At 37.0% G+C, this 56760-nt stretch overlaps 2 protein-coding genes and 2 pseudogenes across 2 annotated transcripts; 3 read left to right on the top strand and 1 right to left on the bottom strand.

Annotated features, from left to right (window-relative positions):
- The first annotated feature begins 19715 nt into the window (after positions 1-19715).
- LOC100157727 (putative olfactory receptor 2B3) lies at positions 19716-20720 on the top strand. Its single transcript, XM_084970480.1, has one exon. The coding sequence runs from the start codon at positions 19716-19718 to the stop codon at positions 20718-20720; it is 1005 nt and encodes a 334-aa protein (XP_084826606.1).
- Positions 20721-30314: 9594 nt separating this feature from the next.
- Positions 30315-31274, top strand: LOC110258622 (olfactory receptor 2B11-like; annotated as a pseudogene).
- An 11249-nt stretch (positions 31275-42523) lies between these two features.
- LOC146401366 (olfactory receptor 2J3-like) lies at positions 42524-43454 on the bottom strand (annotated as a pseudogene).
- Positions 43455-46969: 3515 nt separating this feature from the next.
- Positions 46970-56207, top strand: LOC146401365 (olfactory receptor 10C1-like). The gene is made up of 3 exons (XM_084970478.1): positions 46970-47126; positions 55247-55685; positions 55922-56207. Exons 1-3 carry the CDS (start codon positions 46970-46972, stop codon positions 56205-56207), a joined length of 882 nt encoding a protein of 293 aa, XP_084826604.1.
- Positions 56208-56760: the final 553 nt, after the last annotated feature.

Here is a 56760-nt window from a genome sequence, read left to right as displayed (position 1 = left end):
ATATATTTAACAGAAGTTATGCTGTATATTTTTCACCACTTTAAATAATCTCAGAATGATAAAGTGAACTAGAGAAAATCAAACGCTTGGAAATAGTGTTGAAAACATTTTAAATCATATAAAAATGATATATTGTGTCAAATGGACCACTCAAACCAAGATTCTAAGAAAAATATTAACATGACCTGGTATTTACAATCTATTCTATAGTGATAGAGGTGGATTCCTAATCTCAGTCTAATGCAGTTTCAGTAACATAATGATATCACAGTTATTTACCTAAGGTTTTGCAACAGTCTATTTTTTTTGCTTTTATGCAGCTTGCTGGTAGATATTTCCTGAATATTCTGGTTCTACAGTTTTCTATCCATCTACCCTACTCTTACCTACCTGTCATGAATCACATTTAACTTTATCACACACAATAAGTAGATTTATTTGAAGTTCTCTCAATCAGTAGTTCTCATGCTTACATGATATTAATCTGCAAGAACTTGCAAGCACAAATATTTTGAAGGGAATCAAGATGCACAAGGTCTCTCATGCCTCATATTTTTATTTTACTTACAATATGTATTTTACTATATGTATTTTTCTTTACAATATGTATTTTAGAAAATCCATATATACTCTGAGTCTCTATTCTCTTTTTTGTGCCATTGTCACTTTATTTTCTGTAAACTTTGGCAAATTAGAGTAAAAATATAGCACTCTGATTATGAATCTGAAGTTCGATATACAGGAAAAGAAACAAGTGGATGTTTTAAAAAAATATCTGAGTCTTGTAGATTTTCCCATCTCCAAAATCAGGTTGCCTCCTATTCCATCCTGTGACTTTCATCCAGTTACAGTAACTTCTGGTTTATATTCTTTGTATAAAGCTAGATTGTTGCACATTTCTTGGTTTCTCTTTTTTTTAATATGGCTTGTTTTTAATATGGCTTGTATGTACATATCTTCCTGTATTTGTATGCATATACTTGTATCTCAATGCCTCTATCGTGTCTCTCTAAGCTCCCTTGTAATTACAAATCAGTGGAAGACATAAATCCCTTGCCTTGTCCTGGATCAAATATTCTCAAAAGATTCTTGGATAGGAGGAGAGAGTCTTAGTTTAGCTGATATTCACAATGCAAAATACTGCAAGAATTCTCTCCACCTCTACTTCTATTGAGATTTTCTCACAAACATCATTTTTCTTTGTGCTTTCCTTTTAGCTCACCTCCTCACTTCTCAGAATAGTATCTAGAGGAGTTTTTGTGGAATGTCAGTGCAGCCCAATTCTTGTAGTTGAAAATGTGGAATACAGTATTTACATCTCACCTCCTAAAGTAAATGCCTCTGGTGCCACCTCTGACTTCAGCAGAGCTTCAGTGGATAGTTCTGTGTGAATTCGGATTCATATCACACACTCTGATAGTGACCTAGTTCAAGCATGCTGTATTTGTTTTCATTGTTTGCCCAAGGCCCTGTCTGACACTGTGGGAGCCCACTTGGCCCAAAGACAAGTGCCGCCTCCAAATGCAAGACGTTTAATGACCCTAGGGGAAATATTCAAACAAGGGAGAATAGTAGCAAGTGGGTAAGTATTCCAGCAACCCTTCCTTCATGTGAAAAAATCATATGCTTTCCAGCAGGTCCCAGGAGAACTGAGCTTCCACTACACACAACCTGAATAATACACCCTTACATTGTCTTTATCTTAACCATCTCACTTTCCTGTCCCTCACACATTATTCCTGAAATCACTTCCCGATAGTTGTTGGAACCTAATTTCTATTCTCAAACTCTGTTTTCTAGAGGACCTGAATAGAAGTGATCTGGAAGCAGCATTTGGATGCGCTCTTTAAAAAAGTACTCATAAAATGAATAAGTCACCAGTCAGACGGCAATAAGCCCTCTGTTGAAAGGGGTAAACAGAATAGTGGTAACTCAACATGCTTTAACATCACTTGTTACTAAGCCTCACCTGTTGTGGCTTCGGATACGGTACAGGTAAAAGGAGAAGCACTGGGGTATATGGTACATCCAGCCCCTGAAAATTATAAGAGTAATGATACTCAGATTATTGTCAACTTTGCTGACTTTATTGACTGTCTTGGAAGCCAAGAAGAAAAAGAATAGTCTACTCCAATCAGTCAGTCAATTTTCAACTTATATCCATAGTCTCAAACTGCTCATTAAAACATAAGATTTCTGAACCCCATACATGGAGTTTATGATTTCCTAGGTCTGGGGTAAGGATCCAAATTGGAATTTCCAATAAATAAGGTCCTAGATAATGATGATGATTATGATGATGATGACGGTGATGCAGGTCCAGGGAACATATTTTGAGAACCAATAACTACTGAATGCTATAACAGCAAGATAACTCCCATAGAACATATAAAGAGATTCTCATATCTTGCATAGGGAAGAGTGTTGAAAATCAGACCTAAGTCTTAATTATAAGGGTCACAGCGCTACAAAGAGACAAAAATACAAAGCCTCAACAAACCTTTTATACTAAAGCCAAGACCCTGATAGGGAAGGAGTCAGACATTGAAACCTGGGATGGTGGAATTTGTATAGCTACACTTCAAACATGAACTTTCAAATTTCTCTGAACCTCTAAAATTGACATAAGCAATCTCCTCTGTCTTGCTAGGGGAGAGAAATCTCTACTTGCCAGAGATATTAGAAACATGTTCCTTGCAAGATGATACAGACCTTCTTACACTCTCTCACTGTCATTACTCAACAGCTCCAGAGCAAGAAGTGAGAAGCTGATATAAGAGAAAATAGGTTATTCTAAAACAGGTAGGACCTGGCTAACATATACTATAAGTAACCTCTCTTGGGGAGAAACAGAATATAAAGCTGGATATGGAAACATTTATAGACACCGGAAAATTTCCCGATACTTAGGAATTCAACTTTTCAAATGGATGCTGGATTCAGAATAAAAATCTTTATAAATAAAACAAATAAATCTAACCAATAGAAACTAAAAGAAAATAGCTTTACAAGACAGATTTATATGCAGGGTGAATGTGATGGATTTGATGCAGTTGCCTTAGGAGAATATTAAAGTGCAGTGAGGATCAGAGTTAGAGATGTGAGAATAGATTTATAATGTACCAACAGAGAATCCATCAACTAACCACACTTCCTGTGATGTTCCAGAGGACACACTCTATTAAGGGAGTAGGGACTATACTAATAAAGGGCAAACTATCTTTGAGAAGCTTAATGTCCTCTACAGACCAGGGTTAACAATATAAGATGCTTTCAGGGAAGTGAGATCCCCACACTGAATATGAATGATAAAATTCCAGATGAGCAGAGGCCAAATGGCAGCTCTTTACCAGACCCATGTAAATATAATTAACATAATGGACAGCAGGGCTGGGTCAGCAGCATGAGCGCCTTAATCCACAAATACCTTATGGTAATGGCTAATAAATTTTAATTTTCCTAGAGGTGAGACATATGTAGAGACAATCACAAAGTTGGTGGAGTAGATTGGTCAGAAAAAAATTGCAAGTTGGAGAAATGGAAATGGAAGCTGCAACTAAAAACAATGATTCTTTGCTCAGTTCCCGTATCTAAGGCTGTTCTCAGATCTATTTCCTATCAGTTAAAGAGAAGGGTAAATCCCTGAAGAAATAACTTTGGAATGCAACTCCAAGAATATACAATAAATATTCTGCTTAGTATTTCCCCAAAGGGATCTGTGACCATTGACCTTATTAATTGTACAAAGGGGAAATACAAACATTAAGACCAAAATTGTGAGGGCCATTCAATACGGAGTCTTAGTTGACATATACCAGGCAGGGCACACAAGATGTTACCATGACCCCAGTTAGAGTGGGGGCTTAGAAAGGATATGTCCAATTTACAGTTAGTCTGGTGGATTCGTGAATGTAACCTATGATATTTCTCAGGTCCCTAGATACATAATGGGATAGATACACCTAAGCAGCTGGAAGAACTTCTTCATGGATGCCCTGTTGGAGAAAAAGCCAAGGGAAATTCCATAAAACTGCCCTTCATCAGACAAGATTAGAAGCAACACTGCATCCTGGTGAAAGTACATAGATTTGTTCAGACTTTGAAACATAAAGGATGAAGAATAAAGAGATAATGGCTTTCATCTATTAAAACCAGAGGTACTAAAGTAGATTAAAATGCATTACCTTAAACCTAACAAATAACTGCCCCATTTTTCAGTGATGTATCAGTTGTAGAATCTTAACCATAAAAGAGTAATACAGGCCCTGGCATGGTTGACCTATTAAATGCATCATTTCAATCCCCATCACTACAGAGAATCAAAAGCCATTTACATTTATGAAAGAAGGACAACAGGACATATTCACTGTCTCTTCTTGGAGCTATGTTAACTCTCTTTTTTCCCAGAGTCTGCAAGAATCTTGACTCTCCTGATATTTAAAAGATCATAATTATTCTCTTATATTGATGACAGCATCCTAATTAAATCTAAAGAGCAAGAAGCTGCAAGTCTGAATATTTCTCACGTGCATGTCAGAGTGTGGGATATAAACCTTACAAAGATTTAGGGCCCTCCGCATTAAGTTTTATAAGCCAAATAATCTTAAGGGTGCTGGTACACTCTCTGTAATATTAAGAAAGTGAATTGCACTTTTGCCACTTAGAAAAAAGAGGCACAACATTTGATGGAACCCAATGAGTTTGGAGAAAATATATGCCACACTTGGGTATTCTGCTATGAATTATTTGTTAGATGACTAAGAAGGCTATCAGCTTTATATAGGGTCTCTGACATCCAAAAGAAGAGTGATATGATGACTTTCAGAGTTCTGAATCAGGGATATGCCTTGTGAAAGAGAAAATTATGTGTACTCAAAAGGCAGCTATTCTGATGCAGTAGAGATATTAAGTGATTATGCAACTAGGACTTCTTATCATGAGCTGGATATTGCCAGATTCACCAGCTCATAAGGTCAGATTCATGAAGTAAAAATCCACCATATAATTGGAAACTAAACATTTGGAATCTGATCATAGCATGTCCTGAGGACCAAACTATGTGGACTAGTGTCTCAATTATCACCTACCTCTGTTACATCAGTGCAGCATTCTCCAATAACACTTATGTCTTCGTGAAGGTTTTCAAATGACCAGATGCTGGGGGAAGAAAAACTTCAGGATTCTAACATATAGTCAGCTTTATATGTTGTTGTGAGCTGTAAGTGAACAGATTCTAAAATAGAGCCTAATTTAGGAGTCACCCCAAAGGGCAATAGTGAGAGGAAATTCTCTCAGGGGACAGATCTATGTACACTTGGTTTTCAACTTTGTACAGAAGAAGAAATGGACATACACAGGCTTTTGGACAGGGATAAAGGGCTTGTATATTCATCAGAGGCCTAGAAAAGGCAAGATTAGAAATTTAAGACAAGAAGATCAGGTGGAAATGCATGTGAATGGTCTACAGGAGTGGAAACAAAGTGTGAGGACTTTTTTGTTGCATATCAATGCCCACCAGAGAGCATCACCATGGAAGAGGCATTCGCTGAACATTATTTTATTTTATTTTAGTTTTTATGTTGAAGTATAATTGACCTAAAATATTATATCGGTTTTAGGTACACAACATCAAGATTCATTATCTGTATACATTGTGCAATGACTAGCACAATAATTCTGGTTACCCTCTGTCACCACAAAAAGGTGATACAATATACAATATTATTAACTGCAATTCCCATGCTATACATTACATATTCATGATTTATTTATTTAAAAACCGGAAGTCTGTACCTCTTCTTCCCCTTCACCTGTTTCACCTATTCCCTGATCCTCCTTCCCCCTGCAACCACAACCTCTTTTCTGTATCTATGAGTCTAGTTTTGTTTCATTTTGTTAGTTTTGTTTTTTGGATTCCACATATAAGTGAAATCATATTTATTTGTCTTTCTCTGTTCAGCTTATTACTCTTAGCATAATACCCTCAATGTCCATCCATGTTGTCACAAATAGAAAGATTTCATTCTTTTTTTTATGTCTCAGTAGTATTCCAGTGTGTGTGTGTGTGTGTGTGTGTGTAGACAAAGCAGAAATAGACCCACAGATAAAACTAGTGGATACTAAAAGGGGGAGGGGGAGGAGCAATTTAGGGGTGTGATTTTAAAAGCCACAAACTAATATGTATAAAATAAAGAAGCAACAAGGATATATTATATAGCATAGGGAATTATAGTCATTATCTTGTAATTTTTAATGGAATATAATCTGTAATAATAATGAATCACTATGATGTATACCTGAAACTAATATAATATTATAAATCAACCATAGTCCAATAAAAATACAAATATTTAATAGGAAAATGGTTGGTAAAGTACGTAAATATATATAAATTATTAATTTATAAAAGTGCTATACAACACAAAGGGCATGTGTTAAGAAAATGTAATGATTTAGAAAATGATTAGATTCTACATATATGATTTTACAATTTATAAAAATGCATTATACAAAAGAAAAGCAAGAAAAAATAAATCCATTAAAATACTAGCAAAAGATTTTCTTAGAGATTATACCTATGCTGATGCTCAATTCAACTTCAATTTTCTTTATTTTACCAAATCTTAGGTGAGCACATATATTTTGTTATAAATTCCACAAAGCAACTTATTTTAAAAAACCTTCTTGTTCCAATTCCATATCATTTCAACTACAGTTGACCCTTGAACAACACAAGGATTAGGAGTGATGATCCTTTTTTTTTGATTCAGTCAGAAATTCATGACTTTTGACTCCTCCCAAACTTTGCTACAACTACCTTTGACTGGAAGCCTTATTAATAATATAAACAGATTATTAACAAATGTTATATGTAATATATAATGCGTTCTTATACTAAAGGAAGATAGTGAAAAGAAAATGTTATTAAGAAAATCATAAGGACGAGAAAATACATTTACATTTATTGTACTATACTATATTTATGGATACCATAAGTTTACATCCTCTGTTTACAAGATTAAACCTGTCTGTCAGTATCTACATTAATATTGTCTTATAGGATAAAAAAAAAATAGTGTAGACGCTATGTGTATTACCAGAAATCAAAAGTTAAAAAGACAATGTGAAAAAGAAATTTGTATTTATTTAAAGGTATAATGACTCGTGCATTTTTAACAAAAAAGGAGCTAGATGACTGATTTATGTTAGTCTAGTGTAAATGATACAATTGCTTCACAGTAGCCTAAACTGAAAAGTGAATCACCATAAAATGTTTATGAAGTATTACAGTCATATTCATAATACAGTATTAGTAATGCCGTTACATTTTTAAAAAACACTTTCTTGTAATGATAGGCTAAAACACACTTGTGAAAGAGAAAGAGACATACTTTAAAGGTAATTTAATTCTTTGAAAGCAAAGTTATAAATAGTAAGAAAATGAATATATTATTAATTTTATATAAATGTCACTTGTCTTATGCCTACATGAGGATAGGGTATCTTCTTCAACACAAGTCTAGCATATGATGCTCTACATATATATTTTGTGTCTTTATTTTTAAAAATCTGCATATTAGTGGGCCTCCCAGTTCAAACCCATTTTTTTGGTTTTTTTTTTGGATTTTTTTTGTTTTTTTTTTTTTGTTTTTTTGTACAGCAAGGGGGTCAGGTTATCCTTACATGTATACATTACAATCACATTTTTCCCCCACCCTTTCTTCTGTTGCAACATGAGTATCTAGACAAAGTTCTCAATGCTATTCAGCAGGATCTCCTTGTAAATCTATTCTAAGTTGTGTCTGATAAGCCCAAGCTCTCGATCCCTCCCACTCCCTCCCCCTCCCATCAGGCAGCCACAAGTCTCTTCTCCAAGTCCATGATTTTCTTTTCTGAGGAGATGTTCATTTGTGCTGGATGTTAGATTCCAGTTATAAGTGATATCATATGGTATTTGTCTTTGTCTTTCTGGCTCATTTCACTCAGAATGAGATTCTCTAGTTCCATCCATGTTGCTGCAAATGGCATGATGTCATCCTTTTTTATGGCTGAGTAGTATTCCATTGTGTATATATACCACCTCTTCCGAATCCAATCATCTGTCGATGGACATTTGGGTTGTTTCCATGTCCTGGCTATTGTGAATAGTGCTACGATGAACATGCGGGTGCACATGTCTCTTTTAAGTAGAGTTTTATCCGGATAGATGCCCAAGAGTGGGATTGCAGGGTCATATGGAAGTTCTATGTATAGATTTCTAAGGTATCTCCAAACTGTTCTCCATAGTGGCTGTACCAGTTTACATACCCACCAACAGTGCAGGAGGGTTCCCTTTTCTCCACAGCCCCTCCAGCACTTGTTATTTGTGGATTTATTAATGATGGCCATTCTGACTGGTGTGAGGTGATATCTCATGGTAGTTTTGATTTGCATTTCTCTTATAATCAGCAATGTTGAGCATTTTTCATGTGTTTGCTGGCCATCTGTATATCTTCTTTGGAGAAATGTCTATTCAGGTCTTCTGCCCATTTTTCCATTGATTGATTGCCTTTTTTGCTGTTGAGTTGTATAAGTTGTTTATATATTCTAGAGATTAAGCCCTTGTCAGTTGCATCATTTGAAAATGTTTTCTCCCATTCTATAAGTTGTCTTTTTGTTTTTTTTGGGGTTTCCTTTGCTGTGCAAAAGCTTGTCATTTTGATGAGGTCCCATGGGTTTATTTTTGCTCTAGTTTCTATTGCTTTGGGAGACTGACCTGAGAAAATATTCATGATGTTGATGTCAGAGAGTGTTTTGCCTATGTTTTCTTCTAGGAGTTTGATAGTGTCCTGTCGTATATTTAAGTCTTTCAGCCATTTGGAGTTTATTTTTGTGCATGGTGTGAGGGTGTGTTCTAGTTTCATTGCTTTGCATGCAGCTGTCCAGGTTTCCCAGCAATGCTTGCTGAATAGACTTTCCTTTTCCCATTTGATGTTCTTGCCTCCCTTGTCAAAGATTAATTGACCATAGGTGTCAGGGTTTATTTCCGGATTCTCTATTCTGTTCCATTGGTCAGTCTGTCTGTTTTGATACCAGTACCACACTGTTTTGATGATTGTGGCTTTGTAATATTTCTTGAAGTCTGGGAGAGTTCTGCCTCCTGCTTGGTTTTTGTTTCTCAGGATTGCTTTGGCGATTCTGGGTCTTTTGTGGTTCCATATAAATGTTTGGATTGTTTGTTCTAGTTCTGTGAAAAATGTCGTGGGTTATTTGATAGGGATTGCATTGAATCTGTAGATTGCTTTGGGTAGTATGGCCATTTTTACAATATTGATTTTCCCAATCCAGGAACATGGAGTATCTTTCCATTTCTTTACATCTTCTTTGATTTCTTTGATTAAAGTTTTATAGTTCTCGGCATATAGGTCCTTTACCTCTTTGGTCAGGAGTATTCCGAGGTATTTGATTTTGTGAGGTACAATTTTAAAAGGTATCGTATTTTTGTGTTCCTTTTCTAATGTTTCATTGCTGGTATACAGAAATGCAACTGACTTCTGAATGTTAATCTTATATCCTGCCACTTTGCTGAATTTATTAATCAGTTCAAGGAGTTTTGGGGTTGAGTCCTTAGGGTTTTCTAGGTATAGTATCATGTCATCTGCATACAGTGACAGTTTTATCTCTTCTCTTCCTATATGGATGCCTTTTATTTCTTTTGTTTGTCTAATTGCTGTGGCTAGGACTTCCAAAACTATGTTGAAGAGCAGTGGTGAGAGTGGGCATCCCTGTCTTGTTCCAGATTTGAGTGAGAAGGCTTTCAGTTTTTCCCAATTGAGTATTATATTTGCTGTGGGTTTATCATAAATGGCTTTGATTATATTCAGGAATGTTCCCTCTATACCCACTTTGGCGAGGGTCTTGATCATGAATGGATGTTGGACTTTGTCAAAGGCTTTTTCTGCGTCTATTGAGATGATCATATGATTTTTGACTTTTTTTTTGTTAATGTGGTGTATGATGTTGATTGATTTGAGTATGTTGAACCATCCTTGTGAACCTGGGATGAACCCAACCTGGTCATGGTGTATAATTTTTTGGTATGTTGTTGGATTCGGTTGGCTAAGATTTTGTTGAGAATTTTTGCATCTATATTCATCAATGATATTGGGCGATAGTTTTCTTTTTTGGTGGTATCTCTGTCTGGTTTTGGAATGAGGGTGATGGTGGCCTCATAGAATGTCTTTGGGAGTATTCCTTCTTCTTCAACCTTTTGAAAGAGTTTAAGGAGGATGGGCACCAATTCCTCTTTATATGTTTGATAGAATTCACCTGTGAAGCCATCTGGTCCTGGACTTTTATTTGTAGGGAGTGATTTTATGACCTCTTCAATTTCATTTCTAGTGATTGGTCTGTTCAGTTGGTCTGTTTCTGCTTGATTCAGTTTTGGCAGGCTGTAAGATTCTAGAAAATTGTCCATTTCTTCCAGATTGTCAAACTTGTTGCCATATAGTTGTTCATAGTATTCTCTTATGGTTTTTTGCATTTCTGCTGTATCCGTTGTGATTTCTCCTTTTTCATTTATAATTTTGGTGATTTGGGTTCTTTCTCTCCTCTTTTTAGTGAGTCTGGCCAGGGGTTTGTCAATTTTGTTCACCTTTTCAAAGAACCAGCTCTTGGTTTTATTAATTTTCTCTATTGTTTTTTGAGTCTCTATTTTATTGATTTCTTCTTTGATCTTTATAATGTCCTTCCTTCTGCTGACTTTAGGACTTTTTTGTTCTTCTTTTTCTAATTCACTTAGGTGGAGGGTTAAGTTGTCAATTTGGGATCTTTCTTCTTTTTTGAGAAAGGCCTGGATTGCTATAAATTTCCCTCTGAGCACTGCTTTCGCAGCATCCCATAGATTTTGAGAGGTTGTGTCTTCATTATCATTTGTTTCAAGGTAGTTTTTAATTTCCTTCTTGATTTCCTCATTGACCCATTGGTTTTTTAGTAGCATGTTGTTGAGTCTCCATGGAGTAGGTTTTTTCTCTTTCCTTTTCCCATGGTTGATTCTAATTTCATGGCATTGTGGTCAGAGAAGACACTTGAGATAATTTCTATGCTCCTAAATTTATTGAGATTTGCTTTGTGTCCCAATATGTGGTTGATTCTTGAGAATGTTCCATGAGCATTTGAGAAGAATGTGTATTCTGCTTTTTTTGGATGTAGTGTCCTGAAGATATCAATTAAGTCTAACTTTTCTATTGTTTCCTTTAGGATCTCTGTTGCTTTATTGGTTTTCTGTCTAGAGGATCTGTCCATTGATGTGAGGGGGGTATTTAGGTCTCCTACTATGATTTTATTCTCATCAATATCTCCCTTTATGTCTGTTAATATTTGTTGTATGTATCTGGGTGCTCCTGTATTTGGGGCATATATGTTGACAATAGTAACATCCTCTCCTTGGATGGATCCCTTAATCATTAAGTAGTGTCCTTCTTTGTCTTTCTTTATGCCTTTTGTTTTAAAGTCTATTTTGTCTGATATGAGCGTTGCAACTCCTGCTTTTCTGTCATGTCTATTGGCGTGAAATATTTTTCCCTACCCTTTCACTTTCCATCTATATGTATCTTTTGTCCTAAGGTGAGTTTCTTGTAGGCAGCATATTGAAGATTTTTGCCTTTTTATCCACTCAGCCACTCTGTGTCTTTTGATTGGGGCATTCAGTCCATTGACATTTAAGGTGATAATTGATAGATGATTATTTATTGCCATTTGATCCTCGTGTTCCAGTTGATTCTATGCTTCTCCATTCTTCCCTTCTTTATCTTTTTTTTTTTTGTTGTTGGATGGTCTTCTGTTATTATCTGCTTGAGTGTATTTTTTTTTTCATTTTTTGCAAATGCAATATTTGGTTTTGGCTTGTGGTTGCCCTGTTTTTTAAGTATGCTAACCCCTTCCCATAATTGTGTGTTTTAGCCTGATGGTCCTGTAAGTTCAAACACTTCATTACTATATTAAAATTAAGAAGAGAAACATACAAACAAACAAAAAGGGTTATTTACTTCCTAACATCCCTTGCCCACATGTTATGGTTTTGATGACTCTTTTTTATTTTTTTCCTTTTTAATTTTATTTTGTTTGAAGCATGTTCATGATTAAATCTGTATGCTGGCTTATTTGAGTGACTACTATCTGATTGCAGTTTCCTCAGTCCTAGTTCTTCCTCTTCTTCCTTTTTTTTTCTTTTCTTTTTTCTTCCCTTTCCTTCCTTTCTTTTTGGTTTAGAGAAGCCCTTTCAATATTTCCTTTAACCTGGGTTTTGTGTTGCTGTATTCTTTAAGTTTTTGTTTGTTGGGAAAAATTTTATTTCCCCTTCTATTTTAAATGATATTCTTGCTGGATAAAGTATTCTAGGTTGCATATTTTTTCCTTTGAGCACTTCAAATATCTCTTGTCATTCCCTCCTGGCCTGTAGTGTTTCTGTAGAGAAATCAGCTGATATTCTTATGGGGGTTCCCTTGTAGGTAACATTCTGTTTTTCTCTTGCTGCCTTTAGGATCCTCTCTTTATCACTAACTTTTGCCATTTTTATTATGATGTGTCTTGGTGTGGGTCTGTTTGGGTTCAGTTTGTTTGGGGCCCTCTGTGCTTCATGTATCTTGAACCCAGTATCCTTTAGATTTGAGAAGTTTCCAGAGATAATTTCTTCAAATATATTTTCCATCCCCTTATCTTTTTCTACTCCTTCTGGAATTCCTATTATGCGTAGATTGGCCCGCTTTATATTATCCCATAGGTCTCTTATATTGCTTTCCAGTTTTTTGATTCGGTTTTCTGTCTGTTGACCGGATTGAGTGATTTCCATTATTCTATCTTCCATATCACTGATTCGTTCTTCTGCATTATTCATTCTGGTTTTTACTGCCCTTAGTTCACTTTGCATCTCTGCAAATGAATGTTCTAGTTTTTCTTGGCTCCTCCTTATATTTTCTAGTTCCTTTCTGAGGGTGTATCTGCATTACTGTTCATATCTTCTCTTAATTCCTTCAGTATTTTCACTATCTCTCTTTTGAACTCCAGGTCTGTCTGACTGCAGAGATCTGTTTCATTGTTGACTGTTTTAGGTGAGTTCTCCGGTTGGTTTGACTGGGGGTGGTTTCTCAGCTTCTTCATCTTGCTTGTTGTTTTCTTTCTCCTGAGGGAGTTGTACTCTCCGTTATTGGGCAGTGTTTGCCTTGTCACTGCCGTGGAATATTGCCTGAGGGCTGGTGTTGTTGGTCAATCTTTTTTGAGGCAGTGTGGCTTTTCTGGAGTGTTGATGGGGCTAACAGTGTTTCTTTGAAGCAAAGGAGGACTTCCTGAGGGCAGACAGGACTGGGAGGTCCACCCCACGATGGTAGCAGATTTCACTTAGTCATGCAGAGCTTGCTCTGGTGTTTTTAGGCTGTGGGGTTCTTGCAGGGGGTTGGCGGTGTTGGGCAGCTACTTTTTAGGGGTGCATCACCCCCTGGGGGCTGGAGCAGCTATCTGGGGCAATGAGAACCTGAGAGGCTCTTCCCTAGGGCAGCCCAACTCAGAAGGACAGCCTGAGAATGTAGGCGGATCTTTTCACAGTCTGGCCGAGCTTGTTGCAGCTTTTCTGGGCTGCAGGGGCTCTTCCAGGGGGCTGGTGGTGCTGAGCAGTTATTTCACGGGAGTGGGGCACCCCCTGGGGGCTTGGGCGGGTAGCAGGGCCGTTGGAGACCCAAGAGGCTCCTCCCCAGGGCAGCCCAACTCAGAAAAACCATCTGAGATCTTTTCCTAACTCAGCCAGGCTTGTTGCAGCTTTTCTGGGCTGCAGGGGGTCCTGCCTGGAGCTGGCAGTCCTATGCAGCTGGTCCACTAGAGCATCCCCTGGGGGCTTGGGCGGGTAGCAGGGCCGTTGGAAACCTAAGAGGCTCCTCCCCGGGCAACCTGACTCAGAAAAACCGTTCGAGAATTAGGCCAATCTATTCACAGCCTGGCTAAGCTTGTTCTAGCTTTTCTGGGCTGCAGGCCTTTTCTCGGGGGCTGGTGGTGTTTGGTGCTGCTCTGCGGAAGTACTGTAGCCCCTCCAAAGGGCAAGCAGGCCTGTGCAGGGACAGCCTCTGCATTGGTAGGCTTCCGGCAATTGTTGAGGCCAGCCCTCCTGGATGGCAGGCAGCCCCAGGTCCGTGAGAGCATAGGGCGTGGCGGGGGTGGGGGGAGGGGATGCACTGGGAAGCACAGCTTTCAGCTAGCTAGCGGGCCTGTAAGCTTGCTGTGGCATGGGGGGTATTCTATGGGGACCCACCCCTTTTTCTCTCCCCTCCCCAGCACGGGCGCAGACCAGGCTCTTCTCCCAGGTTCCCTCTGATGCGGCTTTCCACTTCCCTGCCCCTAGAGTATTGCTCCCTTTCTCTGCAACAGCTTTGTTTTCTAGTCTCCCAGGCAGTCTCTGCCCCGTCAAATGGTTTCTAGACCTCCCAAGCAGTTTCTGCTCCGCCCCGCCTCCCCCAGCCCATTCTCAAGGACTAATCTCTGGAGCCAAGGTCTCAGTGCCCAGCCCCTACCCAGGCGTCCCCCGTCCCTTTCCCGGGGACTAACCTCTGGAGCCGAGGATTAGGTGCCCAGCCCCCACTCAGGCGTCTCAATTTTTGGTGACTGTGCCTGTAGTTCAGATGGTCCGTTCGGTTCTTGATCGGCTTTTCCGTACTCCAACTTACTGCTACACTCTTCTCTGCATCTGGAGATTCCTCCGGTTTGTTTGATCTTTCCCCCATGTAGGTGACTTTCCAGGGTGCAGGATCCCTTTCTCCTCCGCAGTTCCCTTTCGGGAGCGCCCGTCCCGCTCGGATTCACCCTCTCTCACTCTACTCTTTTCTCCCGTTCTGCCCAGTAATGTCACGAACTTCTTGCCGTTATTGGAGTTTAGGTTTGCCAGCGATTGGTTGCTGTTCTGTGCGAGTCATTTATTCTGTAGATGTGCTTTTTTTGTTGTGTTTGTGGGAGAGGGCGAGCGTGTCCCCCTACTCCTCCATCATCTTGTCCTCTCTCACAAACCCATTTTGTTCAAGAGTCAACTGTAGTTCTGTCCCAATGAATTCATGCTAATCTTAAAACTCAATATGCTAATTTATATGCTGTGATTTTGTATGATATATTTTGTTGTGAGCCACACAGGAAGTCCTTTGTATGGTCTGTTTTTAACCTGCAGATCTCTAGCAGATTTAAAGACATTCATCACAAAAATCAATGAACAACATAAATGCTACTTTCAATATACTATGTCTGTGGACTCTGTATTTGACCCTGAGACCATTTCAAAGAATGAGGTCTATAAGTTCATTTAAACCTTTACTCTCCTTTAAACAATTCTAAACTTATTTTTTATGGTTTATGTTTATTACTAATATTTTCAATCTAGTTTTAAAAATTTGTGAACCGTCTGTGTGCCAGAATTATGCTACCAGTAGAGTTGGGAATAGAGTTCACATATTTCCTCTCTGGACACAATGACCAATTAAACTTGAGGGACTCTCACATCTCTAGGGCTAGAAGAGCACACAGAATTGTATGAAGAGTAAGCCCTTTATTTAAAGGTACAACCCTCTCTCCATGACTCAGTGTTGCTGATATCTATAAAAGCAGCTTCTCATTGTATTAGACCTGGTGAGAAGAGCCAGTGTCAATCAAAAATACCTGGGTAACCAAAGATAATCTCTATAATACAATTTTACCTCTCCATATGGACTTTTTCTCGTATTTTAATTGAGTCCAGGTTATATGCTAATTTCATTTTCAATCTGTTGGCAAAATGTAGCTGAATAAGAATTTCACAAGGGTTGAAAGCTCAAAAAGTCATTGCATTTTTCCTCCTGTCTTTGGACCAAACTTTCTTCAAAACAAGGCACAGAGAATTGTACAGACATCTCTTTGACACTAGGAAAAAAAGTGAGTACAACATTAAATAACCAAGAGTTCAATTTATTTCCTGGGAATCTTGAAATAAATGCCAAATGTTTTCAGTGATTCCAAAAATTCTTGTTCCCATTTCACTCTTTTGGATGAACATTTGCTCATTATGCCACCTTACATTAAAAGAGTCTGTGGAATTTTGTGAGCAAAAATATAATTGGGGTATTTAGAGATTCTTTTAATTAATAGAGGGTATATAAGTAGGAAAAGAGTTATGATGACAGTGAAATGAAATGTCTTTTTCAAAGAGTAAGTTCACGTTTCTGATAATGTAAAAGAGGAATTGGTGGATGAGCTGATGCCAGTGCCATACAAAATGTAGAAAAGAGTAGAAGATGTGAAAAGAATAGTAGGAAAAGAAGAGCTGCTTAGCAGAGTGTTCTTATCTCTCATGCCCTTGAAGCAACTCGATATGTAGTATTAAACATTGACTTGACCACTGTTTACTGTAAAGCTATGTTCTCAGTATTATGCTAGAAACAAGGAAAAAATGACATGATATTTAATCATTTCATACTATAGTGTTATAAAATTACAATAATAAGCTTTGGTACCACCAATAGGAACTTGGTAGTCTGTTTTTGTCATATACATGGTAAGCAGAGATAATGATACATTATTACTATTAATAATTACTGCTAGTGATTAATATTATAGATGCTATTAGTGATATATAGCTCACATTCATTAAATTCTTACTATGTTTCTAGCACTGTCCTATGTTTGAATGGGTATACATTAGAACTATACAGAAATTTACAGAACATTGTAAATCAATTATAATAAAATAAAAAACACACTCATTAATAATATGGAATTTTTGAATTTTGAACATAAAGATGTTTACCAACTTGCGCAGGATCACACAGTTCAGATATAAAATGCTGGGATATTCTAGCTACAGAGGCAGGATTTTGAAGTGCTAACTTATAAAGATGATTTTTTTTAACATTACCTAATGAATAGACAATGTAGTATTTCCTTTGTTTTGTTTTTTAATTTATTTTATTACATTTTAATTAAAGTGCAGTTGATTTACAATGTTGTGCCAATTTCTTCTGCACAGCAATGTGACCCTGTATATATATACACATTCCCTTTCTTATATTATCTTCCATCATGGTCTATCCTCAGAGATTGGATATAGTTTCCTCTGCTGTATAGTAGGACCTCACTGCTTATCTCCTCTAAATGTAATAGTTTGCATCTACTAATCCCAAACTCCCAGGCCATTCCACTCCCTTCCCCGTTCATGTCTCTTGGCAACCACAAGTCTGTTCTCTATGTCTGTGAGTCTGTTTCTATTTTGTAGATAGGTTTATTCGAAGCACATGTTAATTTAGATTTTACAGCTTTCCTATTACTGGAACAAATTTTAAAAATTTTTTATTATAGTTTATTTAAATTGTTCTGTCAATTTCTGCTGTACAGCAAAGTGACCCAGTTATACGTGTATATACATTCTTTTTCTCACATTATCCTCCATTATGTTCCATCACAAGTGATTGACTATAGTTCCCTGTGCTATACAGCAGGATTTCATTGCTTATTCTCTCCAAATGCTTGTGTTTCTTTTATGATGAGAAAGTTTCATGTTTTTTCTATTTTCACCTTTGCTTCATATTCTTTTCCTTCCTCAATCTGCTTATTTACATCCATCGCTCTCTTTTTATTGGATTTTTGGTATTTTCTCATAATTATAAATAGTAATTATTTATATTTTAATATGTTAAATAGTTTTGCCATAAACACTGCATTTTTCATCTTACAAGTGTCCTTTATAAATGTACATAAACTTTATTCATGTAAAAATTTTTAATTTTTTTGTCTTTTTTTTTTTTTCTCAGGGCTGCACCAATGGTGTATGGAAGTTCCCAGGCTAGGGGTTGAATCAGAGCTGCAGCTGCAGGCCTACACCACAGCCATGGCAATGCAGAATCCAAGCCACATCTGCAATCCACAGCTCATGGCAACACCAGAGCCTTAACCCACTGAGCAAGGCCAGGGATCGAACCTGCATCCTCATGGATACTAGTCTGATTCGTTTCCACTAAGTCATGGCAGGAACTCCCAAAATTTTAAATCTATATTAACACATAGATAAGTCAAAGCTTATGTCCTTTTCCATTTTTCAATTGAAAGTGTATTTTTGGTAATAACCAAGTAATAATGTATATCTCTAGCTAAAAAGCCAAAAATGAAGCTACATATAATAGAAAGAGCTACAAATCTTAGAACCATCTCTATTCATTCTCATGTAGACACCCCATGGTAAAATTATAGTTCAAATAACAATGTTACTCCACTTTGTTATATGTCAATCCTTCTTACTTCATCTTCTTTCTTAAATCAATCTAGCAACACTCTATTTTTATGCTTATAAATTCAAATGGGGTAAGTATAATCAATGACCTTGCATTTAAACATGCAAAGTACACTGAAAAGTACAAAGTACTTTTCTTCAAAGTACACTGAAGAAATTTAGGTGCCCTTGGGCCATATACCTAAATAACTGATAACTTCCACTGACTGAAGAAAATCAATTTTATTTGATTTTTGGTTCTTGTTTTCCCTGATAACCACTGTTGTGCCCTCTTCTTGCGCTGTCTGGATATTTAGGTGGAATTGAGGATTTATATTACAAAGGAATAGCCTTTAAATCCTGGCTTTGAGTCTTGGCCTCAAGATTACTGAATATGCAAATTATTCTCATTGAGTCACAGTAGCCATAAAATGTAGATAATATCTATTTATCAGGGTTTTGGTGAGAATTAGAATTATTTCAGACACTGAGCAGTGTCTGTCACGTGTTAGCAAGCAACAATTAGATTAGTAGTTTTACAATTTTCAACAAGGTCTTTGGAGATGCAGAGAAATGTCCACCTGTGATCATCACTATAAACTACAAATAAAACCACATGGTATGTGGTTACTACAATGAATAATAAAGCATGTAGTACTCATGATAGCTCTTTTTGGGAATGGATGTTCACACATGTTATTTCTTTTTTTCTTTTCAGAGCCACACCTGCAGTACATAGAAGTTTCCAGGCTAGGGGTTGAATCGGAGCTGTAGCTGCCAGCCAAAACCACAGCCACAGCAACGTGGGTGTGAGCTGTGTCTGCAACCTACATCACAGCTCACAGCAACAACGGATCCTTAACCCATTGAGCAAGGTCAAGGATAGAACGCACATCCTCATGGGCCCCAGTCAGGTTCATAACCTACTGAGACACAACAGGAATTCCCGACACAGGAGGAAGAGACAACTCAAGATATCTTAAGAACATACTACTAAAACAAGCAGAATTTCCTTAGATCAACTTCAGATTTAGACGATATCCTTATAAAATCGATATTACTCAACATTTCTAGCTTGAATTAAAGTTTACTGGGTTAAAAGCAGTATTTATTATCAAATGATTATTAAGGTAAGTTAAAAGGTAAGAAAAGGGAGAAAGAGGAATTGAAATGTATTGAGAACTTATAAATGTCCATTTTTATGCATGTAAGTTTATATTTTTGGCATTTAAATGTAATGATTTACTGCATAAAGTCAAACCTAACTACTGCAAACAGAAGACCTACTTTCTAACGATGGGGTAATTATACTGTATTTCACAAGATCTATTTACCGACTATAAATTATATTTGCATTGCATCATTCATTATAATTGTTCTAAATCCAGTCCAGTTACAATAAGAGTATTCGATAATTTCTGACTGACAATTTTCCCGTTTTATGCTTTCAGGAATGAAAAGTTAGTGAGTCATCATGAATCGGGCAAATGAGAGCTCCTCAAAAGAATTTATACTACTTGGCTTCTCAGACAAGCCCTGGCTACAAACGCCCCTTTTGGTGCTCCTATTAGCATCATACGCAACCACCATCTTTGGCAATGTGTCCATCATGATGGTGTGCATTCTGGATCCCAAGCTTCACACTCCCATGTATTTCTTTTTCACAAACCTCTCCATATTAGATCTCTGTTACACCACGAGCACCGTCCCTCATATGTTGAAAAACATTTGTCAGAACAAAAAGACCATCAGTTATGGTGGCTGTGTGGCCCAGCTCATCATCTTCCTGGCTCTGGGTGCTACGGAGTGTCTCCTCCTGGCTGTTACGTCCTTTGACAGATATGTGGCCATTTGCAGACCCCTCCGCTACGTAGTCATCATGAACCCCTGGTTCTGCCTCAAGATGACAGCCTTCTCCTGGCTCACTGGCTTCAGCAACTCAGTGTTGCAGTCCTCCTTGACCCTTAACATGCCTCGCTGTGGTCATCAGGAAGTGGACCACTTTTTCTGTGAGGTTCCTGCCCTTCTCAAGTTGTCATGTGCTGACACAAAGCCTATTGTCTCCGAGCTCTTTTTCTTCAGTGTGTTAATTCTGCTAATTCCAGTGACATTGATCCTCATCTCCTATGGCTTCATAGCTCAAGCAGTATTGAGAATCAGGTCAGCCGAAGGACGGCGAAAAGCTTTTGGAACGTGTGGGTCTCACATGGTTGTGGTCTCTCTCTTTTTTGGAACAGGCATTTACATGTACCTACAACCACCTTCGTCCACTTCTAAGGACTGGGGAAAGATGGTTTCCCTTTTCTATGGGATATTCACACCCATGTTGAACCCTCTCATCTATAGCCTTAGAAATAAAGATATGAAAGAGGCCTTCAAGAGGCTGGAATTATTAACATTTTCTATAAGAAATGTGTTCCACTGTGACAACAATCTTCTGAGTATGTCCTTATCCTTGAAAATGATAATAGTGTTTTAATTGATTTTTCATTTTTTCAGGCTCTTATGATTGTATTGAATTCAGCCAAAACTTATAAAACTTGCTTCAGGAAGCAATGCTGAAGACATCTTTTCTTTTGCTAAAAAAAATTTATTATGATTTATTTACAGTGTTCTGTTAATTTCTGTTGTACACCAAAGTGACCCAGTAATACATATGTATACACTCTTTTTCTCACATTATCCTCCACCATATTCCTTTACAGGTGATTAGATATATAGTTCCCTGTGCTATACAGCAGGATCTCATTGCCTGTCCACTCCAAATGCAAGAGTTTTCATCTACTAACCCCAAATTCTCGGTCCATCCCACTCCCTCCCTCCCCCCAGCAAACACGAGTCTGTCCTACATGCCCATGATCTTTTCTGTTTTGTAGATGGATCACTTGTGCCATATTTTAGACTCCACATACACGTGATATGGTGTCTGTCTTTCTCTTTCTGACTTACTTCACTTAGTATGAGAGTGTCTAGTTCCATCCATGTTGCTGTAAATGGCATTATTTGGTCCTTTTATGGTTGAGTAATATTCCATTGTTTATATGTACCACATCTTCCTAATCCATTCATCCATTTAGGTTGTTTCCATGTCTTGACTATTGTGAATAGTGCTGTGATGAATATATGGGTGCATGTATGTTTTCCAATGAAATTTTTGTCTGGATACATGCCCAATACACAGAAATAGATTGCATTTCTATATACTAACAATGAAAGATCAGAAAGAGAAATTAGGGGAACAATCCCATTTACCATTGCACCAAAAAGAATAAAATACCTAGAAATAAGCCTTCCTAAAGAGACAAAAGACCCTTACTCTGAAAACTATAAGACACTGATGAAAGAAATCAAAGAAGACACAAATTGGTGGAAAAATATACCAGGCTCTTAGATCGGAAGACTCAATGTAGTCAAAGTGACAATACTGTCTGAGGCAATCTACAGATTCAAGGCAATCCCTATCATATTACCAATGACATTCTTTAGAACAGAACATTCTAAAATTTGTATGGAAAGATATCTTTTCTAAGTTAAAAGCTCCTTTGCTTTCCAGAAGTTTCCTCCATGTACTTTGTTCCTTTGTTCCTTGGTAAAATTTCTTCCTATCAATGTCAGACTGTCCAAGACACTTAGATGGTTTACCTTCCCACTTATGTACTATTTGTTGGAGAACCATTTTGTCTACCACCTTAGTTAGGAATTTCCCCATCTTTATGATTAAATGACCAGCGATCCCAAGCCAAAATTTTCCCATAATCACCCCAGTCCTCAGTCACTTTACATCCTCCCATCCCTTTATAATTCCATCATATACACCTTCCAGAACAGTTTCAAGTATGCAGTTTATGTCAAATCTATCTGGCTTTAAACTAGCTAAGTGTGTGTATCTCATACTAGAAATTTAAAATATCAATTGAGTTTTATTTCCAACTCTGTTTTCAATTCATCCCATCATTCTCCATGGATAGCATTTTCCCCTTTTCTTTCATTTTCCAATATTTATTTGTCCCAAATCCTTATTTGTTCCACGTTCTGCACCAACCAAACACATGTGATAGCCCATAAATGATGATGTTTTTTATAGAAATGTTCACTGGAATACTTTTTTCTAATATTTAACTGAATAAATTCATTCTTCTTTGGGGTAACCTCTAAATAAATATTTATTGATATTTTTAACACTAGATAGTACTAGACCAGAGGGAAAATAATCGCAGTTATTATACTGAAAAAAAAAATTTTTGTCCTTTTAGGGTCATACCCATGACATATGGAGGTTCCCAGGTTTGGGGTCATATCGGCCTATATCAGAGCTCCAGCAATACCAGCTCTGAGCCACTTCTGCAACCTACACCACAGCTCACTCAACACTCAATCCTTAACCCACCGAGCAAGGCTAAGGATTGAACCCAAGTCCTCATGGATATCAGTCAGGTTTGTTAACCACTGAGCCATGACAAGAACTCCTGAAAAAAATATTCTAATTCCCGGAGGAAATGACCCTTAAATTCAGACATTTAAATGATTAGTTGCAGTTAGTAATATAAGGACATAGATGGGACAACATTTTAGGCAACAGAGAAAGGGTTACAAAGCATTTTATAAATTACAAGTAATTTAAAATGGTTAAGAAAGAGAGTACAAGACACATATAAAAAGAGCCTGGAGATGATAACTGAAAAGTCTAGACTTTATCCACTAATGAAAGCAGAAATGTTAGAGTACAGAAAGTACCAGCACCAGTATAAAGTAACTAAAAACCTAAGTGCAGAATACAGCTCTTATATAATAATCATGTGTTTACTAAATGAGACATGTAATAAGCAGTAAGAGATTCAAGACACAAAAAACAAATGAATATCAATTATATCTCTAGTGTAAGTGCCTTTTTTAAATTTCCAAAGCTGTTTCTACCATTGCCATCTCTTTTTGAATATGATAGACATTTCAAACTCAACACCATCAAAAGCTAAACACCTGCTCACCCTTCACCACAAAGCTCTTTTCACTATTTTAACAAATGGATTCACCTTCTGTCTACATTTGCAAATCAGAAACCCTGAACCATATCTTATGCCATTCACTCCTTAGTTTTTTAAATCAAAACCATTTCCAAAACATATCAATCATTCCTCTTTTGTACCTCCCATCTCTCCATTCCTTTCTATCTTCACATTTCTGGTACCATCACGTTTTACCCATAAGCTTACCAAATTATTAACCTACCTATCATTATGCACTCCTGCCAACTCTTTGAAATACACTTTTTAAAAATATAGCCAGTGATCATTTCACTGCAAATACAATCATCCCATTCTCTTCACCTGTACTGAGATTATCAGTGGCATTCTATTGTTCACTAGTTAAAAACAAATACTCACTTACTAGCAATACAGCTCTCTTCTTTTTTTCTGGCCACATCCATGGCATGTGGAAGTTCTGGGGCCAGGGATGAAACCTATCCCACAGCAGCAACCCAAGCTGCTGCACTGAAAACGCTGGATCCTAAACCTGCTGTGCCACAAAGGAACTCCCACAGCTTGCTCGTCGCTCTCTCTGTCTTTTGCACTTACCACATTTCCTTAAAGCATAGAACCTTTGCACATACTGATCCTTCTACCTGGAATACTCTTCCCATCCATATTTACCTAATTACTAATGGCTCAGGCCTCATTAGAAAAAATTTTTGTGGTCTCTCTCTGATTCAGTGAAATACCCACAAATTTACTTGTTCATTATGTACCTCTCATTTGTGGCACTTCTACTTTTAAGTGATCATTTGATAAGTGCCTTTACCTCCTACTAGACTGTAAATTCATCAAAAAGTCTACAAACAGTAAGTGCTGGAGAGGGTATGGAGAAAAAGGAACCCTAGGACACTGTTGGTGGGAGTGTAAATTGGTGCAACCACTGTGGAAAACGGTATGGAGAGTCCTCAGAAAACTAAAACTAGAACTACCATTTGATCCAGCAATCCCACTCCTGGCCATCTATCCAGAGAAAACCACAATTCGCAAAGACACATGTACTCCGATGTTCACTGAAGCACTATTTTCAATAGCCAAGACATGGAAACAACCTAAATGTCCATCGACAGAGGAGTGGATCCAGAAGATGTGGTACATATACACAATGGAGTATTACTCAGCCATTCAAAGGAACGAAATACCGGCATTTGTAGCAACATGGATGGACCTAGAAATTATCATGCTAAGTGAAGTCAGCCATACAATGAGACACCAACATCAAATGCTTTCACTGACATGTGGAATCTGAAGAAAGGACAGACTGAACTTCTTTGCAGAACAGATGCTGACTCACAGACATTGAAAAACTTATGGTCTCCGGAGGAGACAGTTTGGGGGATGGGGGGATGTGCTTGGGCTGCGGGGTGGACATCCTGTGAAATTGGATTGTTATGATCATTATACAACTACAGATGTGATAAGTTCATTTGAGTAATTAAAAAAAGTAAAAAAAAAAAAAGAGCATGGAACAAAGTTTGGTTTTTCTCACCAAAACATTCACAGCACTTAGTTTTGGAGGCAGAAAATTAAAACATCAATTGTCAAAACTATGGATAATTTTAGCTAATATGCAAATTTTCATTTATTCTGTTAAAAGAATTTTCAGAGATGTGAAACTCTCTAGGGCTAGCAATGGTGGTCATATGAAATTCCATGGTGGGATATATACTTAAATTCTCAAAAGCTAAGGAAATTGTATTTCCCTGTAAAAATGAAAATCTAGTCATTGTCACATATAGTTATTAATAATCCTTTCTCTTTTAAAAGTTACATAAACACATTATTTATGTAATTATAAAGATAAGACATATAATAATATGAGACATATTTATGTAAGATAATAATATGAGACTTATATTTTAGAAAAAGCAAACAGTTTTATGGAAAAGAGTTCATCCTTAAATTTACTATATTTAAAGTTTACCACTGTTGGCATATTAGTTTATTCATCTTTTCTGTCAATGGAGGGTTATAATTTCTTTTTTATGTGCATTATATCTTGATAACGTACCTAGATTCTTTTTTATTTAAGGTTCTTTAAATTCTATAGTGCTTTACAATTTTCAAAAGTTTCACACACATGATTTCATAAAATCCCATAATAACCCATTTTTCCCCTACCCATATATTGCTCTCTCCTCCTTTGCTCTCCTCACTGGGAACTACTCATTTGTTCTCTACATCTGTGAGTCTGCTTCTTTTTTGTTATAGTCACAATTTGTTGTATTTTTTAGGTTCCACATGTAAGTGATATCACACAGTGTTTGTCTTTTTCTCTATGACTTACTTCCTTTAGTATAATGCCCTCCAAGTCCATCCATGTTGATGAAAATGGCTAAATTTCATTCTTTTCTGAATAGCATTCTATTGCACATATACATCACATCTTCTTTATCCATCCATCTACTGATGGGCACTTAGGTTGCTTAAATACCTTGGCAATTATAAATAATGCTGCTATGACTATTGTGTGCATATATCTTTTCAAATTAGTAGTTTTGGTTTTTTGATTATTTTTTTTTCAGATACATACCCAAGAGTGGAATTGCTAGGTCATATGATAGTTTTATTTTTAGTTTTTTTGAGAAATCTCCATATTACTTTTCACAGTGGCTGCAGCAATTTATATTCCCACCAATAGTAAATAAGGGTTCCCTTTTCTCCACATTCTTGCCAACATTTTATACCTGAATTCTTTAAAACACAGATTAAATAGCTGTCTTCAAGTGGAAACAAAATAGTGAGATTCTAAAAATTCATGCACTTGATGGATCAGAAAAGAAGAAAAAAATTCTTAGTTCCAGATAGTAATATATAAAATTGAAGACATTGTTTGAGAAAGAGAGGTGAATTAAAATGTAATATCTAGTGATTAGAATTTTTATTTAAGAACATTAAAAATGTACCTGCTATTGAACTTTGAGTGGATTAAAATACCTCCTAATATATGCTTTTACTTGGATAAATAGTTAAAGGAAAAAAGAATAAGGGAAAAGTGAAAAGAGAATAAGCCTATTTCACCAAAGGATTATAGTTCCAAGAAATCTACATATAGAAACATAAAGAGAGTCGTGTCTTTACAAATACTGTGGATGTGGCCACTGGAACTCAAAGCAGACTTAGATCAAATAGATTAGATGCTAAGTTTTAGAGAAAGTTATACTACCAAATAAAGATGACTCTTAAGCCTTGAGATTTAAAATAACCCTTGGACACCAATCTTCGTTAAGTAGGAAGGAAGTTGAAAAAGCAAACATATTCATTATTGCTCTTTTCAGATATAGACATTGAGGTTAACAGACCTACAAAAAAATAAAAACCAATAGTATGAAGAATAACTGGTATAAGGTAGCTGGGGACCTACTTCAACGAGTAGACCATGGGAATATTTCACAGCTCAGAGTTGGAACTCTTCACAACTGCTCATGGTTTTCAGAATTTCTGGATAACTTTGTCTTCTATGTATCTCTAAAGTTTTCTCTTTCCCAATGGGGGTTCTTTATTGGCCATCTTCTTCCAGTTCTACTGATTGAATTTTGGGGCATGTGGAGGACAGATAACTTGTCTATTTAATTCACAGGTTTATTAGCCAAGCAGAGACCCTGAACTTTGAACTGCGTCTTATTAATGGATGAAAAATGTGTATATGTCTCTTCTCAGAAGGAGACAGATGTATTTTCTGTGGAGGAAGAATAAATGAAATATTTTGTGACTAAAAGGCAGACAGTGGTAATCTTGAAGGCTGACCACAGATATTTGGTTTCTCATACCTTCTAGGAATAGGGTAGGATTAAATTTTCCCTCCTGTTGAACTAAGTCACGGTCTGTGACCAGCTTTGTTAATCAGTGTGAGTTAAAGTCACAGCCTTCAAGACTAGGATAGGGAACAGTTTCACATAATTTCATAGAGACAGAGAGAGTTAAACAAAATGAGAAGGCAGAAGAATATGTTTTAAATGAAAGAATGAGAAACAATCCCTGAAAAACTCCAATGAAACAGGGGTAAATAATTTACCAGATAAAAAGTTCAAGGCAATAGTAATAAAAATGTTAACTAAGCTAGGTAGGGGGTACAATATAAGAACACAGACTTTCACCAAAGAACTAGAAAATATAATAAAGAAATAGTCCGAGCTGAAGAATGCAGTAACTGAAATGAAGAATTCAGTTCACTAGGGGGAATTAACAACAGATTAAATGATACAGAAGAATATATAAGCAATCCAAAAAATAGAATAATAGAAATCAGCCAATCAGACATCAAAAACATTTTTTGTTGTTGTTGTTTTAAATAAGAATGGTTTAAGAGAATTCTGGGACAATGTCAAGCACACTACCATTCGCGATACAGGAATCCCAGAAAAAGAAGAGATAGAGAAAGGTGTCAAATGTATTTGATGAAATTAGGGGTGAAACCTCCCTGAACCTGAAGAAAGAAACAGATATTCAGGTACTGGAAGCACAGGGGTTTCCAAATACTGTAAGATATCACTCATATGTGGAATCTAAAAAACAAACAAAAAACAAAACAGAAATAAACTCACAGGTACAAACAAATTAGGGTTACCAGAGGGGAAGGGTTTGGGGGCATGGGTGAAACAGCTAAAAGGGGTCGTGATGGCAACTAGACTTGTGATGGTGATCACTTCCTAGTGTATACAGATGATGAATTACAATGTTGTACACCTGAAAGTTACGTAATTTTTTAAAAATAATAAATGAAAATCTGTTTTGCCACATATCATATTGCCCATTGTGCATTATTTCGCTAACATTTCAATCATTCTGTAGCCAAGTTTACTGAGACACTGAGAATAAGCACCAATCTCTTATTTCTCTATTACAAATAAATGTCATTACAGCAAATTTTTGTAATTTTTCAATGTTAATATTTGAAGCAATGGAGAAAGTTACGTGTAGTGGGCATTTGAAAATATTTATTGATTGAATAAATTAATGAAACTCTGTAAACTGATTTCTTCTTGATACAATTTTTTATTATTTAAATCATTTGTGCGGAGTTCCCGTCATGGCGCAGTGGTTACGAATCAGACTAGGAACCATGAGGTTGCAGATTCGATTCCTGCCCTTGTTCAGTGGGTTAAGGATCCAGCGTTGCTCTGAGCTGTGGTGTAGGTCGCAGACGCGACTCGAATCCCGCGTTGCTGTGGCTCTGGCGTAGGCCAGTGGCTACAGCTCCAATTAGACCCCTAGCCTGGGAACCTCCCATATGCCTTGGGAGCAGCCCAAGAAATGGCAAAAAGAGAAAAAAAAAAATCATTTGTGGAACTTTAACATAGTCAGTGTTAGGTCAATCTATACTATGCTAGGCTATTGGAGGAAAAATATTTGAAAACAAGAAACTTTTAGTTCCTTAAAAGTCATATTGGAAGGTGACTGCTCCTTCTTTCTCTATGTAAAATTAAAATTACTCAACATGTATTATATCAGGAAATAATATCCCAAGAAAAAGTATAAATAAAAGAAAATTGTATCTTGACACCAAAAATAATTGTCTCGAATTTTCCCTGAAATCCAAGTAAATAGTCTATGAAATTATTGAAGTAGGTTAGCTTTTCTGGGATTCTTTTAGTCCTGAGCTAATTTTCCACAACAGGAAAAATGCCAAAATTTATCATTTCATTGTACTGGGCAAGAAGGAACTTAGCAGTATTATACCCTCTAGGGAATGTCTAGTGTTTCTTGACAAGAATTTCCACTGAGGTTTATCATCTCAATGGAAAAAATGTCCCACAGCTCTATAAAGAGTAAGAACACTTCCTTAACAATTATTTTAGAATAAAATAGGTTTCCACATCTGAACATATTTAGGATCCTTCAAATCAAATGAATAATATTAAGGACTTATGATAAGAAGACACTGAACACAGAGAGAATATTCAATATTTACCTCCAACTAACATTTCATTCTGATGGAAAAAAAAAGATCAGTGTCAATTTTTGCAAGAAAGGGAAATACTACCATGGAATATCAACACTGATTTAAAGAAGGTATTGTATGTGAGTGGGAGCGATCTGTTCAGCTTAATCGACTTTACCATTTTGCACAACCTCATGCACTTTGTGATAAGAGTGATAAGAATAATTTGGGGAAATGAAAGGGAAGAAAACGCAATCTTTACAAGACTTCTTTTGGCAGAGATAAGTACAATGTTAATATTTGGATACAACCTACAGAAAAATTAATTAGAAGATACAGATGCATAAATCAACCTGGACACTGTACTCAATGAAAATAACTAACCCAACATAAAGTATTACACTTGCAAAAGGGTAGCCACACATTTTGGACTAATTAATCCTCATGGCACAGAAAGATTGTTGTGATCATTTCTGCTGTACAACAAAGTGACTCGCACATCCATTCCTTTTCAGATTCTTTTCTCATAAAGCTTATCACAGAATATTGGGTAGGCTTCCCTGTGCTATACAGCAGGTCTTCATTGACTGGGAATCATTTTAACCATGTGTTTTCTTCTATGACAAGTTTTATCTTTGCAAAAGTCATTTTATGATTTGAGATACAGGACTAAGGAAAAGCGCTCTCTCTTGCTGTTTCTATATGAAGCAGACCAATCCAGCTAGAGTTCTGAACTTACCTAAATAAACTCAGAAATTCAACCAGACAATAATAAGGTTTAGCAGACTAAGGATGAAAGAAATGAACACATGTGGTAAGTCAGCACGGGTGGGTTTGGGGAAACATTCTTCCATTTCATTATTTTCTCAAATATAAGAAAAACTGTGGTATCCCTTTACTTAATCATTATTCTATAAAAATTTTCTATATTACATTCTCTAGGTAAAATATAGAGATTTGTTAATCTTCTTTTAGATGTACCACAAAATAATAATTTGGGGCATTTTGATTCATGTTTTCATCTTGCAAGTATCAATTCACATCACTGGAGTTACATCACAGAGAAAATCCCTTCATAACTCACTTTATTTAACTGAATAAGTTGACCATCAAGAATATTTAATACTGAAATATACATCTTCATTTTGACTTAAGTCCATGAACAAGAGCAACGACAGTCATGAATGCAAGAAATGTAAGTACTCCAAAGGTTTTCATTCTCTTGGGCTTCTCTGACCATCCCTGGTTGGAAATGCCACTCTTCATAATAGTGCTTGCAGCTTACATCTGCACACTAGTAGGAAACATCTCAATTATAGTGGTATCCAGAGTAGATCCGAATCTTGACAGCCCTATGTACTTCTTCCTTTCCAACCTCTCCTTTCTGGACCTTTGTTTTACCACAACCACCATCCCTCAACTGCTGCTAAACCTCTGGGGCCCAGATAAGTCTATCAGCTACGGAGGCTGTGTGACTCAGTTTTATATGTTTCACTTTTGGGGGGCCACCGAATGCATCCTCTTAGCTGTGATGTCCTTGGATCGTTACATGGCCATCTGCAAGCCTTTGAGGTACCCAGTCATCATGCATCAGCAACTCTGTATCTTCCTAGTGGTCATGGCATGGCTAAGTGGTTTGGTCAACTCCTTGCTTCAGTCATCCCTCACCATCCAGCTGCCACTTTGTGGCAACAACAAGGTAGATGATTTCCTGTGTGAGGTCCCAGTGATGATCAAGATGTCATGTACTGATACCACATTCAATGTAGCTATGCTCTCCATTGTGGGAACATTCTATTCCCTCGTTCCCTTGTCACTTATTCTTGTCTCCTATGGGTTCATCATAGCTACAGTGCTCAGAATTCAGTCCTCAGAGGGAAAGAAGAAGGCCTTTAACACATGTAGTTCTCATATTATTGCTGTATCTCTCTTCTATGGGCCAGTAATTAGCATGTATGTGCAACCTTCTGCTGCTAACTCCCAGGATAGGAACAAACTCATGTCCCTATTCTACAGCTTGGTGACTCCTATGCTTAATCCTTTTATTTATACTTTGAGGAACAAAGACATGAAAGGGGCAATGATGAGGCTTCTTGTCTCATTGTAACATCAAAGAAGAGGATAAACATAGCTATTTTTGTACTTCATACTTTCCATATAGGACTTAGAAGAGCCTCTGTTCTAAATTACCTCTTGGTTTTGCCTGGTCTCAAAATTATCCCCAAAGACGTAACTTTTTACTATGTAGCTATCATAAGAAATAAAATAAATATATGGTACTAAATTTAAATTAAATTTATAAAAATATTAAAAATTCATATCTGTATAAATTGTGTCTTAACAAACATATTGAAAATTTTTCTTAAATAGATATTTTTAAAAATATCTCTATGTTACAAGTTTTCCCAAGTATAGGCACATTTGATGCACCTGGTCCTATTTGCTAGAAAGACTGTTTTTCAGCTTTGGTACACATCAGAATACTTATACTTTAAAAATCACAAACATGACTCCACTGCAGATATCTTGTATCAGAATTTTGAGAAATCATGTCCAGAAAACTATTTTTAAAAACTTCCTCGGTTAACATCAATTTAAACGTACAATTTGTGAGGACCATCACAGGAAAATATTTTTGAGATATTCTTTAGAGACAAAAGTCAGACAGGATCTGACATATGGGAAAAGGTATAGCCCATTTACCCACTCACCCCCCCCAAAAAAAATAGAAGATAGTTTGTTGAATATGTGAAGAATCTCAGATGCTCCAAGCTTTTAAGAAAAATTGTAAACCCACAGGCAGAGAATTTAAAATCACGACTCCTAGCAAATGCTAAGGCAAATGCAAAAAGACCAAGCTGAATATCTAGAAGATACGCTTCCTAATAATTAAATGTTCTATTAAATTCAGCTACGTACTTTGATCAGTAGTATCATTTATGTGCAATAAAATTTTCAAAATTGGTTTCCTAAAACTAAATTATACAACAAAGAAATTGATAATTGAATTGTTACTATTGATAACTGAATTATCAGTCTGAGTAAGCAAATATCTTAGAATACCTTAAAGCGAACCAAAAGCAAAAAGAAGAAACTGCAAAAAAATATGTAAGAAAATATACGATTTAGAGAAAAAACACATAAAACTAAATACAAACAATAGGACTGGTAGTGGATTCAAGCAGTAGATGGAAGAGAAATAATTAAGTAAATATTAGGGGAAATGCTTGGGAGTGAGATGTTCCAGCCATACATTAGGCACCCCAGTCCTGAAATCTGACAATGGGAAGATAAACCCCCTTAGCTGGTTTGGAAAACAGTGGGGCTTACAGGAGGGCTGTAAGAAACCAAGACTTCACTCTTAAAGAGAGAGCAGTCTTCCTGTCAAAATGCAGAGGCTGCAGACAGAAAACTGCCTGGGTGTTTTGTCTACAAAACACCTTGGGAGGAGCAAAACTAGCTCCAGGGAGGAAACCACTTTCAGGATGGGAGTGAAAGCAGCTCAGTGGCATGGCACAACCACTCCAGCTCCAATCCAGCCTCCATGGATACTGGAAAAAGAGTGAAACCAGCACAGAAGAGCAGCCCCAAGCCCTCAGGCTCTGGCAAGGACCCATCACAACAATCCAAAGTATCCAAGGTGGAGATAACCATCACACCCAGGAGAAACCCAGCTCAGTTGGGGCTCCTCTTCCAGCCCCCTGGGCCCCAAACCTACCCCCAGTAGGATGGTAACAGCCAGTGAGAATAGGAGAAACGCTGATTCCCACTTGGCTCTCACTCTAGCCCTTCCAACTCCAGCCATACCTCACACCAAGGTGGCAGCTGCCAGCACACACCAGGAGAAGATGTAGCCCATGCTCACCTCAGATCCAGCTCTCCCACCAAAGCCACTGGGCACATGCAGAATTCACAGGGATGCCTCAAGACTGGGATAGGAATCTGTTTCACCTAATTTTCATAAAGACAGAAAAAGTTAAACAAAATTAGACGATAAAGGAATGTGTTCCAAAGAACAAGAAAAAAATCTGAAAAAAAAAGTGAGTGAAACAGACAAATGTGAACAAATTAAAGTTCAACAAAGAAATCAAAACTATTTTTAAAAACCCTAATTTATGAGAACAATGACAGCTCTGAAGAATTCAGTAAACAACTTCAAAAACACACTCAACCAAACAAATGAGAGAATTGGTGAATTATAAGACTTATTTAAAATCATACTGTCAGGAGAGCAAAAAGAAAAAAATTAAAAAGAAAGAGAAAATCTATGTGAATTATGGAATACCATTAAAAGATACTATCTATGAATTACTGGAGTCCCAGAAGGAATAGGAGGGAGAAAGTAGCATAAAGTTTATTCAACAATTGTAAAGATATACTCAACCAACATCAGAGCACTTAAATATATTAAACAAACACAGAACAAAAGAGTAAAATAGACAACAATGTAACAAGAGTAGGGGACTTTAATACCTCACTTAGATCAAGAATGGAACTATCATTAAAACAAATCAATGAGGACACAGGATTGGAAATATACTTTAATCCAAATGAACCTAACAAACATATATAGAACATTCCATCCAACAACAGTAGCACAAACATTCTTATCTCGTGTACACAGAACATTTTCCAAGATAGATTGGTCATATGTTAAGTTACAAAAGAAGACTTAGCAAATGTAAGAGGATTGGATTCACAGAAAGCATCTTTTCTGACCACAATGGTATATGAAACTAGATATCAATGACAGCATGAAAACTGGAAAATTTATAAGCATGTGGAAACTAAACAACACACACCCAAACATCCACAGGTCAAAAAAATAAAATGGAAAATCAAAAAAATATTTTAATACAAATGAAAACAGAAATACAAAATACCAGAGTTCCCATTGTGGCACAGAGGAAACAAATCCTACTAGTAACCATGAGCTTATGGGTTCAATCCCACTGATCTCGCTCAGTGGGTTAAGGATCCAGTGTTGCTGTGAGCTGTGGTGTAGGTCAAAGACACAGCCGGCATCCTACATTGCTGTGGCTGTAGTATTGCTGTGGCTACAGCTCCGATTCGACCCCTGACCTGGGAACCTCCATATGCTATAGGCTCGGCCCTAAAAAGCAAAAAGAAAAAGAAATACAAAATACCAAAACTTACAGGATGCAGCAAAAGCAGTTCTACTTTCCAGTCTATTTTATTGATAGTTATTCAACGTTTAGTTGTAATTTTGGTATTTTCATGAGAGGAGGTGAGTTTAAGTCTTTCTACTCTGCCATCTTGTCCCAATCTCCAGCAAAAGCAGTTCTAATAGGTAAGTTTATAAGGATAAAATGAAAGAGAAAGATCACAAACCACCAACATACCTTTACCACAAGTAACTAGGAAAAGAGAAACAAATTAAGCACAGATTTAGAAAGAAGAAAATCATAATGATCAGAGTAGAAATAAACAATAGAGATACCATAAAAGCAAAAAAAAAAAAAAAAATACCAACAAGACAAAGAGTTGGTTTTTTGAAAAGAAAAACAAAACTGACAAGCTTTAGCAAGAGTAACTGAGAAAAAGAGAGAGTGCAGAATTATTCACAATAGTTAAGACATGGAAACAAACTAAGCATCCATCAAAAGAGGAATGTATAAAGAATATTACTTACATAATATGCAATTATATATAGTTATATATAATTTATTGTTACATAACATTATATATATATATAATGAAATATAATTCAGCCTTGAAAAAGAAGGAAATCTTGCCTTTTACAAAAACATGGATAGACCTTGAGAGTATTATGCTAGGCGACATAAAGCAGAAAGAGAAAGACAAGTATTATATGTCCTCACTTTGATGTGAAATCAAAAAAACCTCAGAGAAATAATAAGTAAAATGGTAGCTGCTAGGGACTGGGGTTGGGAGAAACAGAAAATGTCAGTCAAAGAGTATAACTATCAGCTTTAAAATTATAAATTAGTATCTGCGATCAAGACGACAGAGGAGTAGGACATGGAGCACACTTTCTCCCACAAACGACATTAAAAAAAATCTACATGCACAATGATTAGCACAGAACATTTACTGAACACTGGCAGAAGACTTCAGACTTCCAAAAAGGTCAACCTCCACATAACTAAGTAGAACAAAAGGGGAAAAGAGAGAGAGAAGGAGGAGGTGGAGAAGGAGAAGAAGAAGAAGAGGAAGAAGAGGAGGGAGGGGGAGGGGAATGGGAGGGCAGATGGGGAGGATAGGGGAGAGGGAGGAAGAGAAGGGGAAGAGGAAGAGAAGAGAAGAGAAAAAAAGGAATCAGGAAGAACAAACAAAACCTAAAGTCAGCAGAAGGAAGGAAATCATAAAGATCACACACACACACACACACACACACACACACACACGCACACACACAAATAAGAAAAATCAATTAGGGAGTTCCCATCGTGGCTCAGCAGAAATGAATCTAACTAGTATCCATGAGCACAGCTTTTATCTCTGGCCTTGCTCAGGGGTCAAGGATCCAGTGTTGCCATGAGCTGTGGTGTAGGTGGAAGATGCAGCTTGGATCTGGTGTTGCTGTGACTGTGGTGTAGGCCAGCGGCTGCAGCTCCAATTTGATCCGTAGCCTGAGAACCTCCATATGCCGTGGTTACAGCCCTAAAAAGACAAAAACAAAATAAAAAAGAACTAAAACACAACACTAAAGATAGTCATCAATCCATAAGATAAGAGAATAAAAGAAGGGAAGAAAAAAAACCAACAAAAACAAATCCTAAATTATTAACAAAATGGCAAAAAGAACACAGATGTCAATAATTACCTTAACTGTAAATGGAATAAATGCTCTAACCAAATGATGTAGCCTGGCTGAATGGATACAAAAACAAGGCCCAAATATATGCTGGTCTATAAAGAAGATATAGTATATGCATATACAGTGTAATATTATTCAGCCATGAAAAAGAATGAAATAATGCTGTTTACAGCAACATGGATGACCCTAGAGATTATCATACTAAGTGAAGTTAGACAGTGAAAAACAAACATCATATGATATCACTTATAAGTGGAATCTTAAAAGAAAAAAAGATACTGCAGAAACACTCACAGACTTTGAAAACAAACTTATAGTTACCAAAGGGAACATGTGGGGGGAGGGATGGACTGGGGATTTGGGATTTGCATATGCACACTGGGATATATGCAATGATTGGCCAACAGGGACCTCCTGAATAGCAGAGGGAACTCACCCAATATTCTGTGATGATCTTTATGGGAAAAGAAACTGAAAAAGAATGAATGTGTGTATATGTATAACTGAATCACTTTGTTGTACAGTGGGAATTATCACAACACTGTAATTCAACTCTACTTCAATAAAATTTTTAAAAAAGAAAAAGAAAGTGCAGAAGACCTAAATAGATATTTCTCCAAAGAAGATATATGGATGGCCAGTAGGTACATAAAAAGATGCTCAACATCACTAATTATTAGCAAAATGCAAATCAAAACTATAATGAGGTACTACCTCACACTGGTCAGAATGGCCATCATTAATATGTCTACAAATAACAAATGCTGGAGAGGGTATGGAGAAAGGGGAACTCTCCTACACTGTTAGGGGGAATGTAAATTGGTACAACCACTATGGAAAACAGTATGTAGGTTTCTAGGAAAATTAAATCTAGAACTACCAAATGATCCAGAAATTCCACTACTGGGCTTATATGCATACATAACCATAATTCAAAAAGAAGCATCTACCCCCATGTTCTTTGCAGCACTATTCATAATACCCAAGACATGGAAAAAACCTAAATGTCCATCACCAGATGAATGGATTGATATGGTACCTATATATAATGAAAATCTACTCAGCCATAAAAAAGAACAAAATAATGCCACTCACAGCAACATGGATATAACTAGAGAATATCATACTAAGTGAAATAAGTCAGAACAAGAACGACAAACACCAGATGATATCACTGACATATAGAACCTAAAATAGGGCACAAGTGAACCTAACTACAAAACAGAAACAGACTCACAGACATGGAGAACACTCTTGCGGTTGCCAAGGGAGAGAAGGGAGAGCGTGGGATGGACTGGGAGTTTGGGGTTAGTAGATGCAAACTATTACATTTAGAATGTATAGACAATAAGGTTGTACTGCATAGTTTATCCAATCTACTGAGATAGACCATAATGGAAAATAATATTAAAAAATGAATGTGTATGTATATATATATACACACATACGTATATGTATGACTGGGTCACTTTGCTATACAGCAGAAATGTGCATAACATTGTAAATCAACTATACTTCAATTAAAAACAATAATAATAAAATAAAATGAATAAATTTGGGGTATCTAATTTACACCTGGTGACATAATTAACAATACTGTATTATATACTTGAAAGTTGATAGGAGAATAGATCTTAAATGCTCTTACTACAAAAAAAAAGTATAATAAGTAAGGGAATAGATGGGTTAATGACCATGGTTGTGGTAAACATTTGCAGTATATACATGTATAAATCACCACATTGTACACCTTGAACTTACTTATGTTGTACATCAATATATCAACAAAACTTAAGCAAAAAATTAAAATATCAATAAGTAAAACTCAATATCAAATAAATAAAGGAAAACAGAATTTACCTAATTTCAACAGTCTCTCCACAAGGTTCTCATGAATACCAAATGAAACACAGTAACTTTATAGTTGAGAATCCTGGCCCACACCATGTTATCCAAGTGTTCAAAATTCATATCACCAATAATAGAAAAATAAATGTCAGTTTTTTTTTAACAAGATGCACTCGAGAAGTTCTCATCGTGGCTCAGTGGATAATGAACCCAACTAGTATCCATGAGGATGCGGGTTCAATCCCTGGCCTCACTCAGAGGGTTAAGGATCTGGCCTTGCCATGAGCTGTGGTATAGATTACAGACCCAGCTTGGATCTCACGTTGCTGTGGCTCTGGAGTAGGCCAGCATCTGCAGCTCAGATTTGACCCCTAGCCTGGGAACTTCCATATGCTGCATGCAAGTGCCGCCCTAAAAAGCCAAAAAAAAAAAAAGATGCACTCAAGCGGACACAATATCACTGCTGTGGGTATTACTGTCAAAAATGAACATTCTCATTCTGCATAAACACTAGTCAAATCTAAATTGAACAGTATTGTATGATGCAAATGATCTGTATTCTTCAAAAATATTAAGCTCACTAAAGGCAAAGAAAAACTGAAAAATGGTTCCAGATTAAAGCACAAGAAATATAACACTTAAATTCAATTTGAAATCCTGGATGTGATCTTTAATTTAGAAAATACTCTCAGGAACACTTAGGACTAGGTTGCATTATATTCTGTAATATTTCAGAAAAATATTGAAATGCACATTAATATTACATTATTATAGACAGAATATCAAAGCACTCATAGTAAAATACTAACATTGTGAAATCTGATGAAAATCTATAGGAAATCTATACTATCTTTTTTTATTTAAGTTTTATTGTACTGAATTATAAATAGAATATGGCAAATTTGTACTTGAAAATTTATTATGCTTGATACTACTTGCTGTTGTCATAGCATGTGATAACCAGTGGCCTTTCAGCTTCACATTTGTAAAAAGAGATACAATATGTGACACTGAGGCCAATAAAAAAGCAGAGGATGAGTGTATCTGGGCTGGAAGCCAGAGCTAGTTTCTGTGATTATCCAATGACATATTTGTGCCAATCATTTTGCACTGCTGAGATAGACTCAGAAGCTACAATTGAGCATGTGTTTAGGGAATGTGCTGCACAGGAACAGGTGCGAGATGAAGTGGACAGAGATTGGGAGACACTGTCCAGATAGGGAGTAGAAATTTCCTGGTATAAAAAAAGTAGGTGGTCCTTCAGTGCATTTAGCCTCCATTCTTAGCTGAGAAAAGGCTGGATTCATTGTTAGCTCTTCAGTAAAGTTGTCTGTGACCCAAATTAATGTGTGCCGTGTGATTGTCAATTTACCTAATATTGGCTTTAATTTTAGGGTTGGCAATGGTAGGGTCTCAGACCTTCTAGTTTACCTTCGGTGCATTGGCCATAAGAAAGGAACTCAGGGAGTTCCTGTTGTGGCACAGGGGAAACAAATCCAACTAGTGTCCATGAGGATGGGGGTTTGGTCCCTGGCCTCACTCAGTGGGTCAGGGATCAGGCGTTGCTGTGAGCTGTGATGTAGATCGCAGACACAGCTCAGATCCCATGTTGCTGTGGCTGTGGCTGTGGCTGTGGCTGGCAGCTGCAGCTCTGATTCAATCCCTAGTCTGGGAACTTGCATATGCCATGAGTCAGCCCTAAAAAATACCAAAAAAAAGGGGGGGGGACTTCAGGCAAATCTACTGTCATTACTTGATTTGTTATATACAAGTTATTTAAGCTTAGGTAAGTCATACATCTTCTTCCCTTCAGTTTTCTTATCTACAAAGTGAGAAAAAACATACCTATACCATGCCTGTGATAAAATTGCAAAAGGTTCATATAAATAGTTTGAAAATATAAACAATAAAAAACAATATCATCTTGTTCATCTTTAGCGGAATTTTTGAAACATCTTTATTTTAAATTATAAATTAAATAGAATATATAATAATATGGCTAGGATTAAGAATCATATATGCTAAAATTATGCATTCCAAGAAAAATAGTCTACACATAGAAAAATATATTTATATGTTTTGCAAGCAGAAAGGGAAGAAAATAGATGGAAAATTTCAAAGTTTTTTTGTTAGATAGTATCACAAGAGGTGTCCCAGGAGTTCCCGTCGTGGCGCAGTGGTTAACGAATCCGACTAGGAACCATGAGGTTGCGGGTTCGGTCCCTGCCCTTGCTCAGTGGGTTAACGATCCGGCGTTGCCGTGAGCTGTGGTGTAGGTTGCAGACACGGCTCGGATCCTGCGTTGCTGTGGCTCTGGTGTAGGCCGGTGGCTACAGCTCCGATTCGACCCCTAGCCTGGGAACCTCCATATGCCGCAGGAGCGGCCCAAGAAATAGCAACAACAACAACAAAAGACAAAAAAAAAAAAAAAAAAAAAAAAAAAAAAAAAAAAAAAAAAAAAAAAAAAAAAAAAAGAGGTGTCCCAACCAATAAGATTTCGATAAGTATAAGATGGTTCAAAGAACTAAGCTATGTTTTTTAAGTTTCTAAAAGTTTTTTGCTCCATGATGATCTATTCTACATGACCCCATTATTTATTAAAAGTTCTTTTATATACATGCTTCTTGTTCTTCATTTTTTGAACAGTAGGTTAAGGACAAATTAATATATACCATATTATTTTTTATACCTAGTTGGAGATAAAGAATCACAGACAACAAAGAAGACAAATATACCGGAATCAATGTAATTGCAAACCACACAAAAAATTGAGGGGAAGTTTGGGGATATGTTGTGCATTTTGAAAATTTAGGGAATAGGATTTGAATCAATCATATCCAAACTTTAGAGGCCCCCAAAACTATAACTGACATTTGAGTTACATAAAAATTCAGGTGTTGCCAATATTTTACTTTACATTGAATTGTCCTTTAGCCTTATTCCACTTTAGCTCAATATGGGTGCCATTTTAAATGTTATATTCATAGTACACTTATTTGAGTGGGAATGGTGACAATAATATAGGTAACAAAACTGTTACTTTAATTAAAAAAATTATTTATGGAGTTCTTGCTGTGGCATGGTAAGTTAAGGACTCAGGGTCACCGCAGCGGTGGCATTGGTCGCAGGTGCAACTCGGATTTGGTCTCTGGCCAGGGAACTTCCAAATGCCATGTCTACATTCAAAGAAAACATTTTTTATTTATTTGAAAAAATATGTAAATTGATTTTCATAACAAACTTTCTAACCACAGATATTCAAATCAGATCAAGATTAAAAATTAAAAAGCTAACATTTTCATATAGTTATCACAAAATTTTTCCAATACATTTTCTTTTTCTTTTCTTTTCTTTTTTTTTTTTTGTCTTTTTGCCTTTTCTTGAGCCCCTCCTGTGGCATATGGAGGTTCCCAGGCTAGGGGTCTAATCAGAGCTGTAGCCACCAGCCTATGCCAGAGCCACAGCAACTCGGGATCCGAGCCGCATCTGCGACCTACACCACAGCTCATGGCCACACCAGGTCCTTAACCCACTGAGCAAGGGCAGGGATTGAGCCCGCAACCTCATGGTTCCTAGTCGCATTTGTTAACCACTGCACCACGACGGGAACTCCTCCAATACATTTTCAAGTTATTCTTTCAAGTACCTAACAGATGTATCAACTCATTTTTTCAGAGCCTAGTACTAATTCTGCCTCACATATTCCGTATTTCTTCTTAAGCTATGCAGTCATTCTAAGCACTTAAGTCATCTAACAACACCTAGCCTATGATGACCATTACTTTACGAGCTACACATCTACAGCTTTACAGCTTATTTCCACCTCCTTTACACATCTCACTACCTTGGGGAACAAAGAGAAATATGAGATGCTTACTTCTGCTGCATTATTTCAGAGGCCTTCTTGCTACAACTCATAGACGTTATTTTCTTACTATGATAATGGGATATTAAAGAACACAGACCAGGAGTTCCTGTCATGGCTCAGCGGAAACAAATGTCACTAGCATCCATGAGGACGTAGGTTTGATCCCTGGCCTCGCTCAGTGGGTTAAGGATCTGGCATTGCTGTGGCTGTGGTGTAGGCTGGCAACTGCAGCTCCAATTTAACCCCTCACCTGGGAACCTCCATATGCCATGGGTGCAGCCCTTAAAAAAGATTAAAAAAAAAAAAAAGAATACAGACCAAACTTCCTGTCAGTAGTAACTAGTATTCAAAATAGAATAATAGTGTTGGAGAAAATATCTAAAGTATTTCACTATGTCTTTTGTTAAACCAAAGACAAAAGTCAAATGTTATGATAAATTCTGCCTACAAGGCAAGAAATTAAAAGACATGTTCTAGGGTTTTTTAAATTAAGAATATCATCTTTCCATAGGAAATTAACCTGAATTTTATCAATTTTTACAACAAATTTTGTGTTGCATTTTCAATTAAGAAAAAGATATTTTGATTAGGTTTGTGCACTGAAAAAATTAACATTGACATTTTATCTTGATTTTACATGGCTATTTTCTCCACTAGAGAGTGATTAGTATTTAGGCAGATTGCATTTAATTCATATCCACTACCACAAACTCCATGACCTGTGACAGTATATTCTCAATAAATACTAAGAGAGTGAGGAAATGGGAGTGGTTGATGAATAGATGGCAGGATGAACCACTCACTGGTGAAGAGATGCTCCATTATTCTATTAATGTCACAGATACACAGGCTCACCTCACCCCATTAATCTTTTTACTGCCCCTCTTACATCTTTGTTTCTCAAGGTGTAGATTAAAGGGTTGAGGCTAGGTGTGACAACAGTATAAAAAAGGGCAATGAACTTTCCTTGGTCTTGAGAACTTCCAGATGATGGCAGGAGATATATGCACATGGCTGGAATGAAAAACAGGGATACAACCATAAGATGAGATCCACATGTCCCAAAGACTTTCTGAAGTCCAGCTGTTGACTGCATCCTCAGCACAGCACGGGCAATGGCACCATAAGAGCTGAGAATGAGGATGAGCGGTATGAGAACAAAAATGGAGCTTGTGATCATGAGGGTCAGCTCATTAGCATGAGTATCAATGCATGACAGTCTAAGCAGTGCTGGAACTTCACAGAAGAAATGATCCACCTGACGATGTCCACACAGGGGTACCCAAAAGGTAAGGAAGGAATGAAGTGCTGAGTTGGTAAAGCCACTTGCCCAAGAAGCCACAGCCAACAGATGGCAGAAACGAGGGTGCATGAGGACAGTGTAATGCAAGGGTCTACATACAGCTGCATAACGGTCATAGGACATCACCACCAGTAGCACACATTCTGTGGATCCCAGTGCAAGGACAAAATAAAGTTGAATCATGCAACCATTGTAAGAAATGTTTTTTTCTGGGCCCCAGAGGTTGATCAGCAACTGAGGGATGGAGCTGGTGGTATAGCAGAGATCCAGAAAAGAGAGGTTTGAGAGGAAGAAATACATGGGTGTGTGTAGATGGGCATCTACGTATGACAAGATGATGATGAACAGGTTGCCTATCAATGTCATCAAGTAGAACATCAAGATAACCACAAAGAGTATTACTTCCAGATGAGGCCAATTAGAAAAACCCAGTAGAACAAAGTAGCCTTCCAAAGTTGCATTGATTTTTTCCATCATCATTCATTTCTTATTACCTGAGAAGAGAATCACATACACACCCCAAAAAGTAAGGAAATAGTCTACAAACCACAGGAAAACATGAAAAAGAAACACGATCCAGTTTGAAAGGCCTACCACTGTTCAATTCTAAGACAATTTGGCCACTAAGTGAAACTGTGATGGTAATAAATGAAAAAAAAAAAAGAATCCACAAACTAATACCAATAAATTTAAAAAGACTAAATAAATAGTAGGGAAGATAAAGCTATTTCTATCACCAAGATCCTAAATGATAAATAGAGAAGTAAGAGAAGAGTTAGAAAAACACAAATGAATGCTAAAAACTAGTGAAGAAAGACATGATGAGTAATTTACATTGTCTAAAATATCCTCCACCAAATTATTTGTTAATTACAAAATGAAAAGTGGTAGATTTTACAACAGAAAACCTGATGGACATCACCACAGCCCAGTAATCAATGTTAATGTCACCAATGTTGAAACAAACCAACATCATGTGACTATTGATACAGGGTGTTGAACACAATATAAAATCACTTCAGTCATATTACTGCCAAAAATGCACAGCCTGATTTTAATAATGAAGAAGCATGAGACAAGCTTACACTGAGATGAGGTGGATAAAATAGTCGGCCTACACTCTTCAAAAACATCAAAGTCAATGAAGAATTCAAAATGAAGATAGATGATAGATAGATAATAGACACATAGATGATAGATAGATGGATGGATAGATAGAGAGAGAGAGAGATAGGGAAATGAGAGAGAGGATGGGTAATAGAATAAATCTTTTTCAGGCAGAATATAAACTATTGCTTAATCTGATTAAAAGGTTAATAGTATATAATAATATAAACTACTGCTTAATCTGATTAAAAGGTTAATAGTTCTTTATACCACTTTTTCAAAACTTTTCTGTAAATGTGATATTTAACCAGAATATAAAGTTGCAAAAATTATACATAAATTTTTTCCCATATATGTGTGACTGAGTTCCCATGCTGTACAGTGGGGAAAAAAAAGTGTGTTGGGGGAAATAACAATTTAAAAAAAAGTTACAAAAAGTAAATATAATTTTTTTAATTTTTATATTTCCTCCAGATATTTGTCCTATAGAGAAAAAAAATTGTATTGGGGAAATAGCAATAAAAAAATTGAAAAAAAGAAAAATAACTTCTTAACTATTGAGTTCTTCTCATTCATCCAAGGGTGACATCTGGGTAAACAGTAACTTAAAAATTTCCTAGCAGACCTAAAGAAGAAAATTTCCACGAAACAAATAATCTTTTTTTAACAAATAGCTTTAGTTTTCTTTTCATCATTTTTACACAATTTCCATTTATGTGATTATAGAAAACAGAATAACTGTAATCCCAATAATCTTATATATAAATTACAATGAACAATATCAAATCTACTTATTATTTCAAGGTGTTTATATGGGGTGAAAAATATTGAGCTTCAATTAAATTTTCTTATAGAAAAACTTGTTCTTCCTATTTGTTTACTTGCACTCACAGTTTATTTCTAAACTGAAAACTAACTAGAGATACCAAAAAAAAAAAAGACACAGGGACACATGCACATCAACTTATTATTCATGATACAAACAAAGCCGAAGGTCTTAATTCACATGAATAGATCTGTGAAAATAGACAAGGAGATAGTGATTAAATGCCTAAAAAGACATGTGAATATAACTGATTTGAAAAGAGAAATTTTTAGCAAAAAGAAGATATAGCTTCATTGAGAGAGCAAAGAAGCAAGGCAGGATGAGAAATTGAGTAAACTGACTACTAGTGTTTAAAGTTGAAAGTGTATATACGTATATCACAGGGCTGAGAAACTGGAACATAGGACCTCAAGAAGGTTTCTACATTATTTCTTTTTATTTAGGACAATAACTGAAACCATATTTAAATTCTAAATGTCTACATATAGTTTTATTCTCCAACTTAGAGAATTCTGAATATTTATGGAAACCATTAAATGACTTTATCATCTAATATATTTTGCCTTTTTAGGCATTCAACAGACCTTCTATTAGTGAGGTATTATTTCATTGCATTTTTATTTTTTAAAAAATTCCGCAGCCAACAGAAGACTCAGGGTCTAATTCTTCAGATTGTGGTAAAGATCCTGAGGATCCTAATATATAATATCCACTTCCCATCAGTTATTTAAAACTCTTTTTACAAGGAGAATCAGTAACAACCAAGTCTACGTTACGCAGCTGCCCTATGTGCATAATCTGAGCATGCACCTCTCTTCTGAAGGCTCATTTACAAGACCTTCTGCTCAGGGCTAAGCACAAAGTTGGTGAGCCTCCTGATAAAAATGTAGAACCTGTAAAATGCAAACAGCTCAGTTTACTATGGCTTATCATCGGAGCAAACTCTATATTTTGCATAGAGAATCTTACATTTCTTTTTTTTTTATATTTACTTATCTATTTTTTAATTTAATTTTTTATTACTCAAATGAATTTATCACATCTGTAGTTGTATAATGATCGTAACAATCCAGTTTCACAGGATTTCCATCCCATAACCCATTTTTGTTAAAAAAAAAGTGCATTTCATAAATAGTTATAACTCGTAAGTGATTCTTTTTTCTCTTGTGGGTTTTCAGTCTTCCATAGGAAGGATTAACACTACCTTTTGTTATGTAGCTATTGTAACAAGGCATAACAACTACCATTTAAATATACCTCCTTGGAGTTCCCATCTTGGCTTAGCGGGTAACAAACCCAAGTAGTATCCATGAAGATGCAGGTTCAATCCCTGGTCTCATTCAGTGGGTAAGGATCCAGGATTCCCGTGAGCTGTGATATAGGCCATAGACGTGGCTGGGATCCTGCATTGCTGTGGCAGTGGCACAGGCCAGCAGCTGCAGCTCTGATTTGACTCTTAGCCTAGGAACTTCCATATGCTGTGGGTACAGCCCTAAAAAGACCAAAAAAAAAAAAGAAAGAAAAAAAGAAATGTTTAATAAATAAATATCCCTCCTTCTCTCTGTAAATGCTTTGCCTCATTCAGTGTTGCCACATCACTTCTGCTTCCCTCCTTTCATAGACAATTTTTTCCCCTCACACTTTCTAACAAGCTATAACCAAAAAAAGAAAGAAATCATAGCAGAGCCATTTGTGCTTACCTCTTTGAGAGTCTTTTAGTTGTTCACATTTATAAGTGCAACTCTTGAAAAAGTTAGCAGTTGGTAATTGGTTGAGTTTCAACAGGAAAGTTAGGAACAATTTAACTACAAGACTGTAAGACTGATTTGGGCCTTAAAACTGTTAATCATTAACTAATTATTACTAATCTAGACTACTTTCTACAGCTCAGAAACCATGCAAGATGATCAGACAGTAGATTACTTATAAGAAATTTTTTGTAATTAAACAGAAGATTAATGTAAAAAATTATAAATCAATTATAATGGAAAAATAAATATCACATAAAAATAGAATTATTATGCTATGGAAGGAGAGTAACTATAAAAATGTAATTAGAACTCTAAATGATATCTTTGACCAAGAGACAGTATCCAAGAAAGGACAAACTTGGAAAGAGGCACTTCCCGCCCAAGGTTAAAGTTCAGACCTCCCCAAAGAAGGTGTGGTTGAGCCTGATGGATGATGAAGAAGTTCACTATGGCCGAATCAAAAATAGGAATGGTCAGTTAGTAAATTACAAAGATTATTTCAATTCAAGGTCACTGACATTTGAGGGATGACGGGAAAGTTCCAAGATTCTAAAAAATTTCCCTAGAATAGGAGCTAGTATATCATGAGAAATACAAAAAGAAATGCAGGTGTTGCTTCTTCTAATGCAGATATAATTTTCTTCTTCCTTATACAGCTGCATGAAACAGTAATTAAAACAAAGAAGCAGCTATATAATATATTTACTTGTTGCATGACCCATCCTTAAGCATTCTTACAGAAGTGAGAAAGGGATATGAGATAAGACACAAAAAAAAAATAAAACTACCAAATGTAAGTAGAGAAAGGGTAGGAACTTCATGGTTAAATTTCTTCTTACCAGAGGAGTGGGAAATAAAGATCTCATCAATGGTTGCTTTCACAGGTTATGGAATGAAATATCTCTTCTCTTTTTTTAAAGTAAGACATCTTGGAAGAAATATCATGTGGTAGACATGAGTTTCTCTTCCCCATCCCCATATCATTGGTCAGCTTATTTTTTTTCCTACTTTAGTCCTTTAATACTCTTACCTAGCATTTAAGTAACATTCAAACAACTCCCTTCACTTCTGTCCTTCCTGTGTCTGTCCACATTACCTTATTTGTCCACCTGATCTATGCTTCTTTATGTGTGGAACCATCTGATTGCTGGTTTTCATCTCTTTCAAATCACCAAAATAAATGACTTCCCAGATCATACATTCTAATTTGCGACATCAGAATAGGAAAGCAGAGGCTGAAAATTACTATGATTATCACTGCTACACAAGAGAGAGTTGTGAGTCTACCAAAAAGATCTCATGTGTCAAGGGATGAACCTCTTTTCCTAGAGCAAATGGTGCCTTTATGGAATCAAAAGAATACTGCAATTTGCCTTCCTTGAATGGGGCCACTGGGAGAGTAAATCCCAAAGTAGCAATTAATGCCCTTCAAGGAGTTGTCCTAGTTAGAACAGTTTCTTGCTTCTTCCCAAAGCAGTGCGCAAACGGCCAACTGAAACCATGTGACTACCTGACTGGTTTCATGAGACTGCCCCACTCTGAGCTAGACAAACACTCATAGCTCCACACTGGAGGAAGCGCTGCCATGACCAAGGAAAAATCTCAGCAGGAGATGCTATGACAGCTCAAAACCTAAGTGGCATCTGAGCAGGGAGGGGGCAGCCATTACTGGCACTTACACAGACAGCACATCAGAAACAGATCTCTGGAGGCTAAAAGACCACACCAAATTCACAGACCATTGCCAAATAAACACACCAGCCTCTCCGGTTCAAGCACTGCTCCCCTTTGGGGCTGAGGGGGCCAGTGCTGGGAAGAAGCGCACACACAAAATGGAAATAGAGCCAGCTTGACCCAACCCTCAGGGTTTCTGCTCCAGCAACTTGGGTCCCACCCAGGCCCCCTATACAGTGGTGATGGCCACTGGGCAGAGGGTAAGTCCTGGTTTACACCTAACTCTGGACCCAATCCCTTCATCTCTAGCCCCACCTCCTACCAAGGTGATAGTTACCAGCACATACTGAAGATCTGACTTTGCTCACATCAAGTCCAGTTGTTCCATCAAAGCCACTGCACACCCACAAACTGTATAGGGATGCTCCCAAATACATGCACCTGTTCAAGACCGCTGAGGGTAACCATTCACCTAGTTTCATAGAGACAGAGGGAAGTAAGCAAAACGAGAATACAGAGAAACCTGTATCAACTGAAAGAACAAGAGAAAACCCCTGAAAAAACAACTAATGAGACTGAAATAAACAATCTATTAGATAAAGAATTGAAAGTACCAGTATTAAGAATGTTAACTGAATTAAGGAAAAGAATAGATGAAGACAGTGAGAAGTTTAACAAGGAACTAAAAATTTTTAAAAAGTACCAGTCAGGAGTTCTCTGGTGACCTAGTGGTTAAGGATTTGGGGTTGACCCTGGTGTGGCTCAGGCTTGGTCCCTGGCCCAGGAACTTCTGCATGCCATGGGTCAGCCAGAAAAAAGAAAAAAAAAGAACCAGTCAAAACTGAAGAATAACTAAAATGAAAAAAAAAATGAGAAGGAATGAACAGCAGACTAAGTGATAACAGAAGAATGTATAAGTGATCTGAAAGATAGATTAATGGAAATCATCAAATGAGAATAGCAAAAAGAAAAACAAATTTAAAAAAAATGAAAACAATTTAAGGAATCTTTGGGACAACATTAATGGTACCAATGTTCATCTTACAAGGGTCCCAGAAAGAGGAGAGAGCGTATAGAAAATGTAAATGTACACTGAACTACCATATGACCCAGCAGTCCCACTCTTGGGCATATATCCGGACAAAACTTTCCTTAAAAAAGACACATGCACCCGTATGTTCATTGCAGCACTATTCACAATAGGCAAGACATGGAAACAACCTAAATGTCCATTGACAGATGATTGGAATAGGAAGATGTGGTATATATACACAATGGAATACTACTCAGCCATAAAAAGAACGAAATAATGCCATTTGCAGCAACATGGATGGAACTAGAGACTCTCATCCTGAGTGAAGTAAGTCAGAAAGAGAAAAGACAAATACCATATGATATCACTTATATCTGGAATCTGATATATGGCACAAACAAACCTTTCCACAGAAAATAATATCCTGGACTTGGAGAACAGACTTGTGGTTGCCAAGGTGGAGGGGGAAGGAGTGGGATGGACTAGGAATCTAGGGTTAATACATGCAATATTTGGGATGGATAAGCAATGAGATCCTGCTGTATAGCACTGGAACTATATCTAGTCACTTGCGATGGAGCATGATGGAGGATAATGTGAGAAAAAGAATGTGTGTGTGTGTATATACATATATATATATGTATTTGTGTGACTTGGTTACTTTGCTGTACAGTAGAAAATTGACAGAACACTGTAAACCAGCTATAATGGAAAAAATAAAAATCATTATTAAAAAAAAAGAAAACATAAATGTGGAGCTGCATCTTATAACAAGCAGGGCTGGAGCATTCCCTAGGCTCAGATTGGGACATGAGCTTGGAGGACAGGCTTGTGGTACTGGCCAGTTACTCAAGCAGTTTTCAATCCTTCCTCTCCTCATGCTTCAGGAGCAAGTAAGTGTGCATGTGCTCCTCAGAAGTGAAGTCCGGGCCTCCCACAGCCCTTCTGGTAGTCCCACTGGCCCTCCAACCAGCCAAGGGGGGCTTGTCTTCCCTGTGTAGGACCCCAGGGCTGGGGTGCCTGATTTATGGCTGGAACCATTCACTCCCTGGAGAGGATCTCTGCCCATGAAATCTCTCTTTTCCTCAGAGTCCCCTCCCCAGAGGCACAGGTCCTGACCTGATGGTTCTCTTCCATGTGGATATTTCTTACAGCCTTCATTGTGCAGAAATCTTTCTCCCAGACTCCAGTTAGTTTTCAGTGAAAACTGTTTCACACGTAGATGTATTTTTGATGTGTTCATTGAGGAAAGGAGTCCCCTATCCTCCTACTCTGCCATGTTGTTCTCCTCCTGTGCATAATTCATTTAATGGGGCTGCAATAAGGAGGATTTTCGATCCGAATGACAACTTCCTCTTCCCTGGTCTTTCTCCTTTGCCATTATATCATGTCAGTAAATAGCTATTCAATACTTTACCCACTTTTTATTTCATTTAAAAAAATAAATATTCAGGGAGTTCCCGTCGTGGTACAGCAGAAACGAATCCATCTAAGAACCATGAGGTTGCGGGTTCGATCCCTGCCCTTGCTCAGTGGGTTAACGATCCGGCGTTGCCATGAGCTGTGGTGTAGGTCGCAGACCAGCTTGGATCCTGCGTTGCTGTGGCTCTGGCATAGGCCGGTGGCTACAGCTCCGATTAGACCCTGAACCTGGGAACCTCCATATGCCACAAGAGTGGCCCAAGAAATGGCAAAAAGACAAAAAAAAAAAGAAAAAATTCAGTACCTTACAGTTTTTCATCATCCTAGCATATATCTTTGACTCTTAGGCTTTCTTTATTACTTTTAATAGAAACAAATGTGCTCTTTGTCACACTCATGTGTAACTAGAAAATTATTATGATTTGTTAATTTGAATCTTTTAAAATAACCAGAATAGGAGTTCCCGTCATGGTGCAGTGGAAAGGAATCCAACTAGGAACCATGAGGTTGAGGGTTCGATCCCTGGCCTTGCTCAGTGGGTTAAGGATCCGGCGTTGCTATGAGCTGTGGTGTAGGTCACAGACCCAGCTTAGATCATGTGTTTTTTTGTGGCTGTGGTGTAGGCCAGCAGCTGTAGCTCCAATTAGATCCCTAGCCTGGAAACCTCCATATACCGTGGGTGCAGCCCTAAAAAGGTAAAAAAAAAAAAAAATCAGAATAAGTACTAACTGCTTCTATATAATATATGAAATTACTTGTCATTTTCATATTTATTTTTGATGATGAATTTTTAATTCAAACAAAAATTTTAAATCTGAGCATTTCATATTAACAGCCAACAGTGTCAAATATTTGGCTCCACCAGTACATGTCACTTGAATTAATATCACATTGTGCACACAGTCTATGACAGCAGTTATCTATGATAGCAGTTATCTATGATATAGGTTACTCATTATATTCTATATTTATTTTTACTTTTGTTTTTACATTACCTTTTATATATATTCATTTTGCTTCCTAAATGTTCATAATTAACAAAAAAATAGACAGACAAGTCCACTGCAATTCCTGAGAGACAGAATCAAACTACTTTCTGACATTCTAGTGAGAAGAAAATATGTCTCCTGGGAAAGAAAGGCATGATAAGGATTCAGAACAGGGGGAAGGAATGAAGTAAAACATATTCATATTCCTTTTTTTCAGATGAGAAAGGTTAAAATATATGTCATATAATCAGCACAGACCTGCATGCTTGTGTGTGAGTGTGTGTGAGTTTGTGTGTGTGTGTGTGTGTGTGTGTGTGTGTGTGTGTGTGTGTATCTGAGGGCATTGCTGGGAAGGACATAATGCTCCCTCGGGAGACACAATATTCCTGGAATCAGACAAGGTCCTGATGACAACAAAAGCTTCTCAGTGCATAGTCTTAGAAGTGAGGACTGGGGAAATTTACATCCTCTGAATGTGGGGAGGTTATAAGGAGAGCATGCAGACAAAATCAGGGAGTGGCTACTCAGAAGCTAATATCATCTACTTTTTTCCCTCAAAAATTATGATTAAAGGTATGTGATATAAATGATTTCTTAAGAGGGTTCTATAAGATGGATTAAAGTGTAAAAATGAATAGCTAACACTCAAAGCATTATTCAGTTCTGGACATTATTTTAATCAGTTATTTTCTCCTTCTTTGAAGACTATAAAAATTTACTCAGTTTACCAGTGACCCAGTCAGAAAACTGCTGTAAGTTATTCTAAATTAATTATTTCCCAGGAAATAGACATATCTCTTATCTTTGGGTAATTGGAAATGCCTCCATTATCCTGTACCTGTTATTCCCATCAAGTGATAAAACAGTTTCTGCTAGCTTATGTTAAGGCATCACTTCGTTAAAATACTAAGTGACGCTGAAATAACTATGAATAAATGGGGGGAAGCAATGGGATATCATCTATGCAATATTTAATGACCAATTTACATAAATTATATCTACTATTCAAGCATTTTGGAAATGATAATTTTAGCATAATGAAGATTAATATTTATTGAGTTTTTATTGTATTCTGGGCACTGTACTAAGTGTTTCAGGTAAAATATCTAATCATTATCTTATGTTTTCCTTTGGCTGATAGGAAATAAACATTTCATTATGAAAAAAGAGATTAAGAAGGGACTGAGTCAGTTAAGAACAGTCCTAATTATGTGGAGCTGACTCCGAATGAATCAATTCTGCTGGGTTATTTCCAAAGCAGAGCTGCAGAGAATGTGCATGTCTTGGATCTTGGGCTGGGTAAGGTGACACATGAAGCAAAGCCATGAGCTACTAACTTTATCTTTTCTCCTTCTCGATGTATTTCTTTCAGATATCCAGCTATCATTAAAACTCCATCTCAAGATTTAAACCTGCAGAATCTTGTCAATGTTCAATAACCACTTGACCTTTCATTACACTGAGCAGGAATCTATAAAACAGTTTATCATTGGGCATGAAACGCCTATATCTTTAGATTAACAAAACAGTGCATATTCAGGTGGTGACTGATTCTTAATACAGGTTATTTTTATATAATGGCAATAGCAGACAATATTGTATGCAGAGTCCTATGAGTTTGTAACATGAGACTTCTAAAGGGCAAGGGTTTTTGAGGGTGATAAAGTACACTTTAATTTCTTATTTTGAATTCATCATTGCCTCTACAATGTTGGCACGTTTAACACAAAACGACTCAGCAAGAAAGATGGGAAGGGCTTCATCATCCTTCCTTCATGTGGACATGATAAATCAGAAACTTTAGGTCAAGAAAATATTATCAGATGGGAGACAGAGAATGTTCATGCCAAATTGTACTGCCTGGGATGCTCCTTTCTGCAGACCCCTGACACCTGCCTTGAATATCTCAAGCTCTTTCTGTAGGCAATGATTAAAATTAAACATTCTTGGTATGTACACAAAGCTGACCTCTAGTACATGGATCTCAGGTCAACCAACAAAAGGTCAACAGAGAGCAAATCCAGAAAACAATAGAAAGTGTAATGAAAAAAATCTGATTTTACCTGATGTGAAATTATTCTAAGTGAGAGCGAGGAAGAAGAGAATTTAACATTTGCTTGCTTTCTCACTTCTAATGAGACCTATACATTTACTTCTATAGTATTTAATATTTACTTCTAGACAGAGTATCCTTCTTTGACTGTTTAAATATTTAGAAGCATTCACAGATCTTCACTATCTCAGATATCTCAGTTTTTCAACTGTCTCTGAAGTTTGTGAGGTTTTAAAAAGTACTTACCACAGGATGTCTTTTTAATTCACCCTGAGGGTCTAAGAATATCACATGACTAAGAGCAGGCATCAGCCTTTGTGCCGTCAGCCCACACTGTGGGCCATCCACCAGCAGGTTTCTCTCATTCCCACACCCTCTGACACCAACCCACAGCACAGGCATTTGCTGTCTACAGTCTAAATGGCGAGACATATTTATGAAATGAAATTTTGTGATGTCCCTAGTTAAGAAAGAGTCAGGCATTCGCTTTTGCTGGTTGGAATTTCCGCCTTGTTCCTTCCATCAGAGTCACCAGGGAAACTTGCAATTTGTCCCAGATCCACAAAGACAGAATGAGTAAGATATACGTTTATGTTTTTAACTGACAAAAGGGATGACAATTTCTTCACATCCAGAGTTTTCTATGCAACTGCATAGGCTATGATTGAGAAGTCAGGACATCTAAGAAAATATTTGGGGTTAAAAAAAAATAAGTAAACTATTGTCTGTTTTCTTTGCCACAGCCTTAACTGAATTGAGTTGCTATGTGGGAAACGTAGATATTAAATTTTATAATTAAGTCAATCACAGTGCAAGGCAAATGCTTAATAATACTTTAACATAAGTGTAACTGCTTTATAATAAAATACTTGATGTGCGAGCAACTTTTTCAATAGTCATATACGCTGATGGTCCCTGTAATCGTGCAGAGTTGCCACTTCACATTTATGAATTTTGAATCAGTCTACTTCTTTCCATCTTTTTTTACATATTAAATCCAGGACCTACAATAGTAACTGAAAAATACTTTCAAAATACTCTTTGCTCAATAAATAGTGTTTAATAAATGAGTAAAGAAAGCAAGTCAGTGGCTAAAGAATAGGAAAGAAATAGGTAGGTATGGGAGGACCTTTATTTGGTAGTATTTGGCAAATGATAAAAAAAAGAGAGGAGAAAGAATTTTACTTAATTTTTTTCCATTATATGTCTACTCACCAGATATATTTCTGACAAATCAACCAGGATAATAAACATACAATAGGATTTGGTTTCAAGATGAGGGTAACTTCCAAACTTTGAATTTTAGAATAGCAGAAAAGATATCTATCTCTCTGGCTCACGAGAGTTTGTTAAGAGTAAGAGAAAGATTCATCTTTCCTTCTGAAAGACTCTTGATGATGACCTTGCCTTCTTTTTTTCAGGCATGACCTTCAACTGTTCCTTGTGGCAGGACAACAGCATGTCTGTCAAACGCTTTGCCTTTGCCAGATTCTCTGAGGTCACTGAACAGTGTTTCCTTTTGTTTACCCTCATCCTGCTCATGTTCTTAGCATCACTGGCAGGCAATGCTCTCATAGCCATTGCCATCTGGACCAACCCGGTCCTCCACACCCCCATGTACTTCTTCCTGGCCAACCTGTCTCTCTTGGAGATTGGCTACACGTGCTCTGTCATACCCAAGATACTACAGAGCCTTGTGAGCGAGGCCCGAGGAATCTCTCGGGAGGGGTGTGCCACACAGATGTTTTTCTTCGCATTTTTTGGTATCAGTGAGTGCTGTCTTTTGGCCGCCATGGCTTTTGACCGCTATATGGCCATATGCTCCCCACTTCACTATGCAACACGAATGAGTCGTGGAGTGTGTGTCCATCTGGCAATGGTTTCTTGGGGAGTGGGATGCATGGTAGGCTTGGGCCAGACCAACTATATTTTCTCCCTGGACTTCTGTGGCCCCTGTGAAATAGACCACTTCTTCTGTGACCTCCCCCCATCCTGGCACTTGCCTGTGGGGATACCTCCCATAATGAGGCTGCAGTCTTTGCTGTGGCCATCCTTTGCATTTCCAGCCCATTTTTACTCATTGCTTCTTATGGCAGAATTCTAACTGTCGTGCTCAGCATGCCCTCACCTAAGGGTGGCCGAAAAGCTCTTTCCACCTGTTCTTCCCACTTACTTGTAGTAACACTCTTCTATGGCTCAGCATCTGTCACCTACTTGAGACCCAAGGCTAGCCATTCACCAGGAATAGATAAACTCCTAGCCCTCTTCTATACCGTGGTGACATCCATGCTCAACCCCATCATCTATAGTTTACGGAACAAGGAAGTCAAGGCAGCTCTTAGGAGAACTCTAGACAAGAAAAAAGTATTGACTCATAGGTAGATACAAGAAGACGACACAAATTGCTCTTTGAAAAAGATGCACACTCAATCTAAGAGAAAACAAAAGAAGAAGAGGGAAAGAAAGAAATGTACTTGCCAATCTTTTGTAAAAACCTCCTTTGGATTAATAACTCTTCATATAATAGTGGTAATATGATAAGGAATGGAGAACTGTGACTGCTACTGTGACAACTCATAGTATAGAATGAATAAGTTCTGCCATTCTAACATACAGCATGGTAACTGTAGTTAATAATACTGTATTATATACTTCAAATTTGCTAACAACGTAGATCTTAAGTGTTCTTACCACACACACACACAAAAGACAACTATATGAGGCAATGAATGTGTTACTTAATTGTGGTAATCATTTCACAATGGATACATATATTGAATCCTTACATTATACATTTTAAGTCTTAACTCTTGACAATTTTATTTGTCATGTTTATCTCAATAAAGCTGGAAAAAAAAGATGTGATAATTCTACTGATGTTCATTAATGACCAAAATGTGTATTTTACCATATATGCCCATTTTACCAAAAGATA

The sequence above is a fragment of the Sus scrofa genome, chromosome 7 (genome assembly GCF_054392235.1).
Source record: "Sus scrofa isolate SSC_HxYL_T2T_F1_AM1 chromosome 7, Sscrofa_HxYL_maternal_Yorkshire_Landrace_v2.0, whole genome shotgun sequence".
Taxonomy (NCBI): Eukaryota; Metazoa; Chordata; class Mammalia; order Artiodactyla; family Suidae; genus Sus; species Sus scrofa.
Note: the sequence above shows the minus strand (reverse complement) of the source record. Positions and strands in the feature narration are given on the sequence as shown.

What these genes read in the sequence shown, in the direction of transcription:
- LOC100157727 (XM_084970480.1), top strand. Translation starts at nt 19,716, where the DNA reads ATGAATCGGGCAAATGAGAGCTCCTCAAAAGAATTTATACTACTTGGC.
- LOC146401365 (XM_084970478.1), top strand. Translation starts at nt 46,970, where the DNA reads ATGATATCTTTGACCAAGAGACAGTATCCAAGAAAGGACAAACTTGGA. An exon ending in CCGAATCAAAAATAGGAATG is followed by an intron (nt 47,127 to 55,246) that starts GTCAGTTAGTAA and finishes TCTTTTTTTCAG; the next exon opens with GCATGACCTTCAACTGTTCC. An exon ending in ACACGAATGAGTCGTGGAGT is followed by an intron (nt 55,686 to 55,921) that starts GTGTGTCCATCT and finishes TTCTTATGGCAG; the next exon opens with AATTCTAACTGTCGTGCTCA.